Raw genomic sequence first — 72,089 nt, 5'->3', positions numbered from 1 at the left:
TCCACTAATTCGGGTACCTCCCCCACAAAGTGACAAATTTTTCACATGTTTATCAATCGAATATTAAGCGAATGGATTGTCTGATTTGACCCAAACTCGGCTCATGGTCATATTTTTACCAACTCTAAATAAAGTCTGAAAATGGGACTCATCGGTCCACTCCTTCGGGTACCTCCCACCATTGAACAAATTGAGAAGGAGTCTGCCAAAGTGGGTCTGGCAGTAAACGGCGAGAAGATCAAGCTGATGGTATCAACGCGCAAGACGTCCAGTAGACTCCGACTAACTCTGGAACTTGAGAACTACAGCTTCAAGGTAGTCAAAGATTGTATATACCTTGGTACCGCCATAAATAAAACGAATGACATCAGTTTTGAAATTCGGAGAAGGATAGTGATGGCCAACAGATGCTACTATGGTCTGAGCAAACAACTCAAAAGCAAGGCCACCTCCCACCAGACCAGACACACACTCTACAAGAAACTGATACTACCCGTGCTGTTATATGGATCTGAAGCATGGGTACTTACGCGAGCAGATGAGACAGCTCTTGGAGTGTTAGAGAGAAAAAATTCTCCGAAAGATCTATGGGCCGATCTGCGTTGACAGTGAATATCGCCGTGTCGAATGAACCATGAGTTTTACCAGCTATTCTCGGACATCGACATTGTTAGACTACGTTGAGCTGCAGCGACTACGTTGGCTAGGTCGGTGTTGAGAGAATGGATGAAGATGCCCCAGCCCAGAAGGCATATAAAATCGAACCAGCTGATGGTTCAGGCAGAAGGGGAAGGCCACGAATACGATGGAAAGATCAAGTGGAAGACAACATTGCCAAAAATGGTCTTTCAAATTGGAAAACCTGCGCAAAAGACCGACGCGCCTGGAAATCTTTTTTAATCTTTTCGGATTATCGAATGAAAGTTCTGTCACAAGCCAGCTAAGTAAGTATATCAAGTTCGAAGATGAGACCCATCAATCCACTTCTTCTGGTACCTCCCACACACAATATGGTCAAAATTCTGCTGAAATTTAATTTTTTAAGATCCGTAGACCGTCGCAAACCATAGGCTGAGGGTATATACATATGTCTGTTGGCAACATCAACTGACACTTGTTTTTATTAAAACATTTTTTGAAAAAATTTTCAAATTTAAAAAAAAAAAATCAAAATTTTTTTTAAAAAAATTGTTCAAAATTTTTTTTTAATTAAACAAAAAAACCCATAGTCTGAGGGTATATATGTCTGTCGGCAACGTAGGCTGACAGTTGCTTTTATTCAAAATTTTCTTTTTCCTTTGGAAAAATTTTTAAAAAAATTTTCAAAAATGTTTAAAAAAATTTAAAAAAAAAGTAAAATTGATTTGGATAAAATTTGGCATAGGTCACTTATTTCGCCCAAGAACGAACCCCATTGAAATTGGGAAAATCGCTTCAGATTTAGATATAGCTCCCATATATATTTTCGTCCGATTTAATGTAAATGGTGCAGCAAAGTCGCTATATATCATTCGATTTGCACGAAATTTGGCATAACGTACTGAATTGATCCTAGAATGATGTGTGTTAAGTTTCCTAAAAATCGGTTCAGATTCTATATCTGACCAAATGAAAAATTTAGTATCGGTTACAGAATGACTTGTTTATTGATCCAATATCATTTTGCTGGTCCTGCGACATCTGTTAGGATTCATCTGTTGAATATACCCAAAGTGGTGAAGGGTATCATATAATCGGCCCGACTTTACTACTTTCCTTACTGCTTTCACTTGTTTTTAATTCAAAATTATTAAAAAAAAAATACATACATTTAAAAAAAATTGATTAATATTTTTGTATTTGTTTTTATTAGAAATTTTTCAAAATTATTTTTTCCAAAAAAAAAATATTTAGAAAATTTTCAAAATTATTTTTTCTCACTCAAAAAGTTTAAACATTATTTTTTATGTCACATTTTTTTTTTTCAAAATAATATTTTAATATTAAATGATATTTTTTATATAAAAAATATTTTATATTATATTATTTATACAAAATTAATTATTTTTTAATGAATTTCCAAATAATAAAAAGCAACACTCCTTGTAGATAGCTATCGTGTCTACCTCATTATACAAAACGCTTAACTAGTGTAAATACCTGAGTTAAATGAAATTCTAAAAAAAATATTAAATATATTTTTTTAATTTGAAAAAAAGTAAAATAAAAAATATATATTTTAATTAAAAATATTTTTTTTAATAAAAAATTATTTTTTTTTTAAATTTTAATTTGAATTTGAAAAACAGAAAATAAAAAAATTTGAAAAAAAATTAATAAAAAAAAATTAATTAAAAAATATTTTTTTAATAAAAAAATTAATTTTTTGTCGTTTTAAATTTTTTTATTAAAAATTAATTTTTTTAATTAAAAAAAAAATAATAAAAAAAATAATTAAAAATATTTTTTTTAATAAAAAAATTAATTTTTTGTGGTTAAAAAAATTTATTAAAAAATATTTTTTTAATAAAAAAATTAATTTTTTGTCGTTTTAAATAAAAAATTATTTTTTTTAAATTTTAATTAGAATTTTAAAAACAGAAAATAAAAAATTTTGAAAAAAAATTTAATAAAAAAAATTAATTAAAAAATATTTTTTTAATAAAAAAAATTTATTTTTTGTCGTTTTAAATTTTTTTATTAAAAATTAATTTTTTTAATTCAAAAAAAAATAATAAAAAAAATAATTAAAAAATATTTTTTTTAATAAAAAAAATTAATTTTTTGTGGCTTTAAAATTTTTTTATTAAAAATTAATTTCTTTAATTCGAAAAAAAAAATATTTTTTAATGAAAAAAAAAATTGTTATACGCCACCGGGTAAAGGGACACACACGCTCTTCACCAAAAAATATTTAAAACGTATTAGTAATGGCAATGGTTATACGCCACCAAGGACAATTTTAAATATCAAATCATTCAAAATCCTAGATATTGGAAAGTTAGTATTGAAAAGAAAACCAGCTTAATCATAATATATATCATTAAAAATCCCTGAACCTCATATATTACAACAATCACAAAATATTACTCAAAAAAAAAAAAAAAAAAAAAAAATTACATTACAAAAACAAATTGAAATCATTTCAGGATTACAAACACATAAGCCATCTAAATGTTAAGTGTATAAAGAAAAAATACAAAAAAATATATCTTTGAAAAAAAGCAAAAAAAAAATAAATATATAAAAAAATTTAAATTAAAAAAAAAAATTAAATTCCAGAAAAAATATGAAATCCAACTTATTTTGTGTTCATTTTTCAAAAAAAAAAAAATAATAATAATGATAATTAAAATCTAATATCAAATGTATAAATGTATATGTAACTTAAAAAATAGCAACTAAAAATAAAATATATATTTTTAAATGTAAATTATCTTGTGTAAAAATAAATATAAAAATTGTTAAGTTATTTCGTAAAAATAATATAAATAAGAATTCAAAAAAAAAAAAAAAAAATATAAAAAATATTTATTTTTTTGTGAAACATTAAAACAAAAACTATTTACTTATGCTGAAGGTCTAACCCTATACATCCTCCTCCTACTCCCCAAAAATTCCCTTAAAATTAATAACGAAAGAAAAAAAGAAAAAAAATGTGTTGAATAAAAAAAAAACGTTATACATATACGATATTATATATACAAAATAAATAAATGTAAATTTAAAGAAAAATATATATTTATATTATAAGAAATAAAATTAAAAAAAAATAATAATAATGAAATATGTATTTATTTTTATAAGCACTGGGGCAGCAATAGGGGTCGAATAAATAAAAAAAAATATTTTTTCAAAAAATTATATATTTTATTTGAAAAAGTTTTATTTTATAAGAAAAAATAAAAAAAAATTATTTATTCGTACTAAAAAATAGTTTTAATAAAAATTATTTTTTTTTAAATTATATTTTTTTTAATTGAAAAAAGTACATTTTTTAATTCATCAAATTTTCGTGGAATTTTTCAGTGTAGAGGAAAGATACTGAAGCTTAAAATATTCTCCATAAAATTACACTATAGGCCTCCGAACAAAACAAAGCTCTAGAGATTATAGGGTTCCCTAAAATTTGGGTTACAAATTAGGTATTTTTGCAAAAAATTCCTAATTGCGACCATTTCCGAATTATATCAAATTTTCGCCAATTTCTCCATTTTAGGGTTAAGGTGTCAATGAGTTAAATATTCTTCGTAAAATTCTACTATAGGTCACTGAATAAAGTGAACCTCTAGATATAACAGGGTTCCCTAAAAATTGTGTAAAAAAATCAGGTATTTTAGTAAGGAATTCTTAATTCCGACTATTTTCGATTTTCACCAAATTTTCGTCGAATTTTTCATTTTGGGCGAATGTTTATAAAAAATGAATTATTCTCCATAAAATTTCACTATGGGTCTCTGAATAATATAAATCTGTAAATATAATAGGGTTGCCTGAAATTTGGGTAACATATTAGGTATTTAGAGAAAATTTTCTAATTTCGACCTTTTTCATATTTCATCACATGTTTTGGTCGAATTTTCCATTTTAGGTGATATGTGTCAATGAGTAAAATATTCTCCATAAAATTTCACTATAGGTCCTTGAACAAAAGAAACCTCTAAATATAACTGGGTTCACTAAAAAATCTCACTAAAAATTAGGTATTTTGGCAAAAAAATGCCGAATTCCGACCATTTTGTAATTTCACAGAATTTTGGTAAAATTTTTTACCTTAGGGGATAGGTGTCAATGAGTAAAATAGTCTCCATAAAATTTCACTAAAGGTCACTGAATAAAGTGAACCTCTAGATATAATAGGGCTCCCTAAAATTTGGGTAACAATTTAGATATTAATGGCAAAAATGCCCAATTCCGACTATTTTCGATTTTCACCAAATTTTCGTCGAATTTTTCATTTTAGAGGAATATTTATAAAGAATGAATTATTCTCCAGAAAATTTCACTATGGGTTTCTGAATAATAGAAACCTCTAGATATAACAGGGTTCCCTAAAATTTGGGTAACAAATTAGGTATTTAGAGATCATTTCCAAAAAATTGGGTAAAATATCAGGTATTTAAGTAAATAATGCCTAATTCCGACTATTTTCGATTTTCACCAAATTTTGGTAGAATTTTTTACGTTAAGAGAAAACTGTTAAAGGATGAATTATTCTCCATAAAATTTCACTATGGGTCTCTGAACAATATAAACCTCTAAATATAATAGGGTTCCCAAAAATTTGGCTAACAAATTAGATATTGTGGACAAAAAATGTCTAATTTCGACCATTTTCGATTTTCACCAAATTTTCGTCGAATCTTTCATTTTAGGGGAATGTTTATAAAGAATGAATTGTTCTCCATAAAATTTCACTATAGGTCTCTGAATAATAGAAACCTCTAGATATAATAGGGTTCCCCAACATTTGTGTAACAAATTAGGTATTTTGGCAAAAAATGCCTAATTTTGACCTTTTACGCTTTTCTTCATATTTTTTGGTCGAATTTTCCATTTTAGGCGATAGGTGTCGATGAGTAAAATATTCTACATAAAATTTCGCTATATGCCTCTGAGCCCAACAAAGCTCTAGAAATTATAGGGTTCTCTAAAATTTGGCTAACAAATTAGGTATTTTTACAAAAAATGCCTAATTGCGACCATTTCCGAAGTATATCAAATTTTTGTCGATTTCTTCATTTTAGAGGAAAGATACTGAATCATAAAATATTCTCCATAAAAATACACTATAGGTCTCTGAACAAAACAAAGCTCTAGATATAATAGGATTCCCTGAAATTTGGGTAACAAATTAGTTATTTAGGTAAAAATGCCTAATTTTGACCTTTTTCGCATTTCATCATATTTTTTGGTCGAATTTTCCATTTTAGGCGATAGGTGTCAATGAGTAAAATATTCTACATAAAATTTCACTATAGGTCTCAGGAACAAAATATACCTCTAAATATAATAGGGTTCCCTAAAATGTTGGTAACAAATTAGGTATTTTTGCAAAAAAAAAATGCCCATTTCTGACCATTACCGTATTTCATCAATTTTTCGTTGAATTTTTCATTTTAGGGGAATGTTTATAAAGAATGAATTATTCTCCACAAAATTTCACTATGGGTCACTGAAGAAAGTGAACCTCTAGATATAATAGGGTTCCCTAAAATTTGGGTAACAAATTAGCTAGGTATTTTGGCAAAAAAAATGCCGAATTCCGACCATTTTTGAATTTCATCGAATTTTGGTAGAATTTTTTATTTTAGGCGATAGGTGTCAATGAGTAAAATATTTTACATAAAATTTCACTATGGGTCTCTGAATAATATAAATCTGTAGATGTAATAGGGTTGCCTGAAATTTGGGTAACAAATTAGGTATTTTGGCAAAAAATGCCTAATTGCGACCATTTTCGAATTTTATCAAATTTTCGTGGAATTTTCCATTTTAGGGGAATGTTTATAAAGAATGAATTATTTTCCATAAAATTTCACTATGGGCCTCTGAATAATAGAAACCTCTAGATATAATAGGGTTGCCTGAAATTTGGGTAAAAAATTAGGTATTTAGAGGAAAATTCCTAATCCAGGCCTTTTCATATTTTTTATATTTTTATTATCGATAATTTATATTTTATTTATTTATATATATATATATATATATTTATGAAACCCCTGCACAGTGTTTTATGTATATTTCATACCTACTGCCTTCATTATGTTTTTCTTTTCGAATGTATACAAAAACACAACAACAACAAGAAATATGAAGCTGTTAAAAAATGAAATGCAAATGAAAAGTGATTTCAAAGCCGATGAAAAACGAAAACATGGGGAAACACACAACAATACAAAGTGACGTGAAGTGAAAATAACAAGTGATAAGTAAACGTTAATGATATATATATACAATATATATATACACACATACAAATGCATATATATTATAGTTAAAGTATATACATATATGGGTAAAAAAATAGCTAACAAAATCTATATAGGACAAGAAAAGAAATTTTAGTTAAATTAAATTACAGTGAGCATAGAATGAGAGTACACAGAGAAAAAACAAAATAGGGAATAAGTGAACAAAAATTAGAAAAAATTAAAAAAAATGAGAAAAAAACCAACAAAAGTTTGCAACAGTTTGAATTTAAGCGGAAACACCGCCGACCGCTCATTTAGAACGGGAAAATGAAACAAAAAAAAAGAAAAACAAAAAAAAACAAATTTAAAAATATTTTTTAATTTCTATTTTTTTTTTCAAAAAATAATGTATAATCCACACACATTGTTAATTAAAAAAAAAAATAAATAAAAAAATCTGTATGTAATTAAAAAAAAAAAATTAAAAATATAAATTTAAATAAAAAATATATAACTTTGTCTCACAAAGAATATTTGAAAAAAATAAAACCAAAAAAAATTGTATTTATTATATATGAGCGTTAAGAAAAAAATAAAAATCACACATTTTAAATGTAATATTTATTTATTTATCTATTTCACACAGAACAGCAACAACAAACAATACAAAAATTTTATTTTTTCATCTTAACATCGTAAAATTGTAATTGTACTAATGTTTTAAAAACATTTTGTAATAATAATAAATAAAAATTATAATGAAAATAATATATATATATATATATATATAAATAAGTAATAATAATAAAAATTAATAACAAACCAAGAAAAAAAAATTGAAAAAAAATAAATAAAAAAAGAAAATGCAAATTAAAAAAAAAAAAATATTTTTTTATTTAAAAAATTTTAAATGAAAAAGGTGGTAAGTATTTTGAAAAATAATTTTTCAAAGGACCTACAAGGTGTAGATTTTGTTAAAAATAACTTTTAAAGGACTACCAAAAGGATTTTCACGAAAATTTTATGAAATCCGGAAATGGTGGGAATTAGGTATTTTTTGCCAAAATACCTAATTTTTTTTACCAAATTTTAGGGAACCCTGTTTTATTTAGAGCTTCGTTTTGTTCAGGTACCCATAGTGAAATTATATGGAGAATATTTTACTCATTGACACCTAACGCCTAAAATGAAAAATTCTACCAAAAATTTGATGAAGTTCAAAAATGCTCGGAATAGAATATTTTTACTAAAATAGCTAAATTTTTACCCAATTTTTAATGAAATCTGTTATATCAAGGGGTTTGTTTTGTTCAGCGACCTATAGTGAAATTTTATGGAGAATATTTCATCCATTTATAACTTTCTACTAAAGTGAAAAATTCTACCAAAATTCGGTGAAATTCAAAAGTGGTCAGAATTAGGCATTTTTGCCCAAATACCTATATTGTTACCCAAATTTTAATGAGCTCAGTTATATATAGAGTTTTTTTGTTCCGAGACCTACTGTGAAATTTTATGGAGAATATTTTACTCATTGAAACCTATCGCCTAAAGTGAAAAATTCTACCAAAATTCGGCGAAATTCAAAAATGGTCGGAATGGGATATTTTTATAAAAATACCTAATTTGTTTCCGAATTTTTAGTGAACCTAGTTATATTTAAAGATTTTTTTGTTCAAGGACCTATAATGAAATTTTATGTAGAATATTTTACTCATCGACACCTATTGCCTAAAATGGAAAATTCGACCAAAAAATATGATGAAATGCGAAAAAGGTCAGAATTATGAATTTTTGCCTAAATACCTAAATTGTTACTAACAATTTGGGGAACCCTATTATATCTAGAGGTTTATATTATTCAGAGACCCATAATGAAATTTTATGGAGAATAATTCATTCTTTAACAATTTTCCCCTAATGTGAAAAATTCAACGAAAATTTGGTGAAAATCGAAAATGGTCGGAATTAGACATTTTATTGCAAAAATACCTAATTTGTTACGCACATTTTAGGCAACCTTGTTATATCTAGAGGTTTATATTATTCAGAGACCCATAGTGAAATTTTATGTAGAATAATTCTTCCTTTAACAATTTTCCCCTAATGTGAAAAATTCCACGAAAATTTGGTGAAAATCGAAAATGGTCGCAATTAGGCATTATTTACTAAAATACCTAATATTTTACCCACATTTCTGGGAACCCAGTTATATCTAGAGGATTATTTTATTTAGTGACCTATAGTAGAATTTTATAAAGAATATTTTACTCATTGACATTTATCGCCTAAAATGAAAAATTCCACGAAAATTTGATGAAATACCGAAATGGTCGGAATTGGGCATTTTATTGCCCAATTTCTTATCCAATTTCTATGCCTAATTTCTTATCCAAATTTCAGAGAAACCTATTATATGTAGAGGTTTATATTATTCACAGACCCATAGTGAAATTTTATGGAGAATAATTTATTCTTTATAAACATTCCCCTGAAATGAAAAATTCGACGAAATTTTGATAAAATTCGAAAATGGTCGCAATTAGGCATTTTTTGCCAAAATACATAATTTGTAATCCAAATTTTAGGTAACCCTATAATATCTAGACCTTTGTTTTGTTCGGAGACCAATAGTGTAATTTTATGGAGAATATTTTATGCTTCAACATCTTTCCCCTAAACTGAAAAATTCCACGAAAATTTGATGAAATACCAAAATGGTCGGAATTGGGCATTTTTTTGCAAAAACATCTAATCTTTTACCCAAATTTCAGGGAGCCCTATTATTTCTAGAGGTTTATAGTATTCAGAAATCCATAGTGAAATTTGATGGAGAATAATTCATTCTTTAAAAATTTTCCTCCAATGTGAAAAATTCGACTAATATTTGATGAAATTCAAAAATGGTTAAAATTAGGTATTTTTGCCAAAATACATAATTTGTTATCTAAATTTTAGGTAACCCTATAATATCTAGAGCTTTGTTTTGTTCGGAGACCAATAGTGTAATTTTATGGAGAATATTTTATGCTTCAACATCTTTCCTCTAAACTGAAAAATTCCACGAAAATTTGATGAAATACCAAAATGTCCAATTCCGAACTTTTTTTTGCAAAAATACCTAATTTTTTACCCAAATTTCAGGCAACCCTGTTATATCTAGAAATTTATACTATTCAGAGACCCACAGTGAAATTTGATGGAGAATAATTTATTCTTTAACAATTTTCCCCTAACATGAAAAATTCTACCAAAATTTGATGAAATTCAAAAATGATCGGAATTATAAATTTTTTGCCAAAATACCTATTTTGTTACCCAAATTTTAGGTAACCCTATAAAATCTAGATCTTTGTTTTATTCGGAGACCAATAGTGTAATTTTATGGAGAATATTTTATGCTTGAACATCTTTCCTCTAAACTGAAAAATTCCACGAAAATTTGATGAAATACCGAAATGGTCGGAATTGAGCATTTTTTTTACAAAAAGACCTAATTTTTTACCAAAATTTCAGGGAACCCTATTATATCTAGAGGTTTATTTTATTCAGAGACCCATAGTGAAATTTTATGGAGAATAATTCACCATTTAACAATTTTCCCCTAATATGAAAAATTCGACCAAAATTTGATGAAATTCAAAAATGATCGGAATTAGGCATTTTTTTGGCAAAGTACCTTATTTTTTACACAAATTTTAGGGAACCCTGTTTTATTTAGAGGTTCGTATTGTTCAGGAACCCATAATGAAATTTTATGGAGAATATTTCGTTCATTAACAATTTTCCCCCAAAGTGAAAGATTCTACCAAAATTCGTTGAAATTCGACAATGGGCAGAATGGGATATTTTAACTAAAATACCAAATTTGTTACGGAAATGTTAGTGAACCCTATTATACTTAGAGGTTTCTCCTGTTCGGGGACTGCTAGTGCAATTCTATAGAGAATATTTTACTCATTGACATTTATCGCCTAAAATGAACAATTCTACCAAAATTTGGTGAAATTCAAAAATTGTCGGAATTAGTAGCTTTTTCAAGAAATACCTAATTTGTTATCAAAATTTTAGGGAACCCTATTATATCTAGAGGTTTTTATTATTCAGAGACCCATAGTGAAATTTGATGTAGAATAATTCATTCTTTATAAAAATACCTCTAAAATGAAAAAAACTACCAAAATTCGTTGAAAATAAAAAATGGTGGAAATTAGGCATTTTTTGAGAAAATACCAAATTTGTTGCCTCATTTTTAATAAACCCTATTATATCTAGAGATTGGATTTTTTCGGAGACCTATAGTAGAATTTTATGGAGAATATTTCGTCCATTAACAGTTTTCTCCTAAAGTGGAAAATTCTACCAAAATTTTATGAAATTCAAAAATGGTCGGAAATATACATTTTTTACTTTTGTAGCCATTAAACAGATTTTTGGTTTTTTTCAAGCATTTATTTTTAAACAAACGATTTTTTTGGTCTAACATCTTAGGCATAATTTAATTTTTCAGATATATCTATAAATATGTACATATGTATGTATATATATGTTTAGATGAAAAAGAAGAATAAAGAAAGAAATTGAAAGAAAGCTTAATAACTAATTTATTTCTATACAAAGCTTCTATTGTGGTTGGAAATTTGTGTGCGGGCGTGTGTGTGCATGATCTGACAACAATGCTGCAAGTCACCTTGATCTGCAATCATTCCTCTCCAACTCACACACCTTGATCTGCAATCATTTCTCCCCCTACCCAGCTCACACACGTTTTACAAATTTAATTTTATATGGCTTAGCGGAAAGCGTTATACCCGGCACCAGGGTCCATGAAGGCTGATCTTCTTCTTTATCACTCAAGACCAATTCAAAATTTTGACATATCGAAACGATAAACGAGAATATACAAGCCCTTGCCATGGCATCACCCAAACAACGTCGTCGACCCATACCAAAGGGAATGAAATATTCGTCTTTAAAGGTTTTACCCTCCTCATTGATGAAACGTTCAGGGCGGAATTCCTCCGGATCACCCCAGTGTTTGGCGTCCTTCATAACCGTAAAGGGGCACATGAGAATTGTAGTATTCTTCGGTATATCATAACCTCCTAATTTTGTATCCCACAATGCCCTCCTTGGCCCTGTGATCGGAGCAATATGATAAAATCTCTGAACCTCCATGAGGAAAGCATCGGTCAGGGGGTAATAGGCCTTGTTACCCAAACTGGGGAATTCATTGTGTTTGGCATTCGCCCTTATCTCCTCATAGACTTTCTTTTGCAGCTCCGGACGCATGGCCAATGTCATGAGACTCAGATCGATGGTCGTGCTGGTGGTTTGCGATCCCGCAATAAACAAATCCAAAATGGTCATGACCAACTGTGTCTCGTTGAAGGTGCTATTCTCATTGTTGTTGCTAAGCTCTTTTTGCATTTCCCGCAAATAGGCATAAATCAAATCCCCATCCGTCGTCTGCTTCGCCAACGTGGCCTTATGCTCATCGATGCATTCCATAAAGAAATTAAACATTTCCGCATTCAATTGGCGTATCAAATTATAGCCGGTCTTGTTGGGTGCCACAAAACGCAGCCAGGGGAATTGGGTCAGAATGCCCCCCGACATATCGAACACCTTCGAACGACTTCCCATCAGATCCAACAACCTTGCCATTCTCTTATCGCCTCTTTCAAATCTTTTCCCAGCCGTCATGGACCACAAAACATTGATGACACTTTGAGCCAAAAAGGTCGCAGGACAGACGGGAGCCCCCTCAAATGATTCAATAAATTTCAGCAGACTTTCCGTTTCCTTTTGTATATGCTGTTCCATTTCCGAACGACCATAGCCAACGTTACGCATTTGTTTCATGGCAAAATTACGATGTTCATACCATAGTTTGCCATCGGTACAGGTAATACCCTTGCGGGTGCCCATAGTACGTAGACGCAAGAAGAAGGTATCAGGACGTCCCTCGAATACCTCCTGGAGATTGACATCTTTTTGCATTTCATAACCCAGGGCCACAACCACCAATTCACTGCCCAGCTTCAGGCCCAAGAGATCACTGTTATAGGCCTTGGACCATTTTTCAAAGGCCTTATGTTGTCCGCCACATGCTCTAGCCTCCTTGCGCAATTGTATCGTATTACCCACCCATGGGACACAATCGGGACCTGCAAAAGGAGGAAAATAAAAAGGGGATTAATTAAAGACAGCAACAACAACAAAAAATATATGCGATTATATAAAATAACGAAAATATGCGGATTTTGGTATTTTTTATTTTTATAACCAACTTTAAACCGATATTTCATTGTTACACATAACTTCTAGAGATTTCTTTTTTTCCGAGACCCATAGTGAAATTTAGTGGAGAATATTTTTCTCATTGACATTTGTCCCCTAAAATGAAAAATTCTACCAAAATTCGATGAAATTCAAAAATGGTCGGAATTAGGCATTTTTTGCCCAAATACCTAATTTTTGACCCAACTTTTTAGGGAACCCTATTATATCTAGAGGTTTTTATTGTCCAGAGACCCATAGTAAAATGTAGTGGAGAATATTTTTCTCATTAACACCTATCGCCTAAAATGGAAAATTCTACCAAAATTCAATGAAATTCGAAAATGATCGAAATTAGGATTTTTTGCCAAAATACCAAATTTATTACCCATTTTTTAGGGAACCCTGTTATATTTAGAGCTTTTTATTGTTCAGAGACCCATAATGAAATTTTATGGAGAATAATTCATACTTTAACAATTTTCCCCTAAAATGGAAAATTCGCCGAAAATTTGATGAAATTCGAAAATAGTCGAAATAAGGCATTTTTTGCACAAAATACCTAATTTTTTACCCAAATTTTAGGGAACCCTATTTATCAAGAGGTTAATATTGTTCGTGGACCCATAGTGAAATTTTATGGAGAATAATTCATCCTTCAACAATTTTCTCCTAAAATGAAAAATTCGACGAAAATTTGATAAAATTCGGAAATGGTCGCAATTAGGCATTTTTTGCCAAAATACCTAATTTGTTACCCAAATTTTAGGGAACCCTATTATATCTAGAGGTTTATTTTGTTCGTGGACCCATAGTGAAATTTTATGGAGAATAATTTATTCTTTATAGACATTCCCCCAGAATGAACAATTCCACAAAAATTTGGTGAAAATCAAAAATGGTCGGAATTAGGTATTATTTACTAAAATACCTAATTTTTTACCAAATTTTTAAGGAACCCTGTTATATCTAGAGGATTGATTTGTTTTGAGACCTAAGGCTAAATTTTATGTGCATCAACATCTTTCCTTTAAACTGAAACGTTCTACGAAAATTTGATGAAATACGGATGTGGTCGAAATTATGCATTTTTTGGCAAAATACCTAATTTGTTGCCCATTTTTTAGGAAACCCTATTATATCGAGAGATTTATATTATTCAGAGACCCATAGTGAAATTTTATGGAGAGTAATTTATTCTTTATACAAATTCTACTAAAATTAAAAATTCTACCAAAAATTGGTGAATTTCGAAAATGGTCGAAATTAGCAATTTTTTGCTTAATTACCTAATTTTTTACCCACATTTCAGGGAACCCTATTATATCTAGAGGTTTGAATTGTTCAGAGACCCATAGTGAAATTTGATGTAGATTAATTCATACTTTATTAATTTTCCCCTGAAATGAAAAATTCTCCCAAAATTTAGTTAAATTCCGAAATGGTCGAAATTAGACATTTTTTGTCAAAATACCTAATTGTTTCCCAAATTTTTAGGACCCCTATTATATCTAGAGGTTTATATTCTTCAGAGATCCATAGTGAAATTTTATGGTGAATAATTCATACTTCATCCACTTTTCCCTAAAATGAAAACTTCGACGAAAATTTGGTGAAAATCAAAACTGGTCGGAATTAAGAATTTTTTGCAAAAATACCTGATTTTTTTTACTCAGAGACCCATAGTGAAATTTTATGGAGAATAATTCATTCTTTAACAACTCTCCTCTAAAATGAAAAAATCGACGAAAATTTGGTAAAAGTCAAAAATGTTCGGATTTAGGCATTTTTTGCCAAAATACAAAATTTGTTGCCTAATTTTTAATGAACCCTATTATATCTAGAGGTTTGTTTTGTTCAGAGACTTATAGTAGAATTTTATGGAGAATATTTTACTCAGCGAAATCTATGGTCTATAATTAGAAATTATACCAAAAATCGGCGAATTGCCGAAATGGTCGGAATTTAGACATTTTTGAATTTAGACCAAATTTTAAGCACATATTTAAGTGAAATATATTAAAGCTAGAGATTAGCTTTTTTCGGAGACCTGTAGTGAAATTTGAAGTAGAATATTTCACCCATTGACATTTCCCCCCTAAATTGGGAAATCATACCAAAATTCGATGAAATTCCAAAATAGTCTAAATTATGCATTTTTTACCAAAATACCTAATTTGTTACTTAATTTTTAGGTAACCCTGTTATATATAAAGATACGATTTGTTCAGAAACCTAACGTGAAATCTTCTGTAGAATATTTCACCCATTGACACCTGCCCCCTAAACCGAAAAATTATATCGAAATTCGATGAAAGTCCGAAATGGTCAGAATTATTTATTTATATATTTCATAGTGCCCAGTCTTTCGACCTTAAGGCTGTAAGCTACATTTCACAATTAAATATAAATGTTATCGTATTAAGCGGCTTAAATGTAAAAGGGAGGGATATTAAACTACTAAAGAATATTATACCGATTAAATTACAAAAAAAAAAGTTTTTGATTATTATAGGTTATGATTAAAAAATTTGATTAATTGGATTATGACTACTTAGGCATTTTTTTTACCAAAATACCTAATTTGTTACCCAATTTTTAGGGAACCCTGTTATATATAGAGATTCGATTTGTTCAGAGACCTAACGTGAAATCTTCTGTAGAATATTTCACCCGTTGACACCTGTCGCTCAAAATGAAAATTTCTCCCAAAATTTAATGGTATTCGAATATGGTCGAAATTAGACATTTTATTGCCAAAATACTTAATTCCCTACCCATATTTTAGGGAACCCTGTTATATTTGGAGGTTTGTTTTATTCAGGGACCTACAGTGAAATTTTATGCAGAACATTTCACCCATTGACATTTCCCGCCTAAAATGAAAAATTGTTGAAAAAATCAAGGAATTTCATAAATGATCGGAAATTAGAAATTTGTTGCTAATACAACCACAAAAATTGACAATTTTTTTGTATAAAATCTTATTTCAAATACTAATATTTATAATAACAATTATTAAAAAAATATTAGTTAATATTGAAATTTTAAACCTAAATGTAAAACCACATTTTCTCACGTTTCTATGATCAATGCAAAGTTTTTTTATTTGATTATTCATTAATAATAATAAACAGCTGTTTGTTGTTGTATTAACAATGGGGAATTTTTTCCCCTAAACTAAAATACACGGAGGAATTTGTGAAACAATTTCATACGCTAATTAAGTCGAATAAATTTGCTGTCATAATTTGTATTAGTCTCTAGTTTTATTAATTTATATAAATAAAGTTTTACAAAGGAATTACTCAAAGCTGACAAAACAGCTGTTTTTCAAATCAGCTGATTCAAATTGGGAACAAAAAATCCAATAGGAATTTACATGTAAACCGGTTGTTGCACAAATGTCAAAAATGTTCTCTCAATCTCGCCTTTGTTTTTTTGACATACAAGAGCTGTTTATTGGGTCACCAAGAAAGATCAGCTGATTGTCAAATTTGCTGTCAAAATACATTCATATTCACAATATTCAATTTTTTTGGCACTTAACATAATAAAATCGGCTGTTTTTGAACTGTTCTGGCAAGACCTAATTATAATGGGTCATGGTCAAATAATAAGGTCACCCAGGAAGATCAAATCAGATGTTTTTCAAGTTCACTGTCAACATGCATTATTGTGAATGGACTTCACTTTGTAAAATCAGAAATAACGATATCGACATCGATTATTTTTTTGGTGATCTTATTAATAGGTCATGTAACAATTCTTACTAACTTTCAAAAAAGTTATTTATTTTTAAAAAAAAATCTATTCGTTACTTTTTAGTGACTCTTTCCTTCAATCAGTTCCTCCGCTCCATTGACTGAAAATAAATTTATAATTTTGTCCCAATTTATTTTAATGTCATCGTCTAAAGGTTAGAAACCAACATTTCTTTCCATATAACGATATGACCAAAAAAATCACAATAATTCAATTATAATTTATTGGAGATCATAAAAACCACTCCGAATCATACGTATTTTGGAAGATTAGATGCGACCACGAAAAAAAATCAGTAGCATTATTTCCTAGTTTTACTACACATCTAATCTCTCTCGATAAGCAATCTAATGATATAGTAAATATTATCGAAAACATGCGCGATATGTTAACAATTAAAGTGAGATAGACATTGGCGAATAACTTCGAGAAAAAAATAAACGTGCAGAACATGACCCACTAGATTGAGGACTTAGGCGTTTCGTCACAATTGTAGCCAAATTTATTTGCTTACAAACTTTTCCAATGTCACTCAGTAATAAACAGAAATAGCCTTCTTCAGACGATGCTGTTTATTTCGTCATATTGTGAATTGCAATTCACAATAATGACGTTTAACAGCTGTTTTGTTAATCAGCTGATCTTACGAAATCTACTCGATCTTTAATGCAAATTCCATTGCGTTTACTTCAAATAAAATTCACTGGATTTATGAATTAGAATTTATTCGAAATATTGAATTGAGTTCACACTAATGACCCCTAACAGCTATTTTGATAATCAGCTGATCAATAATGTCGTTTAGAAGCTGTTTTAATAATCAGCTGATCTTTGAAAGAGACCTATTTACGAAGTCTACGCGATCTTTAATGTCAATTCCATTGCGTATATTTGATATAAAATTCGCTGGATTTATGACTAGAGTTTATTCGAGGTATTGAATTGAATTCACAATAATGACGTTTAACAGCTGATCTTAAAGTGCGACCTAAAACGTCTTAAACTCTTAAAAAAATATTTACGAAATCTACTCGATCTTTAAAGTCAATTTCATGGCGCATATTTCAAATAAAATCCACTGGATTTATGACTAGAATTTATTCGAGGTATTGAATTGAGTTCACAATAATGACGTTTAACATCTGTTTTGATAATCAGCTGATCTTTGAGAGAGACCTATTTACGAAGTCTACGCGATCTTTAATGTCAATTCCATTGCGTATATTTGATATAAAATTCGCTGGATTTATGACTAGAGTTTATTCGAGGTATTGAATTGAATTCACAATAATGACGTTTAACAGCTGATCTTAAAGTGCGACCTAAAACGTCTTAAACTCTTAAAAAAATATTTACGAAATCTACTCGATCTTTAAAGTCAATTTCATGGCGCATATTTCAAATAAAATCCACTGGATTTATGACTAGAATTTATTCGAGGTATTGAATTGAGTTCACAATAATGACGTTTAACATCTGTTTTGATAATCAGCTGATCTTTGAGGGAGACCTAAAACGTCTTAAACCCTAAACAATATTTACGAAAACCACGCGATCTACAATGTTAATTCCAATGCGAATATTTCAAATAAAATCTACTGAATTTATGACTAGAATTTATTCGAGGTATTGAATTGAATTCACAATAATGACGTTTAACAGCTGTTTTGATAATCAGCTGATCAATAATGTCGTTTAACAGCTGTTTTAATAATCAGCTGTTCTTAGAGGTTGACATAAAACGTCTTAAACTCTAAAAATTATTAACGAAATCTACTCGATCTTTAATGCCAATTTCAAAAAAAATCCACTGGCTTTAAAACTAGAATTTATTCGAGGAATACGCTTTGGAATTGGCATTTGAAATCGAGTGAATATTGTGGCACTGTTTTAATGAAAAAAATGCTGCAGATCATTTATACCAAATTAATTAATATGTTCGCTCAGTAGGCGACAGACAGCGTGCTGAGGATCTGGAAGGAGCATTTTGAAGAACTTCTGGTATCAAATAATGGCGGTGAAGAGGATACCCCCGAACCAAAAAAAGATGACGCAATTATATGGATCTGAAGCATGGGTACTTACGCAAGCAGATGAGGAAACTCTTGGAGTGTTTGAGAGAAAAATTCTCCCAAAGATCTATGGGCCGATGTGCGTTGATGGTGAATATCGCCGTCGAATGAACCATGCTCTGTACCAGCTATTCTCGGACATCGGCATTATTAGACATATTGAGCTGCAGCGACTACGTTGGCTAGGTCATGTTGCCAGAATGGATGAAGATGCCAGCCAGCCAGAAGGCATATAAAAGCGAACCAGCTGATGGTTAACGCAGAAGGGGAAGGCCCCGAATGGAAAGATCAAGCGGAAGACAACATTACCGAATATGATATTTCAAACTGGAAAACCTGCGCAAAAGACCGACGCGCCTGGAATTCATTTTTTATGCTCGGCTTATGGAACGAAAGTTCTATCACAAGCCAACTAAGTAAGTAAGTACGCGAATTATACATAAATTTTCACTATAGGTCTGCAAACAAAATTATTTCCTAGTTATAACACAAATCATTGAAAAATCTGTTTAAAAATTGGGTATGAAGGAAGAAAAAATAACAAATTTGGACCAGTTTTGAAATTCATCAATATTTGGCCGATGAGTGGAATATTCTACATAAAATTTCACTATAGGTCTTTGAACAGAACAGTGTCAAGATATAATAAGGGTTCAAAAAAAATTGGGTAACAATTTAGGTATTTTATTTATTTAGAAATACTCATAATAAGTTCGTTCAGTGGGCGAATTTATTAGCATAGAACATTTCCAGGAGTGTTGGCGGGATATTTGGGATACGATTTTATTTCGATATTCCTGATATTATTAAAAATTGAAACTAAGCTGTTTATATTTCCATTCATTCATATTGTGAATTCAATCACAATAATGATATTTAACAGCTGATCAGGTAATCAGCTGATCACACTGGATGGCCATAGAAAGGAACAGTGATGTATCCTATTAATAAGATCTCTCAGGGCATTATAAATTAACCTAAATATGTAAAAAAATATTACTAGTTTGTCCAAACTTGCCTTAGGCAATTTTAATTACCTCAATTTTGTATTTTATAGGTGTGGGAGTTAAGGGGAATGGCAACACTTCAACTCTCTCGCCCATAAGTCATCATAAAGACCTAATATATCGCAGTTAATTATGGATATAAAGTGTTATATTGTTAAATTGACCACTGTCCTTCAACTCTAAATCATTTTATCGTAATTACTTTTATTATATAGATTCTTTTTTCATTAATTATTATTATGATAATAATTTTTATTATTTTTTTTTCAAGTACTTTCAATTTAGATTAAAATCTTATCGCCAAAAAAATGGACAATAATTAAATGATTTTTTTTGTTGATTTGGAACCAAATATTACACATGCGTCACAATGTCCACAATGCTTATTTAGGAGGCCAGCCAGGAAGATCAGCTGTTTCGCATGGTTACTGTCAAGGAAATATAATGTTGCAATATTACCTACAGGTTAAACAGGGCACATTTAAATATAGAATTTTTAAGCAGTAGGCCAATTAAGGCATTTAAAATTTTTTTGAAAAACTTTTCCAGCTGAATTTTCTATAATTTCATATTTTGTTCCCTTATCGAGAGGAAAATATCATTTCCGAAAATCATCAAAATTGGTATTTTGAAGATCAGCTGTTTCGCATGGTTACTGTCAAACACATATGTCGTAATATTACCTAGAGTTTAAACAGGCCACAATTCAATAGATTGTTGTTTAATCCGCATGCAAATTTCGATATTTAAAAAAATTGAAAAAACTTTTCCAGCCGAATTTTTCATAATTTGAAATTTTGTTTCCTTCTTAGGTAGAAAATATCCCTTCCCAAAATCATCAATATTGGTTTTTGGAAAAACTTGTAAATAATTTGAAATTTTGCTCATTTATTGGGTAGAAAATATCCCTCCCAAAAATCATCGCCTCCGTCGCAGATTGCCTCTGAAGTTTATTGCCGGCAAGTGCCGACACAGGACCTGTTCGAATCAGACTTGCAATCGGTCGATCAACAAGGTCTACGCTGTCTTCGCTTAGGCTATAATAACAATCCCCCTGTGTAGACTTGGCCGAAATTACCGTGGTGACCAGTTCATTATCAGTCAGGGTGAGATTTAGTAGCAGTTCCTCCGGAAGCGTATCCCCACATTGCTCTTCTGGTACAAGTCTGTATAACTGGTCGAAGATTTCCCTACTCTGCTCCTCTAAATTATCGCGGATAACGTTAAGGGTCCCGTGTATATCATCCCCTCCCAGAACTACAGTCCTGTCAGTCAGAGACTGATTTCCATTTGTCTTGATTTGCTCGATTGCCGGTTCGTTAACGTTGTTCGGGTTTGAAATTTCTAAATTAACTATGCCTATGGAAATATTTTAAAATATAGCATATTGAAATTGACTTATGTTGCAATAATAATACCGCATTGCATCATCACAATACTGGACTGGACAAAATGAGCTATATCCTAATAGGGTTAGAACTTTCATTAGTTTGGCATACGATTTGCGTAACTACTCACTAACCTTACAGGGAAACCATTTATAATCATTAAATTAATTTACTTCTTCGTGTGTTATCTTTCCGATTTTTTCTTCTACTAAATTTTTCAAATCCCATTAATTGAGGTTTTACTGTCATTGCCATCAAACGCACACACACATAGATATATGGTTTTAGTATTTACATTTTTTTTCTTTTTTGGTTTCAGATTCAAATTTTTTTTTGTAATGCAAGTGTCATCAGTTTCTCAAATGACCCATAAGGTAAACATTTGATTGACATAGCTGCATTTTGCGATATGAAATTATCATCGATAAATGGAATTCAAATAAAAATTTTTTAATCTAGAAAAAAAAATAAATTTTCAATTAAAATCCTTTTTTGGCATTTAATATTTACCAATAAGCAGCATACCATTGAATTTTGTGGTGCATTTGGTTTCAATATACTTTGCTGTGTTCCAGCAAATATTTTCGATTTCGTCTTTAAATTTTTTTAATACAAACATTCTGATTAAAAATCATAATATTTTTTCATTGCATGTTCAAAATCATAATTTGTATACGAGCATTATTTATGTTTAAAAATCCTAATATTTTTCGTTGCATGTCCAAAATCATAATTGTATTCCTTAAAAATTATTCGAAATTATTTTCGATTTCGTCTTATAAATTTTTTGAGTACGACCATTCAAATTATTAATCCTCACAATCTGAGTTCCTTAAATAATAAAAAAATTAATTAAAAATTAAAATATATTTTTTTAGAGAAATAATTCTAAATTACCTAATTCCGTTGACTCTTTTCATTCTGCTTATTTTCAATAAAAATATTCAACTATAAAAAATACAAAACATCGCTGGACTATTTCCTATAATTTGCTATGCTCCTTAAATATAAAAAAACAATTAAATTTTAAATAAAATTCTTTTTTGTATGGATCCGACATGCTTTATGTTTCATAACCTCAATTGGACTAGCATTAACCAACTTAAATAAAATTAAAATATTTTATATATTTAAAAATAAAAATTCCTTTAATCACACTCCTAAAACTTACCAGGTGGATAATTTTTTGGTTTCCTCACCGACTGCCATAGGATAAAGGCAATATAGCAAACAAAACTGCTTATTAAGATCATTAAATTAAACATGATTATGTTTGTGTGTGTGTGTGTTTGCGATAATTCCACTGTGTTTGTTTGTTTGATGTTGTCGTTGTTGTTATTAGAACACTTCCAAAAACCCCTCCAAACAAACAGTAATATTTCCTTTTTTCTTTTCTTGTTCTTTCAACTTTAATGGTATTGTGCAACTTTGTTTGAACTTCCGTTTTCTTTTATTTTAATACTTTTCTTTTCTTTGCTTCACTTTACGTTTTTTTTTTCTTTCTTATACACCACTTTCGGATGATGTTTCTCAAAGAACTGAACTGATCAAGCTTTGCGGCACAAGAATATATGCCGATCGTTGGCTATGGCTGCCTGTTTTATTACTAAATGAGTGATTTGTGCTCTGTTTTGCATTGACATGTTCTTTTATAACAACAACAACATACACAAGACTATTTATTCTCTTTGTATGAGGAGCACAAACATTTGATATCTCATGCTTTCTTACACACACACACACTCTCTCTCTCTCTCTCTGCTTCTTTGCATGCACTTAACGGCCAACTGCAGATGATGCACTGAATTGTTTAACAGTTTAATTTATATGTAATTATAATTATTATCACGTTTTGTTTAATAATATTTACACCATCCCTAATATTTGTGGGCTTTTTGTAATTAATTTATTTCAAAAAATCTATTATTTAATTGATCTTCACACGTTCCTTTTTTGTATTATAGACGTATGTGCGAAATATGAAGAAGAAGAAATTACAGTAATGTCAATGCGTGTAGTAATGTCAACGGTCATCATGTACTAAAGCAAAACAGCTGTTTTTACACAACAGTTTAAAATAAGGGTGCTTTAGACTGAATAGTATATATAGCTAAGAAATGAATTGTTTTATATTAGTTAAAATGAAATAAAAACAACAAAAATAAATAAAATTTAATAAAAAACACTATTTTTATTAAAAATAAAATATAAATTAAATAACACCACTGAAATTAAATTTTATTTATCAATAAAATGCCATTGGAGTATCCTTGAAAAATGTAATGTAAAAACGGCCAATGTGTACTACATAATTTGATAACGGCCATCAAAACAGCTGTTTTTACACAATGTGACAAATTAAGGGTGCTTTAGGTTGAATAGTTTATATATCTATGAAAACAATTTTATTATATTAACGAAATGAATTAAATAAAAACAAAAAAATAAATAAGTTTTAATAAAAATTATCATTATAACAATAAAATATAAATTAAATAAGACCACTAACATTACTTTTTACTTACAATTATAACGCCATCAGAGTGGCATTGAAAAGTAATGTAAAAACGGCCAATGTGTAGTACATAATTTGACATGTTATTATGAAAGTAGTGATAACGGTCATTTGCCATGAAAAAACAGATGTTTTAACACAACAGCCTAAATTAAGGGTTCTTTAGCCTGGATAGTTTAATTTTATATGAAATTATTTGTAATATATTAATAGAATTAAAGAAATAAAAAAAAAATAAATAAATTGTTATAAAAAATAATAATTATATTGTTTATTTAAAAATTGAATATAAACAAAATAAAGCTTCTGAAATTGAATTGTATTTATCATTAAAGCACCATTAGAGTAGGATTGAAAAAATAATGTAAAATCGACCAATGTGTAGTAGCTGAAGCTTAAAAAAGATATCAAAGCGCGCCGGTCTTGTGCGCATCCCCTCCAATTTGATGTTGTTTTCTACTTGGTCTTTCCATTTAATTCGTGGCCTTCCCTTTCTACGGGAATCATCAGTAGGCTCGCTTTTATATGCCTTTTGAGCTAAGGCATTTTCATTCATTCGCACAACATGACCTAGCCACCGTAGTCGCTGTAGCTCAATATAACTGACTATGTCGATGTTCACGTATAAATTGTAGAGCTTGTGGTTCATTCGTTTCTAAACTGCTTACTTTGACCATTGTAGCATCGGTTGGCCATCACTATACTTCTCCGAATTTCAAAACTGATGTCATTCGTTTTTATTTATGGCGGTACCAAAGTATATAACATCTTTAACAACCTCGAAGCTGTAATTCTACTGGACGTCTTGCGCGTTGATACCATCAGCTTGATCTTTTCGCCATTTACTGCCAGACCTACTTTGACAGACTGCTTCTCAATGTGTTCAAAGGTGGCTGTTACCGCTCGCAATGTTCGACCCATTATATCGATGTCATCGGCGGCGTAGGCGAGTAACATGTGTTGTTTGGTGTACGGAGTGTTTTTTCTGTTCACCTTTGCATCTCGTATGACCTTTTCCAACAGGATGTTAAAAATATCACATGACAAACTGTCACCTTGTCTGAATCCTCGTTTGGGGTATTGTAGGGATATGATAAGTCCTTTCCGACATTAACTGCTGACCTTATGCCACTTAAAGTTATCCTGCATAGCCAGTATTAATTTTGCAGGAATGCCGAACGCAAACATGGCTTTATACACCTCTGAACGGATAGGGCTGTCGCGAATGCGACTTTATAGTCGACGAATAGGTGGTATGTGTCAATGTGTTTTTCGTGGTTCTTTTCCAGGATTTGGCGCAGGGTGAAAATCTGGTCAATGGTGGATTTGCCAGGTCTGAAGCCGCATTGGTATGGTCCAATAATATCATTAAACATTGCCATGCATTCTTCTAGACAAATTGTACAAAGTAGTAAAGCAATTGCCATCAAAACAGCTGTTTTAACACAATGGCATACATTAAGGGTAATTTAGACTGAATAATGTGTTTGTATGAAATAAATAGCTAATTATAATAAAATAAATAATAATTTTTTATATATTTAGAACAAAATTGACCACAAAAAAAGCTACTAAAATTATATTATTTATGGCATAACCATAAAGCCATAAGGTCATATCAATCAGCTGATCGAACCAAACATATGGAAATCAATGTATTCGATTACATTGATCTTTATAGGTTTAGTTCGGTCACCTGATTGACATGGCTTTATGTCATAACTAATAATTTCCTTTTTTTAATTTAAATTATTATAAGTGTTTGTTCATATAAATAAGTGTTTATATTATAGCGATTAGATTTAATAAATCATTTTGATGTCTTTGTAAAACGTGTTTGAAGTGTTTGATTTAGCCACGCGACCATAAAATTACATACAATATAATTAATGTTTAATTTAGCAATTTGTTTAATTACATTCGAAGGTCAATTGGTGGTGGGAATTATATTTGATCACACAAATTTGGGTAAATGACTTTATTTTGAAACAATTCAAATTATATTTTTTTTTAACATTATGTAGTTATAAACGTGAGTCAGACTAGGGTTATTATTATTATTATTTTTTAATTTTAATTAGACTCTAACGAAAACAAACACGTTTTTAAAGTGGAGAAAGTGGTTAGCTTCTTAAGAATATAATTTAAATTTTATTTTGTCTTATAATTGGCATTTTTTCTATTTAAAGAGTCTTTTATTTATTGCAGTAATGTAAAAACGTCCAATGGCATTGTTTTGGCATGTTATTATGAATGTTGTAACAACGGCCAAATAGTACTAAAACAGATGCCATCAAAACAGCTGTTTTTACACAGTTGCATAATTTGGCATGTTATTATGAATGTTGTAACAACGGCCAAAAAGAACTAAAGCAGTTGCCATCAAAACAGCTGTTTTTACACAGTGGCATATATTAAGGGTTGCCATCTTAAGAATAAAATTTAATAATTCACATTTTTTCTATTAAAAGGATTTTTTATTTATTAAAATTGATTCAAAAATTTCTCTTTATAAATTAAAAAAAAAATACCACGAGAATTTAAACACAATTTTACAAGTGTTTAGTCTTCGTGGAATATAGGATATTATTTACGATAAATCAGCTGATTAAGTAAACATATGATCAACATATTTCGAATAGATTCTTTCAAAAACTAAAAGAAAAAATTGAAATTCTATTATCTTTCTGTTATATTAAAAAAATAACAAATACAATTATGTTTAGAAATTTCAAGAATATTTCAAATCATTTCAGTATGGGTACTGACCTGGGTAATTTATAAACCGGTTGTTTTTTAATTTTATATAATAAAAATTATTTGTTTTGAAAATAAATTGTATAAATTCTGCTATAATTAGTTAAGTAAACAATAACGAATGACGTAAATATTTTTTGTGCATATTTAATGTTATAATTACGTTGACTTCTACTTACGTCGAATTTTTGTTTTGAGAAACTGTCATTTTTATCTTCCTATTCAATGATTAATTTCATTGTTTTCTTGTAACTGAAATATATTCAAAACAAATTGCTGCAGAACCTGCAACAATGTAACATTTTTTCTACGATTATATCAAAAAAAATAATAATAATAATTCAGCTTGGCTGAATTGAAGATTTCCTATTGAAAACATAATTCAGCTGTGTTGAATTTAAGATTTCGTATAGAAATCATAATTCAGCTGGGCTGAATTGAAGATTTCCTATATGAAATCATAATTCAGCAAGGCTGAATTGCAGATTTCCTATAGAAATCATAATTCAGCTGGGCTGAATTGAAGATTTCCTACAGAAATGTTAATTCCACTGGGCTGAATTGAAGAAATCATAAGTCAGCTGGCCGAAATTAAAGATTTCCTTTAGAAAACATAAGTCAGCTGGCCGAAATTAAAGATTTCCTACAGAAATCATAATTAAGCTGGGCTGAACTGAAGATTTCCTATAGAAATCATAGTTCAGCTGCGTTGAATTGAAGATTTCCTATATGGAATCATAATTCAGCAGGGCGGAATTGCAGATTTCTTATAGAAATCATAATTCAGCTGGGCTCAATTAATGATTTCCTACAGAAATGTTAATTCCACTGAGCTGAATTGAAGATTTCCTATAAAAATCATAATTCAGCTGGGCTCAATTAATGATTTCCTTTAGAAATCATAATTCAGCTGGTCTAAACTAAAGATTTCCTACAGAAATCATGAAGATTTCCTATAGAAATCATAATTCAACTTGGCTGAATTAATGATTTCCTACAGAAATCATAATCCAGCTGGACTGAATTAAAGATTTCGTATAGGAAATCATAATTCTGCTGGACAGAATTGAAAATTTTCTATAGAAATCATATATCTAAAGGAAATCTTCAATTCAGTCCAGCTGAATTATGATTTCTATAGGAAATTTTCAATTCAGCCCAGCTAAGTTATGATTTTTATAGGAAATCTTCAATTCAGCCCAGCTAAATTATGATTTCTATAGGAAATCTTCAATTCAGCCCAGCTGAATTATGATTTCTATAGGAAATCTTCAATTCAGCCCAGCTGAATTATGATTTCTATAGGAAATCTTCAATTCAGCCCAGCTGAATTATGATTTCTATAGGAAATCTTCAATTCAGCCCAGCTGAATTATGATTTCTATAGGAAATCTTCAATTCAGCCCAGCTGAATTAAGATTTCTATAGGAAATCTTCAATTCAGCCCAGCTGAATTAAGATTTCTAAAATTTTCTAGCCCAGCTGAAATTATATATCTATAGGAAATCTTCAATTCAGCCCAGCTGAATTAAGATTTCTATAGGAAATCTTCAATTCAGCCCAGCTGAATTAAGATTTCTATAGGAAATCTTTAATTCTGCCCAGCTGAATTATGATTTCTATAGGAAATCTTTAATTCAGCCCAGCTGAATTATGATTTCTTTAGCTAATATTCAATTCAGCCCAACTGAATTATGATTTCTATAGGAAATCTTCAATTCAGCTCAGCTGAATTATGATTATGATAGGAAATCATTAATTCAATCTTAATTAATTCAATCTTTAATTATGATTTCTATAGCTAATCTTCAATTCCGACCAGCTGAATTTCGATTTCTATAAGAAATCTTTAATTCAGCCCAGCTGAGTTATGATTTCTCCCTTTGGCCCTTCTTAAAAAGATATCCTTTTGTTCTTCCATTTGTTTTTTTTTAGTTTATTTCTATGTAAAGAATAATGTGGGTGAATAGGAGGAAGAGAAAATTTTATGTAACGGAGGAGGAGGAGGTGGTCTGTTCTTACACCTAAAATTATACATTAGAAAAATACGGAATTCTTGGCCATAATATATTCAATTTCCGTGGTCCAGGGGTTCTTAAATGCCCGCCATTCACTCTGCAGCTGAATAAAACTATTGTCCTTACAACGAAATCGATAGACCTGGGTGGTGACTTTTTCCGCCACCTGCAATACCATTTTGTGAGACTCAGCCAGTGCAGGTATGTCTTCGGGATGGAAATACTCATAGAAACTACTGCCGAGTATTTCTTGGGGCAGGAAACCAACAGCTAGGGTGGCTCTGGAAACAAAATCGATTAAAATTATTAAAAATTTGTAAGGGGTGTATGTGTCCTCCCAACCCACCTTTGATCGATAAACAAAAATTTCCCATCAACCGAATGCCTTGACAAGAACTTAACATGCCTTATATTCGGATGATGATCCAGTGATGAGGGTATTTGATCTTCCAGTACATTTGAGGGTATCCTTCCGATGGCCACCAAACAAGACATATTATTGGTTATCTGATCATCACTATCCCCATCATGATTTTCCTCTTTGATTGGGGTCCAGGATTTTAAGTACCCAGTGCATTGGATAACCCGATATTTATCATCCATGCTCAGTTTGGATTTTCGCTTTGTGGAACTGCGTGATGAGGATGAGGTATCGGATTCCTCTTTAATTTGATTGTTGTTGTTATTGTTCTTGTTGAGGGCGGCTTTCAATTTCATGCGACAGAAAAATGATCGACGGGCTCCCGGACACAGGCGACATAGGCTTTGGGGTATATCGGCTTTGACGGGCAGCATGGCTGCGGGGAAAAAGGGAAATAGATTCGGGTTATTTGGAAAAAAAAGAAGTTATGGTTTTTTTTTGTTCTCACTTTTGGCATCTATTAATCGCTCCCTCGGACAGGGATCCAGTGATGACAGCTGTTCCTTTACCTTGGCCACATCTTTCGGATGTAGAACATCAAACCAACTTTGACCCAACAAATCTGTCTGTGTATAATTCAACACCTTCGATACCGATTCGGAGACATAAAGTATACGACCACGATCACAGCCGACAACAAAAAGAAATCCTTCGGCTGCCTGCAGTATCAGCATTTTTAATTCTTGATCGGAAAGGAATGTGGGTTTACCATCGGCACCGCTGTAGGCGTGGACCGCACCACGTATGCTGCGTAAATGCTGCACTGCCATACGCAACACTGTCAGCTTGTCCAGTTTACGATGCATGGCATAGCACATGGGTATCATGGCCGACAGCTCATTGATGTAGGTGTTCATTTTGTCCCTGCGGCGTTTTTCGATTTCACTGTGATTTTGCCTACAGCAAGGGGGGAGGGGAGAAGGATTCAATATTAAAAAAATATATTTGGGTTTAGGTATTGCTTTTGGAACATACTTGCGGTTTTCATCGGATGTCCTTGCCGATTTTTCCTCATCACAGGTCTCATCGTCCAATTCTTCCGGTAGATTGTCACTGTAAGAAAAACAAAAAACCGCAACATAAATAGGACCACCAAAAACCATACCTTAGGCCATCCACACATTCAAATCCTTCTAGGCATTCAGACTTCCCTTTTTCTTACCCAGCTGTTCTGCTGGCAGACTTGGTTGGTCCCACAATCACTTACCAGTAATCCATTGTAATGCTGAGGTACTCAGAAATCCCCTTATCCGAATATCCTTATCCCAATATCCTTCACTTCTATTAGCTGGAGGTTTATTTCTATTTTTTCCGATTTTCCTGCAGATTTTCCCTTAAAAATTTTCCTCTGTAGGTTTTTTGCTTGTAGGCTGTGGGATTTTGACAATTTGTTGCTTTGCTTGGTTTTTTCGCTATATGTTTTTCTTTTCTTCCACTCTCTCTCTCTCTCTATGTCATGTTTTTCCCATTTTTCGCAATGTAAGCTTACAACTGTCAAAACAGTTAAAAAGCTTTGAACTTTATTGATGTCAATTGGCCTGCCGCCGACTGGCCAATGAGTGTGGGTGCGTGTGTGTGCGGGTGTTTGTATCTCATAGATTGTAATGTATCTATGTGTGTATCTACTGTTGTGAAAAACAGGAAAAGTTGAGGTTAAATTTGAAATACCCTACATTAACCTGATTGAAGTCTGTAGACGATCTGATGGGCGTTTTTACAGACAAGCTGAAGGGCGTCTTTACAGACAAGATGAAGAGAGTCTTTATAGATGAGCTAAAAGGAGTATTTTTTAAGAGCTGTAAAGGGTCTTTATAGAGGAGCTCAAGGGAGTCTTTATAGTCGAGCTGAAGGCAGTCTTTATAGACGAGCTGAAGGCAGTCTTTATAGACGAGCTGAAGGCAGTCTTTATAAACGAGCTGAGGGAGTCTTTATAGACGAGCTAAAGGGAGTCTTTATAGACGAGCTAAAGGGAGTCTTTATAGACGAGCTAAAGGGAGTCTTTATAGACGAGCTAAAGGGAGTCTTTATAGACGAGCTAAAGGGAGTCTTTATAGACGAGCTAAAGGGAGTCTTTATAGACGAGCTAAAGGGAGTCTTTATAGACGAGCTAAAGGGAGTCTTTATAGACGAGCTAAAGGGAGTCTTTATAGACGAGCTAAAGGGAATCTTTATAGATGAGCTAAAGGGAGTATTTATAGGACGAGCTAAAGGGAGTATTTTTGGACGAGGTGAAGGGAGTCTTTATAGACGAGCTGACGGAGGTCTTTATAGACGAGATTAAGGGAGTTTTCATGGACGAGCTAAAGGGAGTCTTTATAGACCTGCAAAAATAAGTCTTTTTAAAGGAACTGACGGAGATCTTTATAGCCTAGCTGAAGGGAGTCTTTATAGAATTTATAGATCTTTAAAGAAATCATAATTCAACTGGGCTGAATTGAAGATTTTTCTCTAGAAATCATAATTCAGCTGGGCTGAATTGAAGTTTACATAGAGAAATTATAAATCAGCTGGGCTAAATTGAAGATTAGCTATATAAATCATTATTCAGCTGGGCTGAATTGAAGATTTTTATATAGAAATCATAATTCAGCTGAAATTATAATTCAACTCGGCTGAATTGAAGATTTTTCTATAGAAATTATAATTCAGCTAAGCTGAATTGAAATTTTTTTTTCTATAAAAATTATAATTCAGCTGGTCTGAATTGAAGATTTTCTATAGAAATCATAATTCAGCTGGGCTGAATTAAACATTTTTCTATAGAAATCATAATTCTAGACCGAATTATAAAACGGTATTCTAATTTTCGATATTTCCGACACATTTTCCAACCTTTTTGGATTTAATTTGCAATTTGGGCTTCTCATGAGGTAGAAAACCTCTATACCAAATATTATTCATGACGGCACACCTTTGGGTATAGCTCCCATATAATGGTACCTTCCGATTATCGATATTTTGAGTATTATGTTAACATTTTCCATCGAAATTGGCTGTAATTTGATATTTGGGGTTCTCACGAGGTAGAAAATCTTCCTATCAAAAATTATGTATATCGGTCCACCCTAAGATACAGCCCCCATATAATGATATCTATATTTTCGACATTTTGGACGCATTTTCCTACCGAATTATCTGTAATTTTATATTTGTGGTTCTCATGAGGTAGCAAATCTCTCTACCAAATATTTTCCATAACGGTCCACCTTTAGGTATAGCTCCCATACAATGGTAATTTCCGATTATCGGCATTTAGAGGATAATTTTCACATTTTCCATCGGAATTGGCTGCAATTTGATATTTGAGGTTCTCATGAGGTAGAAAATCTTCATAACAAAAATTATGTATATCGGTCCACATTAAGGTACATCACCCATATAACAGAATTTCCAATTTTCGATATTTGGGTATATAATTTCCAACCGAATTAGCTGTGATTTGATATGTGGGATTCTAAATGGGTAGAGAACCTTCATACCAAAAATTATGTATATCGGTCCACCTTAAGGTACAGCTCTCATATAACCGTACCTTCCGATTTTCGTTATTTTGAGGATTTTGGTAACATTTTCCATCGGAATTGGCTGTAATTTGATATTTGAGGTTCTCATGAGGTAGGAAATCCCCCTTTCAAAAATTATGTATATCGGCCCATCTTAAGGTACAGCACCCTCATAACGGTATTCTAATTTTTGTTGTTGTGGACACATTTTCCAACCGAATTGGCTGTAATTTGATATTTGGGGTTCTCAATGGGTAGAGCATCCTCAAACCAAAAATTATGTATATCGGTCCACCTTAAGGTACAGCTCCCATATAACCGTACCTTCCGATTTTCGTTATTTTGAGAATTTTGGGCACATTTTGCATGCGAATTGGCTGTAATTTGATATTTAGGGTTATCAATGGTTAGAAAATCTTCCTATAAAATAATATGTATATCGGTCCAACTTTAGGTCTAACCCCCATTTAACATTAACCTCAAATTTTTTTATTTATTTATTTATTTTATTTTTTTTTTTTTTTTTTTGCTATTTAAAATAGTCGAATTTTTTATTAATAAATTTAATTTAATTATTGTGTTTTAATTTTTTTTACAATTAGTAGATAACAAAACAGACCTAAATACAGACAAAAATAAAATTAATTAAAAAAATCTCTCTATATATAAAAAATTAAAAAAATATGTACTAAACATAAATAGGCGAATTAAAAAACATATTACTTAGACATGATACATTTTGTCCAAACATATACTGATAACTTGCATATAACGATCCCATAGGCAGCGAGTCTCTTGATCTCTGAAAAAAAATTTTGAAAATAGATTTCAATTCAAATCATCTGAAATTAAAAATTTCCGAATTACCTTGATATTTCCAAATCCAAAACACTTTGCGTTATGGCAGCCAAAAATTTATTCACGTGTTCCCGGGCCCAGGCATTTTGACGCCATGGTTCTACTAATTTTTCACACAAATCGACATATAGGTCACGCAATTCTCGTGTGCGATGTAGATTGCAGGCAATGCTGATTAGGGAGCGCCAATATGATCTGGAAAATGAAAATTAAAAATGAAAATGTTTTGAAAAAATGTAAATTATAATATTTAACTTGAAAGCATTTACCGAAAATTATTATCCAATTCATGAAAAGCCCGCTCCAAGAGTATGGGTTTCAAACGCAAGCATACCAAACTAGAAAAAAATAAATTTCAATAATTTTTTAATATTATTTAAAAATCTTTTATCTCACTGTTTTATTTCCTTTTCCTTGTCCAGTAAACATCGGAGTTCCCTTAGGTCTAGTAGGAATTCCTTATCCATTTCCGTATCATAATATTCGGGTCCGGTGTGCTGATACGTATAGGTCCAATAGATCATAACCGCTTGAGAGCATGCAAACAAATCACTAAAACTTAAATATTGCAATTTTTTCTTGGACGTTTCAAAACGTAAACAGGCCAAGAAGACAATGGAGGCATATTTTCTGAAAAAAAAAAGAAAAAAAAAATCATAAAAAATTTTGAAATAAAAATGTGCGGATTTTTTTTTTTAAATGATGTGATTTGCAGAGTTCAAGTCGATAGTTGGGAATTTTTTTATTACGTATTATAGGAAATTTTTAATTTTTTTGGGAAACGTAACCGGTTATTCGAACCGGATATTCGGTTCTCCAAACCGGTTTGGAACCGGTTCTATTGAAATCTTGTGAACAATATGGGTATCATTTTAAAAGCTTATGAAAAACCTTATCAAAACCGTGCCAAAAATCCGCAAAATATCGAACATTTGGGGATACCGTTATATGGGGGCTACCCTGAAATGTACATCGATATCGATAATTTTTGGTTGGAGATTTACTACCCAATGAAATGTCAAAGTACCAAATTGTAGCCAATTCGTTTAGGAAATGTGCCTAATATCAGCAAAATATCGAATATTTGTGGGTACCTATATATGGGAGCTATCAGGAAAAGTAGACCGATATCGATAATTTCTGGTGGGGATATTTACCACCCAATGAGAAGTCAATGTACCAAATTACAGCCAATTTGTTTAAAAAACGTGCAAAATATCCGCAAAATACCGACTATTTTAGGTTAACGCTACATGGGGACTAACCTAAAAAGTCCACCGATATCGATGATTTTTGGTGGAGAGGTTTACTACCCAATGAGAAGTCAAAGTGCCAAATTACAACCAATTCGTTTGAAAAACTTGCCAAACATCCGCATATTTGAGGGCTACCTTTATAAGGGGCTACCCTGAAAAGTAGACCGATATCGATAATTTTTGGTAAGGAGATTTACTACCCAATGAAAAATCAAAGTACCAAATTTCAGCCAATTCGTTTAAGAAACTGGACAAAAATCCTCACAATACCGAATATTTGAGGGTATTGTCATATGGGGGCTATACCAAAACATGGACCGATGTATCCCATTTTCAATACCAAACATTCTAGGAGTAGTAAAAATCTATGTGCACAATTTTAAAGCTCCATCTTAAATATTTTGTGATCCATGGTGATTTCCAAAGGCAGGCGAACGGACATGGCTAAAACGACATAGAATTCTGATCCGGAATATATATACTTTATGGGGTCTAGGTTCGATTTTTTTTTTCATTCCCTAAAACTTGCAATACTTACTTCGCCAACTCCTCTGATATGGAAAATAATTGCTTAATATTATTTGTTATGTTGCCGGGTAATTCCTCTACGGCCTTAAAGATACGCTTGACATTATCAAATTGACGCCTGCAATAAAAAACAACAACATGCAATATTCCAATTAACAGGCATTTGAAAAAAATCCTTAAAAATATGTTCAATCATACCTAACAGATTTCAATTTAACACCCGTCTTTTCGGCAACCTCATCCAAATCCTTGCGATAGCGTGATGATAATTTTTTACCCAATATTTCTCTGGCCACGGCATCATCAATGGAGTAATACCTTTTTAATAAAAATACAAAAAATCAGTTGTGTGTGGTTATCTCTTCACAGATAGATAATAAAACCCCGAACAAAACACTTCATGCTTACTTTTCAATGATTAGATCGCGTGTCTCGGGCTGCAATTGAAAACATGATTGTTCGACCAATTTAATGGGACTATGCAGCAGACGTTCTATCAACGAATATGTACGGTAATGATCCAAGACATCAGATGTTATCAAATCGATGTGGACACCCATTAAATGGCCAAATCCTTTTTGCTTCAGATAGCAAACGGCCTCGGTGGCTAAAAAAAAAACAACAACAACAAAAGAACATTAACAACAACATAATTTTTGTAAAATATTTTATGGCCAACACTTACACGTGTATCCTTCTATCCATAATCCATAGATTTCGGGATCAACTATTGTGTAGTTTGTTAGGAAAACATCGACGTCCGCCAACATTTTTTTTACCCTCTGTATCGCTCTCTTTTGGTTAGATTTTTATAATTGAAATCCAAAGGAGGACACGACACGACACGAACAAATCAAACAAATAACATTTACTTTGTTATCCCTATGGAGCAGGTTTTCTGTGTCCAATCAGTCCAAGCAAGCAGCAAGACCCCAGAAGATTATCTTGGGGTAGCTCACATTCAGAGTTTTTGTAAATTGCAACCCTGTAAACAGAGGTGGAAAGCAAACGAGCCGACGACCAACCTGACGAATGAAATTGAAAGCAACCGAGACGAGGACCGAATCTCGTGTTTACGAATGAGGATGAAAACAAACGAGCCAAGGACACAACCAACAGCTGTTCTGTGTGTTGATATTTTTCTGTGCCGCCGTTAAATAAGCTTTCATTGGCTCAATTCTGATTTGATGTCTTCTTCTTATTCATATATGCAATGTACTGTAAATTAATGACATGAGGCATGAAGTTGTGTACACACGACCCAATCAAACTGTCTTTGTAGAGAGCTCAATTAATAGAATTAATAAAACAATATTTTTCCTTCGAATTTAAGTAGGTTTAAGAAGTTTTCATATCAAAAAGAAAAGAAATGTAAATTTATAATGTTTCTTATATTGGTTTATGGTTAATTTATTTGATATTATCTTCTTATGTCAGTAACAAGGCGCTATGCACTGTAAAATAATAACATTGGATATGAAGTAGTGTACATACTCCCCAGCAAAGCTTTCTTTGTAGAGAGCTCAATTAATAAAGTTAATGTAACATAAATAAAATAGTTTTGATTCGAATTCAAGTGTTTATATAAAAAAATAAATATAAAATAATAGGACACTTAATTTTTTAGGTAATAACTTTGATATCTTCTTATGTCAATAACAGCGTGTCATGTACTGTAAATTAATGACATGAGATTTGAAGTCGTGTATATACGCTGCAGCTTCATTGTAGACAGTTCAATTAATAGAGTAAATATTGGTCAGTTCCATTACTACAAGAACCTAATTGATTTTACTATTTTCTTCAAAATTTTGTCGTAGTAAAAAGGAGTAGATTCTTGCAGTACGGGAACAAACCATATGACAATTATACAATCGTTTTTGTTATATTTTTGTCTATTTAAATGGTTTATACGTTAAAAAGAAGACAAATGGAAATTAATTGGGTCAATTAAATTGATTTATGGTTAATTTATTTAATATTTTCCTCTATATAGTCTTGATTTAGATTAGGCGAGTTTACTTGCGTCAAGTCTTTGTTTGTAGGAGAGAGGGGCAAGGGGAATAGAAATGGAAAAAAATTGTTCGTACCGACAATTTTCTGGCAATTCGTTTTGTGTATTTCGTATTTTTTGACATTTTATATTTATTTAAATGTAAAAAAACTATTTGAAACAAATAAATTTTTTTTTTTTTGAAACCGAATTGCCTTGTATAGACGCATGAAGCAATTTCAAAAGAGAACGATAAGAATTGCCGCAAGTAAACTCGCCTAATCTAAATCAAGACATAAATAAATGACAGATATTAAGTAGTGTACATACGACCGAGCAAAGCTTAATTTGTAGATAGCTCTATTAATTTATACTACAGTTTTTGTTCGAATCTTTCTCCGAATTTCAAAACTGATATCATATGTTTATTTATGGCGATACCAAGGTATATAAAATCTTTATCTACCTCGAAGATGTAGTTCTCAAGTTCCACAGTTGGTCCGAGTCTACTGGACGTCTTGCACGTTGATACCATCAGCTTGGAGCTCTCGCCGTTTACTGCCAGACCCACTTTGGCAGACTCCTTCTCAATTTATTCAATGGTGGCTGTTATCGCTCGCAATGTTCGACCCATTATATCGTGTCATCGGCGTAGGCGAGTAACAGGTGTTGTTTGGTGTACAGAGTGTCATTTCTGTACACCTTTGCGTCTCGTATGACCTTTTCCAGCATGATGATGATCACTCGACAAACTGTCAGCTTGTCTGAATCCTCGTTCGGTATTAAAGGGCTCCGAGAGGTCCCTGCCGACTTTAACTGCTGACCTTATCTTGCATAGGCGTATTAATTTTGTAGGAATGCCAAACGCAGACATGGCTTTATACACCTATGAACGGATAGGACTGTCGAAAGCGGCTTTATAGTCGACGAATAGATGGTATGTGTCGATGTGTTTTTCGTGGGTCTTTTCCAGGATTTGGCGCAGAGTGAAAATCTAGTCAATGGTGGATTTGCCAGGTTTGAAGCCGCATTGGTATGGTCCAATAATGTCATTGACCATTGTCTTCAAACGTTTACACAGCACACTGTATAGTACTTTATATGCAATGCGAAGGCTAATTCCCCTATAGTCGACACATATTATTTTGTCTACTATTTTGTGCACGGGACACAGGATGCGGGGGTTCCAATCATTGAGCACGCATTCTTCTAGCCAAATTGTACTAATCAGCTGGTGCATGCTCCTGACCAGCATCTGACAACCAGTCTTGAATAGTTCGGTTGGTAACCCATCGGTTTCTGCTGCTTTGTTGTTCTTGAGCTGATTAATTGCTTTTATGACCTCATCTTGGCTATGTGGTATACACTCTATACCATCATCTCTTATTGGTTCTGGGATATCTTCTTCACCGCCACTATTTGATACCAGAAGCTTTTCAAAATGCTCCATCCAGATCCTCAACACGCTGTCTGTATATGTCACCAGGTTTCCTTCTTCATCTCTACAGGAGGATGTGCCTGCACCAAAACATAGGTAATGACAACTTAACCGACAATTTAAAATTGTATTATAATAATACATGTACGGTGTAAATACGCCGTTAGTCTACATTGAACACAATTTACTAAAAACACATCTCGTATAAATTTGTTTTGCACAGAATTTAATAAAAAAAACTTCAATTTTACATTAAATTAAATAATTTAACCCCACAAAGCACGTATTGTGTAAAAACGCCCTTAGCCTATATTAAACATCATTTAATAAAAACACACCTCATTTAAATTCAACTAAAATATTTAACCTATAAACCCATTATAGGAATTAGTGTGTGGTGTAAATACGCCGTTAGTCCACAATGAACATATTTTTTTGTATTTGTATTTACATTTTTTTAATACAAAAAAACATCTCATTTCAGTTTAATGGTAATTTACTGGTAAAATATCCATAATAATATCATAATATCTCATTTCAGTTCAATGGTAATTTACTGGTAAAATATCCATAAAACACATATGGTGTAAATGCGCCCTTAGACTACATTGAACATCATTTAATAATAAACATTCCATTTTAAATCAACTAAAATAGTTTTCCCCCTATAAACCACCCTAATGGAAATATTTTACCCCATAAAACACGTATGGTGTAAATACGCCCTAATTTAATAATAAACATTTCATTTTAATTTATTTCAAATATATTTCCCCCTATAAAACACCCTTAATGTAAACAAGACAAATTACCCATTGATTCAAATTGGAATTCTGCGTTTTCCAATTTGATTACCAACTACCAACCACTACAAATCCAATTACAACTATGTTCCCTCAACAAATGTCAAACGGAGAAGAGAGATAGAAAGAAAGAAAAAAACACACACCATAACCTACAAATCTGGCAACTCTCGGAAAAAGACCAAATGTCACAGAGTTCCAGTTGAAAAGAAGAAAAAAAAATATTTTCCTATCTTTTTATTTTTATTTATAAGGAGCAGGCTGCTAAATACCAAAACTAATTAAACAATTGCATTAAATGTGATTTGAAAGTGGCAAAATACATGTGGCGATACGTGGTCCCCAGTGTTTAAGGTGTTCAGTGATTGTCGTGCAGAAGACCGCCTAAAATTACTTTTTTTACACGGCAACTTTTTTCTTTGGGTTTTTTTTTTTCATTCATCCATTGGGTCTGCTGTGATTGAACGACTGACTTGTGTAGTTATTTTGTGTGTGTGTCGGGTCACAAGAAACAAGAGGAACGGAAGAATAAGAGCAGAAAAGTAGAGATACTGCTGCCTGCTGCTGAAGGCAACCCAAATATCATCTCCATAGTCTCGGTTGAAAGCTATGGAACAGGACTCGATGCATCTGAGCAGAATACGTGATGTCAAAGAGTTGGCCGTGCTCAGCGATGAGGCGCGTGATGTTAAAGAAGAAGTTATACTGGAGAGTTCCGGCCATCAGGTGCGTACGGCAGCACACCACCATCCAAGAAAATCACAGAAAAAAATAAAAAAGAAAAACAAACCAAGTGAAAACAGCAAGCAGGCATAGAAAAACAAATAGAGAAAAGTGTAATCAGGCAAGCAAGAGGAACGAAGAAGAAGAAGCAGCAGCGAGCAAGCGGACAAGTGGGCAAATTCCATGGTGTTCCAAGTGTTATGCTTATATAGTGGACCCTTTTGACTGCCACCGATCAGCATCTACATAATTGACCAAAAGTCCGCAGGTTCAACCGCCCGCCCTCTACCTCCCCCTTGCTTGCTGCCTGCCTGTCCGCTGTAATGTTGAAAAATTGTGTATATATTTTTGTGATTTTTCTGTGACATGTGTGTGTTTGGATTTCCCTCCCGATTCGATTCGATTGGGATATTATAATTACAAACCTACCAATTAAGACAATATTCTAATTGGCATTTTTTGTGTTTTGTTTTGATTTTCTATTCTTTTCTTTTCATACTGCCAACATTACTTCCTGGGATATGTGTCGGATCGCATCGATCAAATATCAATCCCTTACCTGCAGCTGGAGACCAAAGTTCACATGGTAACATCGTCAAATGAGAACAGTGGCGGTAGTGGTGGCGGTGTTGTCTCGGTGCCCGTTTCCCTGCCCATTGGTTCCATGATTGCTGGTACCGCATTCAATGTTATCACACCCGATCATTTACCGCATTTCAAACAGATGCTGTGCGTCGACAACAATGGCTACATTTCGAGTGGCACGGTGGTGGGTGGTGATCTCAAGACGATTGTTATACACCAGCAACAGCAGCAACAACAACAGCACCAGCAGCAACAACAACAACAAAGTGATAATACAAATGTCGTCGGTGGCCACCAGGTGACCTCGGCGACTGGTGTTGGCGGTCTCAATCATGATGGTTCCGGTAGTAATAACAGTCACGATAGCACCGTAACCGGTGATCAACTGGTACATGGTGGACCTGGCTCTGGTTGCGGTTCAGGGTCTGGGGTCAGCTGGTCCGAAACCTCACAAATGGAAGTCTTTCCCATTCGTTGTAAGACCACCAGTGCGGAACTGTATCGCAGTAAATTGGGTTCGGGCGGTCGTGGTCGTTGCGTTAAGTACAAAGACAAATGGTTAACGCCCAGCGAATTTGAACAGACATGCGGCCGTGGTTCCAGCAAAGATTGGAAACGTTCCATAAAATATGGTGGCAAATCGCTACAATCGTTAATTGATGAAGGCACCCTGACACCGCATGCAACAAATTGCAGTTGTACGGTGTGTTGTGATGATGAAGCTGGTGAGTATCCTAATTCAGATTTTTGGAAATAAGTTTATATATACTACAGGGTGATCCACAATGATTTGGATTTGAGATAAATGTGATCGGATGTCTATGCCGATATGAATAAATGAAAAATAATATCCACTAAAATCGTCATATTCGATTAAGCTATGGAGCTCTGGACTCAATGCATCCCAGGAGAATACATGACATGACGAAAACAAGCGGAACAAGTGGCTAGAACATCTGAAGGGTTGCAACATCAGTACCGGAGTGAGTAAATTGTGGGCAAGAGTTATGTTGCTCTCGAACCTAGTAAGAAAGGAAAGAATCATTGGACATTTGTCTCGTTAAACGACGTTGAGGTGCGCCACTTATTTTAACCGGGAGTCTTTCGAGCATCCCCAGAGTGACAGAGCGAAGAGAAGAGTATTGCACCGTATACGATCTCCTCAAGTGGAAGAGGACTACTACGTTGGAGAATATTGCAAGTGCCATCTGAAGTGCAAAATCATACAAGCCGCTTGGTTCGGATGTTCGCATCCTGATGAACCAGGAGTAGAGTACATATCCGAAGTCCTCAATTTGTTGTTAGCCACCTTAATAGTCCCCGATACCTGGAAAATTGGTAGGTGGTATCGCTCCTGAAGATAGACAAGCCTGCCAGCAAAGGTGAATCATACAAACCGATCTTAGGGAAATCATTCCAGTGGTAGTGGCTAGAACATCTGTAGTGAGGTAACATCAGTACCGGAGTGAGTAAACAGTTAAATTGCTCTCGAACCCAGTATGAAAGGAAGGAATTCTCATTGGACGTTTGTTTCGTTTAGCGGTGTTGAGGGATTTTAATCGGCACTTTTAGAGCATCCCGAGAGTGACAGAGCGAAGGGAAGAGTATTGCCACGTATATGATCTCCTTAATTGGAGGAGGAACCGCCACATTTTACGTTGAAGAATGTTGCAAGTGCCATCAGAAGCGCTTAAATCATACAAGACGCTTGGTTCGGATGTGATCTCAATGATGATGTGAAGCAGGTAGATGAGGAGTAGAGGACCTTATCAAAATCCTCAAATTTTTATTAGCCACCTTAACAGTTCCTGATACCTGGGAAATAGGAAGGTTGGTCGCGCTACTGAAGTTAGGCAAGGATGCCGATCTCTTTTTTGATTCGGATGTGATCTCTTTGGTGATGTTGCGATGAACCAAGAGTAAAGTACCTAACCAAAGTCATCAAATTGTGGTTAATAGTTCCCGATACGTGGAAAATGGGATGGATGGTCCCATTACTGAAGGTAGGCAATGGTGCCAGAAAAAAATGAATCATACAGGCCGACTCACTTTTGTCTCACAGTAGTTAGGGCTCTTGAGGCATTGCTACTCGCTAGCCTAACGGAAAGCATTTGCAAATCATCTGCATAAGTTCCGCAAGCAACAGCAGCTTTACACGCAATTCCCACAAATAATAGCAAAGGACTTTAGGAAGGAACAGACCGCGCAACCGAACAGTTATGGTGGCACTTGGCCTTTCGAAGACCCACCATACCGCCAACCATGCCAAGTTGTTCGAGGATATAGAGAATTGATTCATTTCTACCTTTCTGAAATTTCACACCCACCGAATTGCATAGAGATCGTAATGTATGCGAATGATTGCACGATCATGACGTCTGAGTGAGGTTAACTCTCTACATTGCTGAACTTGTAAATTTCTTCCATTTGAGGAATATGGACGGTAGAAATGAAGCTCCCGCTGAACATACTGATCGAGGGAGAACTGATTTCGAAAACCAACTATCCACAAAATTCTCGGTGTCATATTCCACAGCATGTTCAAAACGTTCTCGCAAAACGACAGCTATCTGCGAGGAATATGAAAGACTGAAAGGACGCTCCCGCTGAACATAATGGTCGATGGAGAAATAATTCCGACCACCAACTATCCACAAAATTTTCGGAGTTACATTCCAAATTCCGCGTAAAACGACAGCTATCTGCGAGAAGTCGAAAAGTAGGAACAAGGTCCTAAAGTCGCGTGATAAGAAAACCTTTTTGACCTCTTACAAAGGGTCGGTCTGTGGTCACCTATGGGATAACAGTGTGGTCTGCGAATACTAGTGCTACGTGGGAAGTATTCAGACCTGTCAGAACGTCTCCCTGAGAACTGGAACTGGGTAACTCCTCATGACACCTCCACCCAGGCCTGTCAGAAAGTATCTGCATGATTTAGAGAGAGAGAAAGGTCAAACATTACAAAAGTACTGGATTGTATACAAACTGATGGAGTTCAGGAAACAATTCGAAAATACAGGGTGAATTCAAACTTCGGAAAAATTAAGGTTAACTGACTCCGCCGAACCATAAACCGCAACAAAAAGTCACACGTTGAGGAAGGAAAATAAGAGCCCCATTAGACAGGATTATATTTTAGACCACAAGTGCAAATAAAGACTCCCGTCCGCTCGATTATTAATACTCCCAATAGCTCGTTTATAAAATCATACTTCAGTTCGGCTATGAATGCTTCCTAGTCGTCTACAAAGACTAACTTCAGCTCGTCTAGAGACTCCCTACTGTTCGTCTTTAAATACGCCCTTCTGCTCGTCCATTAGTTAGTCTATGAAGACTTCGTATATAAAGACTTCCTTCAGTTCGGCTATAAAGACATCCATCAGCTCGTCTATAAAGATTCCATTCAGATTGCAGATTCCGATTCCTATATTTTTGATTTTTCCTTTTTTCCATAATAATAATCACTATTTTTCTCTCTCCCTTCCATTTTTTTTCTTTTTTCCATACAGCATCCGGTCCCGTACGTCTATTTACCCCGTATAAACGTCGAAAGCGAAATCAAGAAGATGGTGATATAATAATGGGCGGCGGCGGTCCGAAACGTAAACGAAATTCGAACAACAACAATAATAACATAAATAATAATATTGTCAATAGTACAGAACCAGCACCACAGCATGCGACCGTTGTCGATGATAATAATATGTTTTTAACCGAAGATAATATTACCTCCAAGGATGAACCATGGCCGACACTTAACGATAGCTTGGATACATCGACCGAATTGGTGGATCAGACACAAATTGGCAATCCATACGATCGGGAAACATTTGTGGTGAATATCAATGATCCCGGGTCGATTGCATTGCTGGATAATAGTCAGACAATGAAGACCCTGGAGAATGTCTATTGCACAATGGTCAAGGCGACCAATGATTTTAAGCGTATACTGACGGATTTAAAGAACACATATGATCGTAAAATCGAAATATTACAAAAGGAGCGTGATGCTGCGGTGGCTGCAATGCGGGTACAGGTGCATGCCGATTTGGATGATCCAAATATATCGGGTTCGTTACATGGCAACGAAATAATATCAGCTAAGAAGGTGAGTGAAAAAATAAAATAGGGATTTCAGAACGGCTATAAAGACGCCCTTCAGCTTGGCTGTAAAAACGCCATTCTGCTCGTCTAAAAACCACTCCTCGTCCATAAAGACGCCCTTCAGCTGGTCTAAAAAGACCTTCAGTTCGTCTTTAAAGAACCCCCCTTCAGGTTGTCTGTAAAAACGCTCGTCTATAAAAACGCCCTTCAGCTCGTCTGTAACGACGCCCTACATCTCGTCTGTAAAGACGCCCTTCAGCTCATCTATAAATAAATACGCCCTATAGCTCGTCTATAAAGACGCCCTTAAGCTTGTCTATAAAGACCTCCTTCAGCTCGTCTATAAAGACACCCCTAAGCTCGTCTGTGAAGAAGCCATATAAATTTATGTTCCGATTTTCAGATTATTGTTATATTTTCCATGCGAATTGGCTGTAATTTTATATTTTGGCTTCTCAGTGGGTAGAAAATCTTGAAACCAAAAATAATCGTTATCGGCCAACTTTTAGATATAGCTCCCATATAACGTGACCCTCCGATTTTTTATATATGAGAAATCTTGGACACATCGAAATTGGCTGCAATTTGATATTTTGACTTCTCATTGGATAGAATACCACCACACCAAAATTTGTGAACATCTGTCTAAATTTAGGTCTAGCCTCCATATAACTGTACCTTCTGATTTTCGGATATTTGACACATTTTCCATCGGAATTGGCTGTAATTTGATATTTGGGGTTCTCACAAGGTAGACAATCTCTCAACCAAAAAATAATCCATATCGGTCAAGTTTTGTATATAACACCCATATAACGTAACCTTCCGATTTTCGAGATATGAGGGATCTTGGACACATTTTCCATCGGAATTGGCTGTAATTTGATATTTTGACTTTTCATTGGATAGAATACCTTCTTAGCAAAACTTGTGTATATCAGTCCACCTTTAGGTATAGCTCACCTATAACTCTATATTCCGATTTTCGATATTTTAAGAATTTTGGTAACATTTTCCATGGTAATTGGTTGTAATTTGATATTTGAGATTTTCAATGGTTACAAAATTATCTCCCTTTAAAAAAATAATCCCTATCCTTTAGGTCTAACCCCCATACAACGTCACCTTCCGACTTACTATATAGACCAGCTGAAGGTGGTATTTTTGACGAAATTTCTGTGATTTCTATAGGAAATCTTCAATTCAGCTCAGCTGAATATTGATTTCTATAGGAAATCTACAATTCAGCTCAGCTGAATTATGATTTCTATAGAAATCTTGAATTCAACCCAGCTGAATTATGATTTCTAAAGGAAATCTTCAATTCATCCCAGCTGAATTGTGATTTCTATAGGAAATCTTCAGTTCAGCCCAGCTGAATTGTGATTTCTATAGGAAATCTTCAATTCAGCCCAGCTGAATTGTGATTTCTATAGGAAATCTTCAATTCAGCCAGCTGAATTATGATTTCTATACCAAATCTTCAATTCAGCCGGCTGAATTATGATTTCTGTACCAAATCTTCAATGCAGCCCAGCTGAATTATGATTTGTATAGGAAATCTTCAATTCAGCCCAGCTGAATTATGATTTCTATAGGAAATCTACAATTCAGCTCAGCTTAATTATGATTTCTATAGGAAATCTACAATTCAGCTCAGCTGAATTATGATTTCTATAGAAATCTTGAATTCAGCCCAGCTGAATTATGATTTCTATAGGAAATCTTGAATTCAGCCCAGCTGAATTATGATTTCTATAGGAAATCTTCAATTCAGCGCAGCTTAATTATGATTTCTATAGGAAATCTTCAATTCAGCCCAGCTGAATTATGATTTCTGTACAAAATCTTCAATTCAGCTCAGCTAAATTATGATTTCCAATAGGAATTGTGATTTCTCTTTCTCTAGGAAATCTTTAATTCATTCCCGCTGAATTGTGATTTCTATAAAAAAATCTTCAATTCAGCTTAGCTGAATTGTGATATCCTATAGGAAATCTTCAATTATTATTATTGTTTTTACTTTTTAAATTTATTTCAATATAAATCGGTTTTTTTTCTTTTTCCAGTGCGCCAACTGTAATCGTGAGGCATTGGCGGAATGTTCATTGTGTCGAAAGACGCCCTATTGTTCGGAATTTTGCCAACGAAAAGATTGGAATGCCCATCAAGTTGAATGTACACGAAATCCAGCACCAACAGCCACCCAACAAATAATGCTCCTGGTCGATGAGCAGTCCTAAATTGAATTCAAAAACAAAAACCAACCAATCAATCAACCAACCCCAATTGTATATACAACTATAGGAAACCGGATCAACAAACCAGCAATTCAATACCACAACAGAAAATTGAAAAAAAAACAAAAACAAATCAAATTTTAAATTCTTTATACGTTTTGAGTAAAACAAAAAAAAATCCAAAACCAACCAATTAGCATTAAACTTTAAACGATAAAAAAAAAAACAAAAACAACAAAAAACCAAGAAGCAGATTTTTAAAGAAAATCCTATTAATACAAAAAAAATTACAACAATAGCAACATAACCCTACCCCAACAGCAGCAGTTCCACAGAACTATTTAAATAGATTACAGCAACTACAATACAACTTCGATGGCATCCAAATCCCCCCAAATCAAACAATAGACCGAAACATCCTTTTTACCCAGCGGGCACCGACCAAACAACCAACCAGACAGGCATAGCAAAAATGATTCACCACTGGAAATTGAAACAAGTTTCAATCTAAAAACTCTTCTTATATAAATATAAATAATTAAAAAAATCGAAAAACCGGAAAAATTAACAAAAACAAAATCTATGCAAGGGGCTTCAAACTTTTTGGGTGTAGTAGGGGAACGATGGACGGGCCAGAAATCTGACTCCCAACAAACCAAAAAGGAAACCAACCTTGCATACAAACAAATTACACACACACACCCACATATACATATGCGTCTATGTATACATACATACATACATATTTTTTTCATTAGATTTTAAGACATAGTTAAACTTTTAACATTTTATTATTATTTTATGGATAATATTAATAAAACAAAAAAACAAAAACAAAATACAAAACAAAAACGAAAAACAAAAATGGCAACAAAATAATTATAAATTTAAGTAAAACAACAAATTAATTATCTATTAAAGGATAACAAAAAAGTAAACAACAACAAACTGCCGTTACAACATTTCACAAAAAAATAAAGATTTCAATTTTCTTTCTCAAACGGATTAAAAACAAACTCAATTTTAGGAAAACAAAAAAAAAAAAAAAAATAATGGGAAAAATAGTGGTTTTTATTTTGGTAAATTAATTTTTTTTTGATAATTTTTTTTTTTAATAAAAAAATATTTTTTTTTTTTTATAAAATTTTCATTTCAGCCCAGCTGAATTATGATTTCTATACAAAATCGTCAATTCAGCCCAGCTGAATTATGATTTCTATGGGAAATCTTCAATTCAGCCCAGCTGAATTATGATTTCTATGGGAAATCTTCAATTCAGCCCAGCTGAATTAGGATTTCTATAGGAAATCTTCAATTCAGCCCAGCTGAATTAGGATTTCTATAGGAAATCTTCAATTCAGCCCAGCTGAATTAGGATTTCTATAGGAAATCTTCAATTCAGCCCAGCTGAATTAGGATTTCTATAGGAAATCTTCAATTCAGCCCAGCTGAATTAGGATTTCTATAGGAAATCTTCAATTCAGCCCAGCTGAATTAGGTTTTCTTTAGGAAATTTTCAATTCAGCCCAGCTGAATTAGGTTTTCTTTAGGAAATTTTCAATTCAGCCCAAAAGAATTAGGATTTTCATAAGAAAAATTTTCAATTCCGCCCAGCTGAATTATGTTTTGTTGAAAAATTTTTTTTTATATAAAAATATTTTTATTTGATATTTTTTTGATAAAAAAATTATTATTATTTTTTTTTTTTTTGATAAGATAAAAATATTTTTTTTATAAAATTTGGATTCTTTTCATGCGCCCTTTCCCCCCATTACCTTTCAGACCCAACAATTTTATTTTTTTTTTTTTTTTTTGAAATCTTTATTAATTCATATGTCTGTAATGGTTTCGTATAACAAAGAACAACAACAACGTATTTAAAGTACGATAAAAAAAACAAAAACAAACACGATAAAAAACACATTCATTTGTGTAAAAAAAAAACGAAACAAAACAAAAAAAAATACATACAATTTTTAGTGTGTTAATTGGGTAAAAAATAACAATAATTGTATTTTTAATAATTAAAAAAATGAAATAACTGGGAAATTTATAAAAAAAAGTGGGAAGAAAAAAGGTAAGTAATAATTAAAGGCTTTATAGGCCAGAAATTATAATTCAGCTGGGCTGAATTGACGATTTCCTATATATGAATCGAAGATTTTCTATGGAAATCCGAATTCAACTGGGCTAAATTGAAGATTTCCTAAAGAAATCCTAATTCAGCTGGGCTGAATTGAAAATTTCCTATAGAAATCACAATTGTGATTTGTGATGTGTGTGAATTGTGATTTCTATAGGAAATCTTCAATTCAGCCGGGCTGAATTGAAGATGCAGCTGGACTGAGTTGAAGATTTCCTAAAGAAATCACAATTCAGCTGGGCTGAATTGAAGATTTCCTCTAGAAATCATAATTCAGCTGGGCTGAATTGAAGATTTTCTGTAGGAAATTGAAATTTTGTCGAAAAGGCCAGAAAGGAAATCTTATCATCATTGAAATTTTACATAATGCTAATTTTCTCTTATATAACATACGATTGTATATGTATTGTCAATATAAAAAAAAATTTGGAATTCCTTCTTACCATTGCTGCAAAATTTTTAAAAATCGGTTAAGTAGTCGCTGAGTTATTTGCATTTGAATTCACCTATCATTTTAAAAATCGGAGGACTGCGAGCAAACTGTGTTTTGCCTAAAAGTATGCTTTAATTTTCTTTACAATTTTAATGTAACATCGCTTCACATACATACCCACACACATACACAGTAGAATGAAAGACGAAGAAAAAATTGCCTGCTTTTTAAAACTCGATTTTTGTGTGATTTTTCAATGCCGGGTAATAGGCGCCCAGCATCGAACAGTAGGGCGTATTTCGCAACATGGTTCAATTCAAATGCGAATAACTCCGCAACCACTTAACCGATTTGGATAAAATTTGCAGCAATGGTTAGAGGACATTCTGAAGTTTTATTACATATTGACAATATATTTATAAACGTATGTTATATAAGCGGAAATTGGCATTATGTGATGTGCACGTTAACTCCGGAAGGTAGTAATCGATTTTCTCCAAATTTTGTACATTGTGATATTACTGCCGAACTTAAATTATGTTTAAAGATGGGACCCATCGGTCCACTCCTTCTAGTAGCTCACCCATGTTAAAGCCAATCAGAGCCGTTGCTTGGTATCTATCATCCCCTATGCCACTTAAAATTTATTTTAAAAAAAATCCACGCCTTGTGTAGATGTTTAAAAAAAAAAAACTATTTTAAAAGAAAATCCAAAAATCCTTTTTTTATTTATGCACATTTCCATTTATTGCGTTTATTTATTATTATTATTTTATTCAGTTTTTTTGTTTTTGTTACTTAAATTTTATTATTTTAAGTATTCCTATCGATTACCAAAAATATGTTTCATCTTCTTCTTCTTCTTCACTTTTTTTTTAAAACGTATCTTCATAGTTGTGAAAATAAATATTGACAAGCTATTGGAAAATTGCTAAGAAATGTCTTAGGGGGAGAGGGGTGATATATTTTGTTGTTGATTGTTTCCATTAGGTATGTATGTGTTAGAGCTTGGAGGTGGGAGGTGAGATGTGTGTGTGTGTTTGTGTCTGAGGGAATGGAATTCAAATTAAAAAAATATGGATTTTTTTCTGATAAAAAGTTAAAATAGAAAAAAATTAAAAAAAAAATCAGAAGAAAATATATAGATGGGAGCTATATCAAAATCCGAACCGATTTTCAAGAAACTTAACACACAACATTTTAGACTTAATTCAGTAAGCTATGCCAAATTTCGTGCAAATCGAAAGTGATATAGCGACTTTGCTGCATAATTTACATAAAATCGGATGAAAATATAGATGGCAGGTATATCGAAATCTCAACCGATTTTCACGAAACTTAACACACATTATTTTAGACTCAATTCAGTAAGCTATGCCAAATTTCGTGCAAATCGAAAGTGATATAGGGACTTTGCTGCACAATTTACATAAAATCGGATGAAAATATATATGGCAGCTATATCGAAATCTCAACCGATTTTCACGAAACTTAACACACATCATTTTAGACTCAATTCAGTAAGCTATGCCAAATTTCGTGCAAATCGAAATATAAACAGGGGCTTTGTTGCACCATTTACCTAAAATCGGATGAAAATATAGATGGGAGCTATATCTAAATCGGAATCGATTTTCACGAAACTTAGCATATATCATTCTAGACTCAATCCCGTACGATATGCCAAATTTCGTGCAAATCGAATGATATATAGGGACTTTGCTGCACCATTTACATAAAATCGGACGAATATATATATGAGAGCTATATCGAAATCTGAATCGATTTTCACGAAACTCAACACACATCATTCAAGGGTCAATTCATTGAGCTAAGCCAAATTTCGTGCAAATCGAATTATATATAGGGACTTTGCTGCACAATTTACATAAAATCGGATGAAAATATATATGGGAGCTATATCGACATGTGAACCGATTTAAAGTAAAATTGGCACACATCATTCTAGACTCAATTTGATAGCCTCTGCTAAATTTCGTAACAATCGGTCATAAATATTAACGTTGGTGTACCATTTACATAAAATCCGATGAAATTTTATGTGGGAACTATATGCAAATCTAAACCGATTTATATCAAACATGGCACACACACCCTTTTAGACTTAATTCAGTAGCTTATGCGAATTGTTTATATAAATCGAACCTATATAGTACCTTTGGCGGACCATTTATATAAAAATCCGACGAAGTTTTCTATGAGAGCTATATCGAAATCTGAACCGATTTAAAGCAAATTTGGCACACATCATTCTAGACTTAATTCGGTAGCATATATATCAAATTTGCTATCAATCAGACCTATATATAGAACCTTTGGCGGAGCATTTACATTAAATACGACGAAGTTTTCTATGAGAGCTATATCGAAATATGAAGCGATTTTCACGAAACTCGACACACATCGTTTTAGACTTAATTCAGTACTCTATGCCAAATTTCGTGCAAATCGAATGATAAACAGGGACTTTGCTGCATCATTTACATAAAATCGGATGAAAATATATATGGGAGCTATATCGAAATCTGAACCGATTTTCACGAAATTTTACACACATGCCAAATTTCGTGCAAATCGAAAGTGATATAGGGATTTTGCTGCAAAATTTACATAAAATCAGTATATGGCGTATTTCTTAACCGATTTTCCAAATTTTACACACATAGTGCAAATCGAAAGTGCAAATGAAAGTATAGGGACTTTGCTGCATCATTTACCTAAAATCGGATGAAAATATATATGGGAGCTATATCAAAATCCGAACCGATTTTCACGAAACTTAACACACATCGTTCTAGACATAATTCAGTATGCCATGCCAAATTTCGTGCAAACCGAAAGTGATATAGGGACTTTTTAAATTTTTTAAATTAATTTTTTTTTGATGAAAATTAATTTAAAAAAATTCAATAATTTCAAAAAAGAAAATTTTTAAAATAAATTAAGATAACTGTAAACATTTTCATATGTATTAGAATAGATTTTTAGAGGAAGATTTTTTTTTTAAATGAGTCAAATCAAAGATTTTGAAATAGGCCTGTGGCCAGATTAATTGTTAGGCTATTGTATTGCTGCTGCTTCTTCTTTTTTTAATTACAAATATATTATAGGAAATTTTATTATAATTATTAATATTTTTTAATTAATTATTTGAACTACCTTGTGTGTGTTTTTTTAATTGATTTTCATTTTGTTATTTTTATAATTTTGTTTAAAAATAATACACATACATATATTATATTATTATTTAATAATATATACTACATACTCTAGTAATAAAATGTTATTCAAAACGGCTTAAATTAAAAAAAAAAAACCAAAAATGGAAATTACAATTTTTTTTTTGTTTTTAATACTACAAAATTAAAAACTAAAATTAAAAAAAATAAAATTAAAATAAAAAAATACTACAATTAAAAATATTGTACATAAGCTGTGATTAAATTTTTTCCAAAAAAATATTATTTATAATTATTATAATAATAATTATTATTATTTTGTTATATTGCATGATAAATGATATTGAAGTTGGATAGATTTTTTTTTTTTTTTTAAATTTTAGAGGCTTCGGGATTTAGTGTCCTGCTCGTAGCATTTAAAGCATTTTTTTTCTTAGCCATTTTTCCACCCCTCTATTTTATTTTTATAGTTCTTTTATATTCGTTATATAGTTTTAGGCATGATTGTGTGTGTGTGTGGTTGTAAAAGTTTGTGGTTATGTGTTTTTTTAAGGTTAGGAAACTAAAGAAAGATCTTCAATTTGAAATAAATACATTTTTGTTTTCGTTTTTAAAAACGCACAAAGGCCAAGCCTCACTCCAAATTGCGTACTTCGAAACGTTTGAACGTGTAGTTGATGAAGACCCAATCTTTGGCAATTTCACTGCCCTGGGGCATGGGTGATGAGGCTAGAAGAGGGAAAGAAGAGAGAAAAAAATTTAATTTACAACAAATAAATACATATTTAATATTCTATAAATATATACATAAAAAAATTAACCTAAACTCAGAATTCGAAAATCATCAAAAAAATCAGAAGAAACTATATGTGGTAGCTTTATCTAAATTTCGAACAATTTAAATCAAATTTGGCATACATATGTCATTGTAAGGTCACGACGGTCTACTGAGCGAAATTTCGTGTCGATCGGACAGAAATGAGACGTTTACAAGAAATCTGGTAAAATTTTTTGTGGGAGCTATATCGAAATATTAAACAATTTAAATCAAACTTAACATACTTCATTTTAGACTCATTTCAGTATAGAGCTTTGGGTGCACCATTTATATGAAATTCGAAGTGGTTCTCTATGGGAGCTATATCGAAATATGAACCGATTTCCAGCAAACTTAATAGACATCATTATAGGCTTAAAGCAGTCGTCTATGCAAATTTTCGTGTCAATTGAGCAGGCGTAGAATCATTGGTGGGCTATTTACTGGAAATCGGAAGAAATTGTATATGGAAGCTGTATCGAAATTTTGACCGATTGAAAACAAACTCATCGTACATGTTGCTAGGCTTAATGCAGTAGTCTATGCAAAATTTCATGTCGATCGGGTAAACGTTGCATCTTTGGTGAGTCATTTACATAAAATCCGACGAATTTATATATGGGAGCTATATCGAAATCTGAAGCGATTTAAAGAAAATTTGGCACACATCAATCTAGACTTAATTCGATAGCCTGTGCTAAATTTCGTATAAATCGGACAGTCATGAGGCCTTGGGTGCACCATTTACCTAAAATCCGACGAAGTTCTCTATGAGAGCTATATTGAAATCTGAAACGATTTAACGCAAACTTAACACACATTATTCTAGACTCAATTCGTTTGCCTATGCAAAATTTTGTGTCAATCGGACAAATTTACGACCTTTGATCCATCATTTACCTAAAATCCGACGAAATTTTATATGGTAGCTATATCGAAATGTGAAACGATTTATAGCAAACTTAACACACATTATTCTAGACACAGATTGGTAACCTGTACCAAATTTGGTATCAATCGTACCAATATAGAGCCTTGTGTGCCACATTTATATATGAAATTAGACGAAGTTCTCTATGGAAGCTATATCGGTATGTGAAGCGATTTAAAGCAAATTTGGCACACATCATTCTAGGCTTAATTCAAGAGTGTAGGCAAAATTTCGTGTCAATCGGACAGACGTGGAATATTTGGTGAACCATTTACCGCAAATCGGAAAAAAATATATGGGAGCTACATCGAAATGTGAAACGATTTAACGCAAACTTAACACACATTATTCTAGACACAGATTGGTAACCTGTACCAAATTTGGTATCAATCGTACCAATATAGAGCCTTGTGTGCCACATTTATATATGAAATTCGACGAAGTTCTCTATGGAAGCTATATCGGTATGTGAAGCGATTTAAAGCTAATTTGGCGCACATCATTCTAGACTTAATTTGGTAGCCTGTGCTTAATTTCGTGTCAATCGGACAAACATACGACCTTTGGTGCAAATTTTACCTAAAATCCGTCGATGTTTTCTATGGGAGCTATATTGAAATCTAAATTGATTTAAAGCAAATTTGGCACACATCATTCGAGGCTTAATTCAGTAGTGTAGGCAAAATTTCGTATCAATCGGACAGACGTGGAATCTTTGGTGAAACATTTACCGCAAATCGGAAAAAAATTTTATGGGAACTGTGTTGAAATCTGGACCGATTTATAGCAAATTTGGCACACATTATTCTAGACTTAATTCGATAGCATATACCAAATTTGGTTTCAATCGGATCTATATAGAGCCTTAGGTGCCCAATTTATATGAAATCCGACGAATTTATATATGGGAGCTATATCGAAATCTGAACCGATTGAAAGCAAATTTGGTACACATTATTCTAGACTTAATTCGGTAGCATATACCAAATTTGGTAGCAATCGGACCTAAATAGAGTCTTGGGTGTCCCATTTATATAAAATCCGATGCATTTTTATATGGGTGCCGATTTAAACCAAACTTGACATACTTCATTTTAGACATATATCATTACTCTATGCTAAATTTCGTGTCAATCAGAAAGACATGAGACCTTTGGTGCGCCATTTACATAAAATCCGACGAAATTTTGTATGGAAGCTATATCGAAATCTGAACCAATTTCAAGCAAACTTGGCACAAACCATTTTCAAGACTTAATTCGGTACTCTATATAAAATTTCATGTCAATCGGACAAACGTGGGATTATTTATGGGTCATTTACCTCAAATCGGACGAACTTTTATAGGGAGCTATATCGAATTCTGAAGAGATTTAAAGCAAACTCGGCACACCTCACTCTAAAATCAATTCCTTAGTCTATGTCAAATTTGGTGTCGATCGGAAAGTCATAACACCTTTGGTGCACCTTTTACATAAAATCCGACGACATTTTGTATGGGAGCTATATCGAAATTTGAACCGAACTTTAAACAAAACTTGGCATACTTCATTTTAGACATATTTCATTACGCTATGCTAAATTTCATGTCAATCGGAAAGACATTAGACCTTTGGTGCGCCTTTTACTTGAAATCCGACGAATTTTCGTATGGGAGCTATATCGAATTTTGAACCGATTTACAGCAAACTTTATACACATCATTCTAGACTTAATGCAGTCGGCTATGCAAAATTTCGTGTCAAACGGACAAATATACAATCTTTGGTGCACCATTTACATGAAATCCGGCGAATTTCTATATGGGAGCTATATCGAAAACTGAACCGATTTAAAGAAAATTTGGTACACAATTCATTTGCCTCTGCCAAATTTCGCGTCAATCGAACAAACATACGACCTTTGGTGCGCCATTTACCTAAAATCCGACGAATTTATATATGGAAACTATATCGAAATGTGAACCGATTTAAAGCAAACTAGGCACACATCATTCTACGCTTAATTCAGTAGTGTAGGCAAAATTTCGTGTCAATCGGATAAATATAAAATCGTTTGGTGCGTCATTTACATAAAATCCGACAAATTTATATATGGGAGCTATATCGAATTCTGAACCGATTTAAACCAAACTTGACACACGTCATTCTAGAATCAATTCCATAGTTTATGCAAAATTTCGTGTCGATCGGACAGACATAGGGCCATTTGTGCAGCTTTTACATGAAATCCGTCAAAATTTTCAAGAGGTGCTATACCGAAATTTGAACCTATTCTCACCATTTTCAATAGGGTTCGTTCTTAGGTCAAATAATTGAGCCATGGCAAATTCCATCTCAATTGGATAATAAATACGACACATTATTTACAAAAAATACATGAACTACCGGATATGTTTGAAACGATTCTAAAATTGTTTTCAGTATTGCCTCTAAAGTACCTAAAATTATTTTCATATACCCATCATCACCAAGACAATGCATTGTAGAAAAAGTTCGTGGGAAAGAAACTAATGGCAACATCTATGAATTGAGCTTTGCCGCATTTCTTTCAAATAACAATTGTAATCTGGCGCCCAACGGCATCACAGATATCAAAACTCACTGAGAATAAATTTTCATAGAATGAAGTGAAATTTTAGGTCTTCAGCAAAGGATCAATCTTCGTACAATAGAAACTGTAGTTGTAAAGTTGGCGGATCACCCTCGCAGGGACTTTTTTTAAAGACCAAATAATTTTGACTACACTTTACTTCTTCACCCCTATTATGAAAATTTTGAGAAATATAAATTTCCCACATCTAAAAATGAGGATCATTCACAAATTCAAAATAAGTAGATATTCCCAATTTTTTTATAATAGGGTTGATTTTTGTTTTTAATATCCACCAATTTCCAAAACAAAAAAAGAAAAAATACCATTTACCAATTTTTATATATGGTTAATAAATATATATTTTTGCAATTTATTTTTCTTTTATTATTATATTTAAGTGTGATTCTTCTTTCATTTTTTTCTTTTGTTTATTTTAATTTCCATTTCTTTTTTTAATTTATTTATACAAAAACAAAAATTAGCAGCCAGATTTGTTGTAATAATCATCAAGATAATAATATTAATAATAACTAAAAAAGAAAAAAAAAAACAAAAATATTTATATTTATTCTTTTCTTTTTTTTCAAACAAATTTGTTGTCAAAATTAGCTTAAGGATAATTTTTTTAGAGAGAGAGAGAGAGTGACAGAGAAAGATAGATAGATGAGAAGAAATAGAAATAAAATGCCAAATTGTGTGTGTGTGTTTTTCTCCGTCCGTTACACAAACATCTATACCCCTTCCGTTTTTTTCTTGGGTTCTCCTAATTTAGGGTAGGGCAGGGTAAGCGGTCTATTTGACAATGATTGGTGGGGAAAAGGGTTTTTTTTTATTTTGAGAGTGTTTTCGTTTTTTGTTTTGGCCCGCAAAAGTAAATTTTTTTTTAGCATACAACACAATGTCCTTAATTAACACAGGAAACGAGAATTTTTTGTTTTCGGTTTGTTTTAATTTCGCACTTCAAAACGTTTGAAAGTGTAGTTGATAAAAACCCAATCTTTTGCCATTTCATTGCCTTGGGGTAGGGGTGCCGTTGCTGTAAAAATAAAAGTGGGAAATTTTTGTTTGTGTGAGATGTTTAGTTAGCGGATGAAAAATAAAAACAACAAAAAAATATATACATATATTAAAATTAATTCATATTTCGATGTCCGATTTTATGTCAATGATGCACCAAAGGCCCTATGTTTGATCGATTGATACGAAATTTTGCATAGTTTCCTTTCAATCGCTGGATATTTCAATATAGCTCTCATTCATCGGACTTTAGATAAATAATGCAGCAAAGGATCCCTAGGTCTGTTGGATCGACTTGAAATTTTGCATAACAAACGGAATTAAGTCTAGAATGATGTATGCCGAGTTTACTTTAAATCGCTTCAGATTTCGATATAGCACTCATATGAAAATTCGTCGGATTTTATGTAAATACTGCACCAAAGTTCCGTAGGTCAGTCGGATCGACATGAAATTTTGAATAACCTAACGAATTGACACAGGGAACATGTGTGTCAAGTTTGGTATAAACCATGTAAAATTTAGATATAGCTCCCATATATAATTTTTCCGATTTCATGTAAATCCAGCGAAATTGCTGTCCGTTAGACATGAAATTAGGCTATGCAAAATTTATGCTATGGAATTAAGTATAGAATGACGTATGCCAAGTTTGGTATAAATTATGTAAAATTTAGATATAGCTCCCATATAAAATTTTTCCGATTTCATATAAAAAAGGCCCTATATTTTTCCGATCGACATGAAATTTTGCATACCCTACGGAAATAAGTCTAGAAAGATGTGTATCAAGTTTGCTTTAAATCGCTTCAGATTTCTATATAGCTCCCATATATAATAACCTCCGATTTCCTGTAAATAGTGCACCAAAGTTCCTACGGTTGACCGATCGACATGAATTTTAGCACAGACTACCGAAGTAAGCCTAGAATGACGTGTATCAAGTTTGGTATAAATCATATAAAATTTAGATGTAGCTCCCATATATAATTTTTCCGATTTCGTATAAATCCGGCGGAATGTCAGTTCGATCGTCATGAAGGCTTGCATAGCCTAACGAATTGACCATAGAAACATGTGTATCAAATTTTGTTTAAATCTCTTCAGATTTCGATATAGCTCCCATATAAAATTTCATCCGATTTCAGGTAAATGGCTCACCAAAAGCTCTATATTTCTCCGATCGACATGAAATTTTGTATAGCATAACGAATTAACCCATGAAACAATTGTGTAAAATTTGCTTTAAATATCTTCAGATTTCCATATAGCTCCCATATAAAATTTCGCCCGATTTCAGGTAAATTACCCTATATTTATCCGATCGACATGAAATTTTGCATAGAGTACCTACTTGAGTATAGAAAGATGTGTGCCAAGTTTTGTGTAAATGGCTTCAGATTTCGATATAGCTGCCATATATATCTATGTCGAATTTCAGGTAAATGGCGTACCAAAGACCCTGTATTTATCCGAGCGACATGAAATTGTGCATATCCTACATAATCATGTCTACAATTATGAGTGTCAAGTTTGCTTTTGCTTTAAATCGCTTCAGATTTCGATATAATTCCCACCTATAACTTCGTCTGATTTCCTGTAAATGACACACCAAAGGCCCTTTATTTATCCCATCGACTTGGAATTTTGTATAGCCTAATGAATTGTTCCAAGAAACATGTGTGTCAAACTTGCTTTAAATCGCTTCAGATTTTCATATAGCTCCCATATAAAATTTCGTCCGATTTTATGTAAATGGTGCACCAAAGGCCCAATATTTATCTGATCGACATGAAATTTTGCATAGGCTACGGAATTGAGTCTAGAATGACGTATGTCAAGTTTGCTTTTAATCGCTTCAGATTTCGATATAGCTGCCACATATAACTTCGTCGGATTTCAGGTAAATGGCGTACCATAGACCCTATATTAATCCGATCGACATGAAATGTTGAATAGGCCGCCGAATTGAATCTAGAATGATGTGTGAGAAATTTGGTTTAAATCGCATCAGATTTCGATATAGCTCCTATATAAAATTTCGTCCGATTCCAGGTAAATTGCACACCAAAGGACCTATATTTATCCGATCGACATTTTATATAGCCTACGGAATTTAGTCTAGAAAGCAGTGTGCCAAGTTGGCTTTAAATCGCTTCAGATTTCGATATAGCTCCCCTATAAAATTCCGTCCAATTTTAGATAAATGGCTCACCGAAAACCCTAGGTTGAACTGATTGATACGAAATTTTGTGTACAGTACTTAATTGATTCTAGAATCGGTTCATATTCCGATATAGCTCCCATATAAAATCTGGCCGGATTTCACGTTTTAATAGAAATATGCTTGGATTTCTTTAAACATATAAAAATCTATGACCCTTCTACAAATAAAAAATAAAATTTCATCACACTTACGTATTTCTAGCGAAACATCGGGGAATTCATCGAAATTCGATGTATCATCTATGGAACGGACTTCAACGGGTATTGCGGCGGGTCTCTCACGAATATGTTCCCAATCGACGCCACGGAAGAACGGTACCGATTTCAAGTCCTCCAGTCCCCGTTGCGAACCCAAACGACGATCAGCTTCACAGCAAAATTTAATAATGGTTTCTTTTGCCTCTTCTGATATGGGTATTTCGGGAGGGAATATCAGCGTTTCACGCCAATTCATTACTTTACGATAAGTGTCCTGGGGATTTTCCGAACAAAATGGTGGATAACCCATTAGCATTTCGTACATAATCACACCCAATGACCACCAGTCGCAGGCGGGCCCATAGCCCGTTTGCAAAAACACTTCAGGAGCAATATAATCAGGTGTGCCGACCGTACTATAGGCCAGGGCTCGTCGATTGCGTTTCCATGATTCGGCACGACGTTTTGAGTCCATGGGACTGTAATAAGAAAAATTAACGGTGATTTAAGGGATAAATAAATCAAATCGAAATATTTGCCACTTTACCTTGCACATGTTCCTATAAAATCTGAGGGTTTTGCCTGTGATAAATCTCTGTAGAAATCAGTGCGATGTGATTTTTTCAAACCAGTACATAAACCAAAATCAGAGAGCTAGAAAATTAAAAATCGGATTTAATATTTAATTGCAGGTTTTCAATATTAGATGAGGTTACCTTTAAATGACCACGCGCATCCAATAGTAAATTATCGGGTTTTATATCTCTGTGTATGAAACCTAATTTATGTATCGAATCTATAGCCAATGCTGTTTCCACTATATAAAATTGTGTGCATTCCTCTGAGAGTGTATCTTTTTTCATTAATAGAGTCATCATATCACCGCCGGGCAAGAATTCCATAATTAAATATAAATTTGAAGGATCCTGGAAAGAAAAAAAAATTGTTAAAGAAATTTAAATAAACGATGAAAAATTGAGGTTATATACGATTAAAAAATGTGTGTATAATTTTTAAACAATTTTTTCTGAGACCTATAACAGGCGTGGATTTTTAAAATAATTTTTTTCTGAGGTCTAGAATAGGCGTGGATTTTTTAAATGATATTTAAGTTGCAGAACTATTAGGGCGTATAATTAACGACGCTACTCATACGCCTAGAAGGCGTGGATTTTTAAATGATATCTAAGTTGCAGAACTATTAGGGCGTATAATTAACGACGCCTAGAAGGCGTGGATTTTTAAAAACTATATTTTAAGGATCCACACAAGGCGTAAATTAAAAAAAAATAAGAAAATATTTTTTAAGGATCCACACAAGGCGTAAATTTAAAAAAAAATTTAAGAAAATAACACAAGGCGTAAATTAAAAAAAAAAAACATTTTTCAGAAAATATTTTTTAAGGATCCACACAAGGCGTAAATTAAAAAAAAATAGGAAAATATTTTTTTATAGGCCTGGGTTTTAAAAAAAATTATTTAGATTTTTTTATTTCCGATTTCGATTCCCCTCCTCTCTGCTGTTTATGTTATTTTTACACACTTTCTCCCGATAGGGGTGCTAATGTAAATCTCATCAGCATTGTTTTTGGTTGTTAATAATTATTCACGTTATCTTGATCTAAATATTGAAAAAACCCCAGAATAAAGCGCGAAAACAAACACGCACATAGCCACACACATACATACATATATTTTTTGGATAATAAACAACCACATAAAATACAGGGCAATGGATAAGTTATTTGAGTGCTGAACGTAAGAGCAGAATTTGTCGTCATCAGCACATACCGAAAAATATGGAGATACTGTAACATGGGCAGTCAAACCTAAAGAGATTTCAAATTTCAAAAAAAAAAATCGTTTGAAAAAATTGGCCAAGATACCAAAAAATGGGGCTATACCGAAAGATGGACCAAAGTAGATAATTTTCGGTAGGGAGATCAAAATCTAAAATATCCAATTACAGCCAATTTGTTTGAAAAATTTGTCCGAAATTCTAAAAATATCGAAATTTTTGAGGTGAGGTTATATGAGGACTATACCGAAAATTGGACCTAAATAGATAATTTTCGGTACGGAGATTCACTACCACATGAGAGTCTAAAATATCCAATTACAGCCAATTTGGTTGAAAAATGTGTCCGGAATTCTGAAAATATCGACGTTTTTGAGGTTAGGTTATAGGGGGCTATAGCTAAATGTGCACTGATATAAATAATTTTTGGTAAGGAGATTTGTTACACTATTAGAAGCCAAAATATCAAATGTTAGCTATGTTAGTTGGAAAACTTGTCCAAAATTCGAAAATTCGGAATACCGCCAAATGTGGACCCTATCTAAAATTGACGCAATATAGATAATTTTTGTTAGGGAGATTTGCTACACAATAAGAAGACAAAATATCAAATTATAGCCATTTCGGTTGGAAAGCTAGTTCAAAATTCGAAAATTAGGCGTACAGTTATATGAGAACCGAAATAGATAATTTTCGATACGAAGATTCGCTACCACATGAGAATCCAAAATATCAAATAACAGCCAATTCGGTTGGGAAATTTCTGCGGAATTCTAAAAATATCGAAATTTTTGAGGTTAGGATATATGGGACCTACAACTAAAGGTCGTAAGAAATTGATTGTTTTTGGTAGAAATATTCGCAATACCTAGAGAATCTAAAATATCAAATTACAGCAAATTCTGTTAGAAAACTTCTGCAATATCCTGAAAATACCGAAAATGTTGAGGTTAGGTTATATGTGGGTTATAGCTAAAAGTGCACTGATATAAATAACTTTTTGTATGGAGATTTACTACACAATCAAACGCCAAAATATCAAATTATAGAAATTTCGATTGGAAATTATGTCTAATATCCTGAAAATACTGAAACTGTTGAGGTTAGGTTAAAGGTGGCTAAACCTAAAGGTACAATGATATAAATAATTTTGGTAAGGAGGTTTGTTTAACAATCGGAAGCAAAAAATATCAAATTGTAGCCAATTTGGTTGGGAAAGCGTGGACCTATATAGGTTATTTTTGCTAAGGATATGTCCTACTTAATCAGAAGCCAAAATATCAATTGACTACCAATTCCGTTGAAAAACTTTTCGAAAATCCTCAAAAGACAAAAATTTTGAGGTTACCCGGGCCTTCCCAACATTTGAGCCGATGCCCGTTGCTGGGGTCTCGACAGATTCCCCATCGTCAAACATCGTCACATGGCTTGTGACCTCTCCAACGATTGCCGCCGGTACTGGGTTATTAACTCCCTGCACTGTAACTTTATTTATTTTTTAAATAATAGGTTAAAATGGACATACTGGAGGACACTAGATCGATTTATGGCTACTTGAGATATGCTCTGATTGGTTTACTAAAAGCTGGATCTAGGTTCGATATGTTGCAGGGCTACTAAACTCTTGAGGTCACACACAAACTGATAAAAACTTCCCAATATAGTTCTGTGGGGTATAAAAAATATTTTCCCTCAAGTCCATAATCTCTTCATGGCGGAGTGGGGTACACAAACATGTTTACATATAATTTTTTTTTGTGGATCCAATACATCTATACCAAAACAACCAATACCAAAGAGGCGGCATATTGCAGTTGCATGTAGAACACAAGAACAATTGTACATTTATTGTGAGTCATTGGCTGATAGGGTATTCTGGGTATTCTGTTTCTTAATAATACGAATAACAACAACAAAAGACGAAGAAATGTAAATTAAACAAAAAATGAAGAAAATTTTTGTGTTAATTGCTAAGTGACCTTGTTTAAACAAAACCGAAACAGAAACGCCCCTTCATCACACATTGTTGCTCATGATGATGATGGAAAGATGCCTATGAGACGATATTTTGTATGTCTGCCCCCACTAACAAATCTCGAAAACTTAAAACCACAGATGATGATGATGATGCTCTGCGAGCGTCTGTGTGTGTTAATGTTTGTATCACGACCACAACAACTTACCTGAAAACTATAGTACATTTTAACGACCCATTGATGATCGGCCTCAACCAATACATCACGTTCAGCACGCACATGGGCCACCTGCTCCTTTTCCAACATATCAGCCTTACGCAAAACTTTCATGGCATACACATGGCCAGTGTCCTTTTTCTGGACGAGACGGACCTCGCCGAAAGCTCCCCGACCGATTACTTTCAACGCCTCGAAATCTTCAACACCCAAACGTAAACGTTTGAGGCGAAGAAATTCCGTTTCTTTTTGGGCATGTTGGAGGCGTTTTTCTTGGCGCTGGGAATCTGTGAGACTTTCATCTTTTAGTTGGGCCTCCAACTTGGCCAGACGTTGTTTACGTTCGCCGTATTGTGTCACCAAATTACTGTAGTAATTTTCCAATGTTACCTTGGCCTTGGTGGCCTTGTCAAGTGTGTGGTCGCTAAAGCGTATGGAAGACCCATCGCTACTCATGGTTTGCTGGTTGCTGCTTCTTGTTCTGATTTGTGGACAAATATTTTCACAAATTAATGGATGTTGTTGTTGTGTGTGTGTTTTTCCACTTTTTCTCCTACTCTTACGCTTAGAAGAAGAACCTTTGTAACCAGGTTCTTTATTTTTGTTGTTGTTGCAATTTTCTTTACTTAATTATTTCCTTGTTTTCCTTGCGTTTCTTTCTTTTTCAATCAATCACACACTTCAGTATTTTCCTTGTTTTTTTTTTTCTTTAATATGTAAATAATTCCGAAATCGTAGGGGGCTGGCTACTTTTTTTCTGCTTCTACTTTTGTTTTTGTGGGCGACAGCAGGCAGGCAGCAACTCGTCCGTCAGAGTCAATACCACCAACCAGCCAACCAATAATACTCTCACACAAAAACACAACTGTTTGTTGTTGTTGCTGTTGTTGGTAGTAGACTGCTACAGAGACTCTTTATTCTTCTATATGTGTAAGAGAAGATGGAAAGAAAAAATAAAACGAAATTCTTTTTTTCTTATTGCCGTTCCGTCAATTTTGTTGCTCGTCTCTTTGTGTCCGCGTTTTAGACATTGAATTTTATTAATAATATTTCCATTTCGTTTTCTGTTTATCACAAATAATCAAATAAATGATTTAATTTTGATGAGTTTTTCTTTATGTTGTAAATTATTTTTCTTCTTACTTCACACTAGGGATCTATAAATCGAATTTGTGCGTAAAAAGCTGTTAGAGTTATGTGGTGACGAATTGAACTCGTTCACAGTAGAGAATTCATGAAATGAACAAAGGGAACCATTTTGAACTAACTCATTTATTGAATTTCATTGATTCACGGCACTTTGTCGAAATTAAAACACAGTAAATAACTTGTTTGAGATAAATGTTTATATTATTTCTGAGAAAAAGGATGAAAAGGCAAAAATTATAAATTGTTATTACGTTTATAGGTGTTTAATAAAAAGATGATGTTGATTTAAGAAAAAGTAAAGGTGTGGTTTTGTTTATAGGTTATGTCATATTAAAAAATACATATCCAGTTTTGAACGCAAAAACTAAAACGACATATACATTACAACTTTTTACCGGTTAACCTACTTTATGGGGATTTATTTGACATATATACAAGGGAATTGACAATTCAAACCCACTGGGTTCTCGAAATTCGGTATAATGTAAACTTACTATAAACTATTTTCTATTAATTCTATTTTCATATAAATGATTTATGTATGCTTCTAGAAGAGTTTAAGGTATTTTTGTATGTAGGAACTCTAGGTTCACTTTAAATGAACCTAAAGCTCAGATTCTTAAGAAGCTGAATGCCTTCTTTTAAAAAGGCTGTGGATTTAAAAGCTAAAAGTCTTCTTTTTCGCAAAGAACTGGATCTCTTCTTCTAAAAGTGCTGAAGATTTTTTTCACAGTAGGGACGGATTGCTAAATAATGGATTGGTAGGATGCCTGGCTTTATCCTCTTCTTTCGTATTACACATGTTGTAAATTCTATGTTGATTTGTCCAGCCTGCCTGAGATTGCAATATTTATGATAAAGCTTTGCATTGCTTGACAACCTAGTATGTTTGATATTGCAGATGGGCTATATCGGTCCATGTATTATGGGTATGAATGAAATAATATGGCGCCCAACGTGATGCAGTAGATTAGAATGCAAAACTTCAAAATATGGTAAATGGCGCGAAACCTTTCTATGGAGGCATGAATAGAACAATATGGCGCCCAACGTAATGCCGTAAATATGAATGAAAAACTTTAAAATATTGTAAATGGCGGGAAACTTTTTATGGAGGATATTTTGAAACATGGAACGCCACATTAGGCTTCAATGCAAGAAGTAAGCTACTATCTGAAGTATATTTTCAATATTCCTATGCACATGTGTTCCATTTTTAGCCAATCGTTCATAATCCGTTGTTTTTTCCCAGTCTAAATCACCCTTAATTTAATATAAAGTAGATAGAAGAAGAGCAAGAACAGCTGTTAACATAAACGACTACAGTAATTTGTGAATTAATATTGTCCCTTTTTAGGTTACTTCCCGAAGTAAATTTTCAAAATTCCGATTCGTGTGTCTTCTATTCTTTGTCAATTTTTAAAAATCTGCTGTCGTTTCCCATTAATTTCCAAAAAAATGCATTTCCTCTATCACACATAAAACACAAAGACTAAAGCACCCTTCATGTAATGTAAAGTGCCAAAGAGAAGAAGAAGAAAAAAACAGCTGTTATCACTAATCGACTACTGTCATTTGTTGAAATAATAACCAGTATTTGGACAACAACACCAACAAAACAATTTTGTAAACAAACAATTTACACTCGAAAAATAATTAATTTAGTTTTATATAAAGAAAAATGTATTAATTTAGCCCAAAAATTTATCCTGGTTTGGCAATTATCAGCTAGCGACCAAAACAAGAGAAAGAAATCCTCTCAGGAGAATCAAAAGAATTTTGTGGAAATCTGCCAATGCCCCACCATGGACTATAATCTACACAAAATATGTCGCATTTGCCTCAAGGAAGGTGTTCCATGCACCTCAATTTATAGCACCGAATTTAGTATGATGCCCTCCAGTATGATGATGATGTGTGCCAAGATACGGGTCTACAAGAAGGATGGCTTGCCGGAGGTGATATGCAACAATTGCATCTATCGTCTGGGGGTGGCCTACCATTTCAAACAGGAATGTGAAAATTCCGATATTCGATTGAGGCAATATTTGGGTTTGCCCGATCGATATGGGTAGGTTTTAAGGGAATTACGAAGATGTAGAATTATTCAAAAAAATTTATTTCAGGGTATGTGATGCAGAGACAAATACTGAAACGAATTGGCCTTCTTTGGAGGCGAATAACAAGGTGCAGGGTGGCTATACAACGGGCAATTCAACGGATTCTGAGGAGGATGAGGAAGAAGATGAACGGAAAAGTCCCAAGAAAAAGAGGTTTGGGGTTCGATTATTAGTTTAATTTTATTTTTTATTATTTTTGTTGGTTTTTTTTTTTCATTCCAGTAAACGACGTTCCCGCTATCAACGTAAACCACCCGAGGAGCACAAGAAACGTGGACCAAAACCCCTACCCAAATTACCGCACACCTGCTATGAATGCAATAAAACCTTTCGATGTGCCGCCCAACTGCAGACCCACATTCGAACACACACCGGTGAGAAACCCTTCGGCTGTGCCTATTGTCCACGACGTTTTGTCCAAAAATACAATTTACACATACACGAACGTACCCACACTGGCTACAAACCATTTCAATGTGAAATTTGTTCGAAACAATTTTCCGCACTGGGTAATTTTCAGGCCCACATGAAGATACACAGTGGTGTACGGGATCAACATTGCCCGGTGTGTCAGAAATCCTTCTACACAGCCGGAGATTTATCGAAACATATGCTCACCCATACGGGTATTAAAAATCATCATTGTGATGTTTGCGGCAAGGCATTTAGTCGTCATCGCGATATGCAGGCCCACAAAAGGAAACTGCATCAAATGGCGAACATGAATAAACGTAGCGATGATGAAGATGAGGAAATTGTTGTTAATTTACCAATGGTGGGTGGTGGCCATCATGGACATGGCCAAACGGAAGCGGCAACAATGGTTTCAACGCCATTGACGGCAGCTGCTCCACCACCACTACCACAACCAATGGCTCCACATCCATCACATATGGCAATGGCACCACCACATCATCCTCATCCCCACTATCATAATCACATGACAGCGGCGGCGCCAAATCCATTGGCAGCGCCTCCACCACCTCCACCCCATCCCCATCATGAAAGTTTACACATGCATCATTTGGGTTTGCAGGCAAATCCTGGTGGCGGTATGACCATGGCTGCACACATAATGGGACCGCCACCAACACATGCTGGCGGTCCGCCACATACGTTGTCAGCAACGGGACCTCAAGCCTTATCCTCAATGATGCACCATACAGCAGCAGCAGCAGCGGGACCACCACCACAACGATTACATCCGTATTAGAGGAAATTGTATTGATAGGTAGACCTTTTTTATTTTTTGTTGTATTTATGTATATAAAATTGTATTATTTACAATAAATCAATAGATAAAATATTTAAAATGTTTATCTCCCTATCAAAAAATATCCATATTGGTTCACCTTTACGTGTAGCCTTCACCTAACTATAACCTCAAATTTTCGGCATTTTGAGATTTTAGATACCGTTTTTCAGTTGATTTGATTGTAATTTCATAATTTGGGTTTTCATGGTGTAGGAAATCTCCATACCAAAAATAATCCACATTGGTTCACTTTTAGGTATAGTCTTCACATAACCTCAAAATTTCGAATTTTTGAGATTTAGCATGTATGCTTTAACTGAATTGCCTTTAATTTCATAATTTGGAATCTCATGGTTTAGCAAATCTCCCTACCAAAAATAATCCATGTTGGTCCACCTATAGGTATAGCCTTCATATAACCATAACCTCAAATTTTCGGATTTTTGAGATTTTGGATACATTTTATGAATCGAATTGGCTGTAATTTCATATTCTGGATTCTCATGGTATATCAAATCTCCCTACCAAAAATAATCCATATTGGTTCACTTTTAGATATAGTCTTCAAAAATTTCAAATTTTTGAGATTTAGCATGTATGCTTTAACCGAATTGCCTTAAATTTCATAATTTGAGTTCTCATGGTGTAGTAAAACTCCCTACCAAAAATGATCCATATTGGTTCGCCTTTAGGTATAGCCTCCATATTACGATCACCTTAAAAATTCGGATTTTTGAGATTTTGGATACATTTTTTCAGCCGAATTGGCTGTAATTTCATATTCTAGATTCTCATGGTATAGCAAATCTTCCAACCAAAAATTATCTATTTCGATTCACTTTTAGGAGTAGCCTCCATATAACGATAACCTCAAAATTTCGATGTTTTGATATTTTTGACGTATTTTTTAAGACGAATTGGCTGTAATTGTGTAATTTGGGTTCTCGTTAGGTCACAAATCTCCCAACTAAAAATAATCCATATTGGTTCATTTTTAGATATAGCCTCCAAATAAAGATAAACTCAAAAGTTTCGGTTTTTTTGAGATTTTTGATGCATTTTATGAACCGAATCGGCTGTAATTTCATAATTTGGGTATTCATTGGGTAACAAATCTCCCCACGAAAAATTATTGATATTGGTTTGCTTTTAGATAAAGCCCCCATATAATGGTAACCGAATATTCGGGCCTTTGGATACACTTTCCAGCATCATTGATTGTATTTTAAAGCAAATCAGCTGTTTAACAAAAAAATTCTGTGCAAAACCATTATTTTGAATTGACTTTACATTATAATAAGGTCATCCAGGGAGGCCTCCAGCTGGATATCAGCTGCAACTCAAGTTTGCTGTCAAAATTCATTATTGTGAACTGACGTCTATTGTGAAAACGTAAACAAAGTTCAATATTTTGACATTAGACTTGAAAAAAGAAACAGCCGACTTTCGCTGGGTGACCTTATTAATAGATCTTGCATTATAACAACTTAAATATCTTTGCAATTTTTGACATTAACTTGCAGTAAAAACAGCTGTTTTTGCTTTCTGTGCAATTCTATTTATTGTATTAATTTGTACTATTGGAAAAAGTTCGGGAACAAAGCACTTACCAAGTCCTATGAATAAAGTTGTCCAGACCTATGGATATCACAGCAGCTGCTCTATTTTGCTGTCAGAATCCATTATTGTGAATTGACTTCCATTATGAAAACGTAGTAAAATTTTTTACATTATACTTGAGATAAAAACAGCTGACCATCAGGGAGAATAGCTGGATATCCGCGCCACTCAAGTTTGCTGTCAAAATGCATTATTGTGAATTGACAGACATTATGAAAACATAAACAAAGTCGAAATTTTTGACATTACACTTGAGAAAAAAACAGCTGTTTTCGATTGCTACCTGACAGCTGACTTTTGCCAGCTGGTTGACCTTAGATCTTGGCACTTACCTTCTTATTTAGAAATAATGCATAATTTTTTTATAGGTTATGAAAATATTTTTTGTTATTTTATTTCGTTTTGTTTTTAATTTTCTTATCTCATTTATTTATTTGTGTTATTTTTGTTTTGTATTTTTTGGTTGCAATTTTTTGTTGTGTGTCGAATCTTTTTTTTGTATATAATATTTATTATTATTTAGTTATTTTTTTTTCTTAATTAAACCTTGGTCACAGACATGTACAATATTATTTATTTGTTTTGTATATATGAATATTTTTTATTCGTTACACTTTGAATATTTTTTTTAATTAATTTTGTTTTATTTCCTTTTTGCCAAGAATTCACAATTGAAAATTTAATTAAATTTCAGCATTTTTGTTTTTAAATTTAATATTTTAGTTTTGTTTGTATGTTTTTTTTGAATATAAAATACAATGAAAATTGTGTTTTAAATATTTAATAATTTTTTGTTTTCTTAAAATTTAATTAATGTACGTAAGTGAAAAGTATGTTATTTTGATGAGACAGATTTTCAAAAATATACATATAGATAAGTTAAATATTAAATTTTTGTTCATAAATTATTTAAATGTTTTCTTTTTGCCATCATAGACATTAGTTTGGTAATTAATTAATTTGTTTTTTTTTATTATTTATTTGTATGTCTGACAAAATAGTTCACAATTTGGCTGTATTATTTATATATATATAGTAGAACAAATTAATATATATTAATTACATAAATTATGTATTAATTTACACAATGATTATATTTTCCACGATAGATTTTAACTTATTGTTTACATTGTTAAAACTAGGCGTGTGTACAGACCACATGTAACACATGTAAAGCCGAGATTACATTACTATCTCAGTGCGGCCTGGCCACATTGCAAAACCACTGAAATGAGGCTGTTATTAT

General features: G+C 32.8%; 6 protein-coding genes across 7 annotated transcripts; 2 read left to right on the top strand and 4 right to left on the bottom strand.

The window, feature by feature from the left end:
• Positions 1-11,651: 11,651 nt before the first annotated feature.
• Positions 11,652-22,678, bottom strand: LOC133327066 (probable cytochrome P450 305a1). Its single transcript, XM_061535647.1, has 2 exons — positions 22,579-22,678; positions 11,652-13,063 (listed from the first exon to the last, which is right to left on the bottom strand). The coding sequence occupies exons 1-2, from the start codon at positions 22,670-22,672 to the stop codon at positions 11,652-11,654; spliced, it is 1,506 nt and encodes a 501-aa protein (XP_061391631.1). The 5' UTR covers positions 22,673-22,678.
• A 6,033-nt stretch (positions 22,679-28,711) lies between these two features.
• Positions 28,712-30,181, bottom strand: LOC133326983 (protein cycle). The gene is made up of 4 exons (XM_061535593.1): positions 30,094-30,181; positions 29,567-30,015; positions 29,044-29,494; positions 28,712-28,978 (listed from the first exon to the last, which is right to left on the bottom strand). Exons 2-4 carry the CDS (start codon positions 29,973-29,975, stop codon positions 28,717-28,719), a joined length of 1,122 nt encoding a protein of 373 aa, XP_061391577.1. The 5' UTR covers positions 29,976-30,015; positions 30,094-30,181; the 3' UTR covers positions 28,712-28,716.
• A 3,145-nt stretch (positions 30,182-33,326) lies between these two features.
• On the bottom strand, positions 33,327-36,034 carry LOC133327019 (acidic fibroblast growth factor intracellular-binding protein). Its single transcript, XM_061535617.1, has 8 exons — positions 35,949-36,034; positions 35,672-35,870; positions 35,462-35,581; positions 35,274-35,381; positions 33,876-34,109; positions 33,749-33,817; positions 33,489-33,674; positions 33,327-33,423 (listed from the first exon to the last, which is right to left on the bottom strand). Exons 1-8 carry the CDS (start codon positions 36,031-36,033, stop codon positions 33,345-33,347), a joined length of 1,080 nt encoding a protein of 359 aa, XP_061391601.1. The 5' UTR covers position 36,034; the 3' UTR covers positions 33,327-33,344.
• A 4,069-nt stretch (positions 36,035-40,103) lies between these two features.
• On the top strand, positions 40,104-47,170 carry LOC133327053 (deformed epidermal autoregulatory factor 1). The gene is made up of 4 exons (XM_061535636.1): positions 40,104-40,223; positions 40,786-41,530; positions 44,315-44,913; positions 46,979-47,170. The coding sequence occupies exons 1-4, from the start codon at positions 40,107-40,109 to the stop codon at positions 47,150-47,152; spliced, it is 1,635 nt and encodes a 544-aa protein (XP_061391620.1). The 5' UTR covers positions 40,104-40,106; the 3' UTR covers positions 47,153-47,170.
• Positions 47,171-53,532: 6,362 nt separating this feature from the next.
• LOC133327030 (serine/threonine-protein kinase tricornered) lies at positions 53,533-65,157 on the bottom strand. 2 transcript variants are annotated; one of them, XM_061535627.1, is made up of 5 exons: positions 64,691-65,157; positions 61,426-61,635; positions 61,257-61,363; positions 60,704-61,188; positions 53,533-53,654 (listed from the first exon to the last, which is right to left on the bottom strand). In XM_061535627.1, the coding sequence occupies exons 1-5, from the start codon at positions 65,153-65,155 to the stop codon at positions 53,560-53,562; spliced, it is 1,362 nt and encodes a 453-aa protein (XP_061391611.1). In that variant the 5' UTR covers positions 65,156-65,157; the 3' UTR covers positions 53,533-53,559. The 2 variants fall into 2 exon arrangements, with proteins under 2 accessions (XP_061391611.1, XP_061391612.1); XM_061535628.1 differs by lacking the exon at positions 53,533-53,654 and adding an exon at positions 58,209-58,304.
• A 2,496-nt stretch (positions 65,158-67,653) lies between these two features.
• Positions 67,654-69,181, top strand: LOC133327007 (transcription factor Ouib-like). Its single transcript, XM_061535608.1, has 3 exons — positions 67,654-67,919; positions 67,975-68,121; positions 68,191-69,181. Exons 1-3 carry the CDS (start codon positions 67,654-67,656, stop codon positions 69,179-69,181), a joined length of 1,404 nt encoding a protein of 467 aa, XP_061391592.1.
• Positions 69,182-72,089: the final 2,908 nt, after the last annotated feature.

Source organism: Musca vetustissima, unplaced genomic scaffold (assembly GCF_032173495.1).
Source record: "Musca vetustissima isolate MV318-11 ecotype Yass unplaced genomic scaffold, APGP_CSIRO_Mvet_v1 utg34932, whole genome shotgun sequence".
NCBI classification, from domain to species: domain Eukaryota; kingdom Metazoa; phylum Arthropoda; class Insecta; order Diptera; family Muscidae; genus Musca; species Musca vetustissima.
This window is presented reverse-complemented; position numbering and strand designations above follow the sequence as displayed.

What these genes read in the sequence shown, in the direction of transcription:
- LOC133327019 (XM_061535617.1), bottom strand. Translation starts at nt 36,033, where the DNA reads ATGTTGGCGGACGTCGATGTTTTCCTAACAAACTACACAATAGTTGAT. An exon ending in GTTAAATTGAAATCTGTTAG is followed by an intron (nt 35,382 to 35,461) that starts GTATGATTGAAC and finishes TTTTTATTGCAG; the next exon opens with GCGTCAATTTGATAATGTCA. An exon ending in GAATTGGATAATAATTTTCG is followed by an intron (nt 33,675 to 33,748) that starts GTAAATGCTTTC and finishes TTCATTTTCCAG; the next exon opens with ATCATATTGGCGCTCCCTAA.
- LOC133327007 (XM_061535608.1), top strand. Translation starts at nt 67,654, where the DNA reads ATGGACTATAATCTACACAAAATATGTCGCATTTGCCTCAAGGAAGGT. An exon ending in GGTTTGCCCGATCGATATGG is followed by an intron (nt 67,920 to 67,974) that starts GTAGGTTTTAAG and finishes AATTTATTTCAG; the next exon opens with GGTATGTGATGCAGAGACAA. An exon ending in AAAAGTCCCAAGAAAAAGAG is followed by an intron (nt 68,122 to 68,190) that starts GTTTGGGGTTCG and finishes TTTTCATTCCAG; the next exon opens with TAAACGACGTTCCCGCTATC.
- LOC133327053 (XM_061535636.1), top strand. Translation starts at nt 40,107, where the DNA reads ATGGAACAGGACTCGATGCATCTGAGCAGAATACGTGATGTCAAAGAG. An exon ending in TGGAGAGTTCCGGCCATCAG is followed by an intron (nt 40,224 to 40,785) that starts GTGCGTACGGCA and finishes CCTTACCTGCAG; the next exon opens with CTGGAGACCAAAGTTCACAT. An exon ending in GTGTTGTGATGATGAAGCTG is followed by an intron (nt 41,531 to 44,314) that starts GTGAGTATCCTA and finishes TTTTCCATACAG; the next exon opens with CATCCGGTCCCGTACGTCTA.
- LOC133327030 (XM_061535627.1), bottom strand. Translation starts at nt 65,155, where the DNA reads ATGAGTAGCGATGGGTCTTCCATACGCTTTAGCGACCACACACTTGAC. An exon ending in AAATGTACTATAGTTTTCAG is followed by an intron (nt 61,636 to 64,690) that starts GTAAGTTGTTGT and finishes TTTTCTTTCCAG; the next exon opens with GATCCTTCAAATTTATATTT. An exon ending in TTTATAGGAACATGTGCAAG is followed by an intron (nt 61,189 to 61,256) that starts GTAAAGTGGCAA and finishes TTCTTATTACAG; the next exon opens with TCCCATGGACTCAAAACGTC.
- LOC133327066 (XM_061535647.1), bottom strand. Translation starts at nt 22,672, where the DNA reads ATGTTTAATTTAATGATCTTAATAAGCAGTTTTGTTTGCTATATTGCC. An exon ending in ACCAAAAAATTATCCACCTG is followed by an intron (nt 13,064 to 22,578) that starts GTAAGTTTTAGG and finishes CTCCTTTTGCAG; the next exon opens with GTCCCGATTGTGTCCCATGG.
- LOC133326983 (XM_061535593.1), bottom strand. Translation starts at nt 29,975, where the DNA reads ATGAACACCTACATCAATGAGCTGTCGGCCATGATACCCATGTGCTAT. An exon ending in GCGATTAATAGATGCCAAAA is followed by an intron (nt 29,495 to 29,566) that starts GTGAGAACAAAA and finishes TTTTCCCCGCAG; the next exon opens with CCATGCTGCCCGTCAAAGCC. An exon ending in TTTTTGTTTATCGATCAAAG is followed by an intron (nt 28,979 to 29,043) that starts GTGGGTTGGGAG and finishes TTTTGTTTCCAG; the next exon opens with AGCCACCCTAGCTGTTGGTT.